The sequence below is a fragment of the Lytechinus variegatus genome, chromosome 5 (genome assembly GCF_018143015.1).
Source record: "Lytechinus variegatus isolate NC3 chromosome 5, Lvar_3.0, whole genome shotgun sequence".
Taxonomy (NCBI): domain Eukaryota; kingdom Metazoa; phylum Echinodermata; class Echinoidea; order Temnopleuroida; family Toxopneustidae; genus Lytechinus; species Lytechinus variegatus.
In genome coordinates, this window is record NC_054744.1 from 31,535,480 (window position 1) to 31,607,568 (window position 72,089).

The following is a 72,089-nucleotide window of genomic DNA, read 5'->3' on the forward strand; positions in this document are numbered from 1 at the left end:
AATAAAAGTCCAATTTTGATCATGTTTGTCATTGCTGTACGTTATGATTATTACTGCTATTATTATTGATTGATTTTAACTAGCATTCATTGCTTTATTACTGTATAGTTTTGCTTCTTCCCCCACAGAAACCTGGGGGGGATGATTGTACACACCATCCCCCCACCTAAAATTCTGGGGGGATGCATCCCCCCATCCCCCCCCCCCCCGCTATCTACGCCCCTGATAAAGATCAATCTTAGTTTGAAATTTGATGGTTTTGATCGTAACTGGTTAAAAACCGGGGTCCTAGATTATATAAACAAAATAATGTAATTTTCTTGAAACTATGAAAAAAATTAGTAGTGGAAGCTTATCTTCGACATTGCCAGCGAAGCTCGCGTGATGCTTTGATCGTAATGACGGGGCAGTGACTTATTTTTATGAAACTGAAACATATCAAATTGGCATATCCAGAGAAGATCACAGTTGATTATTGCTATCATGTGACATTCGTTATTATTATCGAGTTTCACTTTCTGATCAGCATGATCACAAAAGATCGATTAGACAATAGCTTAAGCCATTAAGAGTAAATTAGTTTTTCGTGAAATAGTAATACGAATAAGGACATAAGTAGTGGGTAAATTATAATGTGTGTTCTGAACATGATCTCGTTTGCAGCGAGCACGATGAGGATTCATTTACTGTCGATATTGTTCTTGCTAGGGCTATGAATTGAAAAAAAATGTCGAGGAAATGTCCGCTGTAGTGTAACATAGTATGCACGGCCTCTCTGGCTTGTTTGTGAGGCATGATACACATTATTAGTCTTGTTAAACGATAAGTCCATCCCAACAAAAAGTTTGTTTGATTAAAAAGAGACAGATCTAATACCCCAATTACACCAGACGAAGTTCCCGCTACGTTTTTGAAGTTCAGAAGAAACCCTGGGACGTGGCGCCAACTTTGTTTGAATTTCTCGAAAGATGTCAAATTGTCAGGTGCGTGCTACGTCCGCATCACGTTATTGTGACGTTTATGCTGCGTGTGTGGTGTGCCCACTAAGTTCATTCTGCGCACAGAGCCGGTCCATGCTGCGTCGAAACGGTTCCCGCTACGTTCCGACTACATCCAGCAGACTGCGCAACTTTCTGTACCTTCGTCTATTTGGACGTAGAGCCAACCGAGTTTACGTGGTGGCCGCGTAGTGGCAGTACAGTAGACATAGACAGAGTTGTTGCCAAGTTCTTTTGGTGTCCGCTACGTCTTTGAAGCTGTTGGTAGGTCTTTACTGCGTCATTACTACGCTCGATTCATACGGCGCTTCCACTACACGGACTTTAGACATGTTCAAAGTCCACGTAGCGGAAAATTTGTCTCCGGAGATCATGCAGACTATGCCACGTCAATAACAGTTCTCACTACGCTCTCAGTACGCTGCAGCAGTTCGCACTGCGTCATGGCCATTTTTCTTTGACGTAGCGAGAGCTGCATGGACGTAGCGTTGGTGTAATTGGGGTATTAGAAAAGCATAACACGTACGTATAGTAAAAATGCCTTTACTTATAAGAAATTGAGTATGCGTATAGCAATACGAATTGTGGCAGCGATGGCTTTCCAAAGCTTTTCATATCTACTACTCCACGCTTGCGCGTACGCTGTGGACATATTAGTCTAACCTTTTTATTTTGAGGAAGTTAACTTAGGAAGATACTCTATGTCGCCATGACGACATAACTTTTTTAAGTCGACTAGGCGATATAACGCATCTCGCCATGAACTCATATTACTTTTTATAAGTCGACTTGGCAAGATAACGTATCCCGCCATGTTGACATATAACTTTTTATAAGTAGACTAGGCGAGATAATGTATCTCGCCATGTCGACATGTAACTTCTAAAAAGTCGTCTTGACAAGATAACGTATCTCGCCATGTTGACATATAACTTTTTATAAGTCGACTTGGCGAAATAGCGTATCTTGCCATGTCGACTTGGCAGGATAACGTACCTCACCAAGTCGACTTGCAAGATAACGTATTTTCGCCATCTCGACATAATTAGGCTATTAAGTAGACATGGCAAGAAAAAATAACTCGCCATGTCGACATAATAAGGCTATTAAGTCGACATGGAAAGATAAAGTATCTCGCCATCTCGTCAAGTAGATGGCACTTTAAAGGCTCCATAAGTTTCACTTAATTTCACAAAACTGTTATATGCACATCCTGGTCGGTATGCAAAAGAGGAGACTGATGACACCATCCATTATATCTTTTGTATTATATTGTGAGAAATATGAAATATTTTAATTTTCTCCTCATTGCAAAGTGAAACAATGATTAATTCCGTCCTAAACATGTTGAATTTTCCTTCCGTAGCGTTCCGTGCTGTGCTTCGCGTTTGATCTTTTTTGCTATCTTTTTTCAATCTCATCCTTAAATTTGGGGAAAATGTGACCTGGTATATTCACTAAAAGGAACCTCACACGGATGTGCTAATCTTTCAAGTTTGGAGAATTATTCTACTAATATCATATCATAGAAGGATATATTTCAAATATGTTACCCCCTTGGGATTGTTAGCTCAGCTCTATATCGTAGTCCCTACTGTGTACAACAATGTCATGATCTCTCTTCACACTCCAATGAGGAGTCCGTCATACTTTGGTAACGTACTGATTGTGATATCCGATTCTATTTGTGCAGTTTTATAATCACTTAAACTGACTAAAGTTCTTTTGACTGATCATATTACATCGCATAAACTCATTATTGCATCATCATGAAAATGAATGAATGCTCAGGAACTCCGGGTACTAACAACTTTCGTTACAAGTTACCAAAATATGTCACTAAGACCAGTCTGGAAAGAACAGTGAAATACTTTGAACAAACTTTCCGTCTTACTGTTGAGAATGAGAGTACTGGTAAATCTCAATACATTTATGAAACTTTGTGTTCTACATTTCCTCATTTGAATAAAGACATACGTCACCATTTTGCAAAGCATGAGCTTGAGAGCCGCCATATTGAATTATCTGAAAATGCTTTGAACCAACGACCATATAATGACATATCTACTCTGAATAGAGTTTGTCATTGCTCTGAACTAAATACGAAGCTGAGAGAATTACAAAGTCAAGTTAAATCCCTGTCCTCATGTATTGACTCATTACTATCTGCTCATTCATCTCTTGACAATGATCGTATTAACAACATCGCCGACGAAGCTGTTAAAGTCAACCAAAACCAAGATCCCATCAAATCTCCTACCTATATACCCAGTGGAGATGTCAATAACCCTTTTCATCCACTCTTAGAGGACAATGGAGATGATCTTTTGGTTGTCAGTACAAAGTCCCAATCAGACCAACTATCTGACTACAGAGAAAAGCATCAGAAAGAATGTCTACGATTAAAGCACATCGAAGAAAACAAGGAGAGAATGAAAGCCAACGTACTAATTATCGGCGACTCAATGCTAAAACCAATTAAACCATCAACCTTGTCCAGTTCCACAAAGGTCATCTGTAAAACAATTAGTGGAGCTAAGATTGATGATCCTTTTGATCCAACACAATCCCTTGCTAACAAGCATAATGTAAAAGAAGTAATCCTCCATATTGGTGGTAATAACATTCCTATCAACGATGCTATGTGCATTGCAACGAAGGTAGAATCTTTGGGTTCACAAATACTTGCGAAATGCCCAACGGTTACCACAATTACCATCAGCTCTATCATAAGTAGAAGGCTAAATCAACGTGAAACTATGGAAAAGATTAGCCTTGCAAATAGTCTTCTACTTAAAGTGGCTGAAAACAATGGTTGGAACTACATAAACAATGAGAATATTCATGAGTCAAATCATCTAAGTATCGATGGAGTGCATTTAAATGCGAGAGGTGCTTCTGTATTTGCCATAAATCTATCTCAGCATGTAAATGGAATTTCATCTTCAGATGAAACAGTACCTTTGAAAAGCACCTATGTTAGAACTTCTACTGATAATCATATCTCAAATACTACTACCATTCGTCATCAACCTAACTACGCTGATATTGCTGCGATCGGAAACCCTCTGTCTAGTAACGATCGGATGCGTTCCAGGATACCGCCGTTGCCTAATGTGCCACGCCCACTCGAGTTTGACAAGAGATCCACCGAACCATGGCAACGCACACAACGCTCTATGCAACATAATGGCGAATACTCTGGGTGCTACTTCTGCGGTGAAAGAAACCATAAGAAAGAAAATTGCCGCTTCGGTCAAGAAATCGAATGCTTTAACTGTCATAAACTTGGACATAAAGCTAAATTCTGCAGATTGAATACTACATAGAACATCGGCCAAGATGACATTGCCGATCAAAGTTTAGACTCCCAAGAGACAAGTACACTTAATATTTCATCTGACTCTTACAAAAATGAGTATGATCGTTGTGCTGTTCTCTTAAACCAAACTAAAGGATTGAGAATCGCCCACCTAAATGCCTGCAGCTTGTTTGATAAAATGGATGAACTGAAATTTTTAATTAACAAACTTAATCTTGATGTATTTTGCATAACTGAAACTTGGTTAACTCCGTTTATTACGAACAGTTCAATTTTGATAGATGGATACTCCATATTCCGCCGTGACCGCGCTGACGGTCGCCGTGGAGGGGGTGTGTGTATTTTTACCAAAAACTCATTGTCAATCAACGAACGAAATGATTTAAATGATAGAATTGTTGAAAGTGTTTGGGTGAACTTGAAAGGGCCTTCGTCTGAAAACATACTTATATGCTGTTTATATAGACCTCCAGATGCAAACAATGAATATTTTGAAAGAATGATCGATACAATTGAAAAGGCTTCATCTGAATCGAAAGAAATATTAATACTTGGAGATCTAAATATTGACTATCCTACCATACATGATATCAATGACAGTGTTAACGCTATTAATCTCATTGAAGATCTTTTTGCTCTTGCTCAAATGATAGACAAACCTACTCGGGTGACGTCTTCATCATCCAAATGTATCGATCACATCTTATCCTCCATGCCTGAAAAACATACCATTAGTGATGTTGCCAAAATAAGTGTAAGTGATCATTATCTTGTATTTACTTGTATTAGTTTTAAGTCTACCGTTAATGAACATAAAACCAAACGTTCTCGTAATTATAAACACTTCGATGAAGAAAAATTTATTTCAGCAATTCAAAATTCGGATGTTCTTAGTCAAAAGGAATATCAAAGTCAATCTGTAACTGATGTATGGAACGAATGGAAGGTTGAATTTATCAATATTTGTAATAAGTATGCTCCTATCAAGACAATTCGCGTAAAGAATAAAACATGCCCTTGGATCACACCTGATATTGTAAAGATGATTTATAGAAGAGATTACTTAAAAAATAAATATAATTTACAATATTCTAATGAAATTAATAAAGAATATCGTATAATGAGAAATCGTATTACTGATCTCATTAGAAAAAATAAACAGAATCATTTTAATGATATCAATCATAAATATAAGTCAGACTCAAAGACACTTTGGAAAGAATTGCAAAAAGCTACGAATAAAAATGTTAACTCAGAAAGTTGTAATATTGAGTGTAATGTTATAAATGATTATTTCACTAATATAGGCAAAGAAATATCTAAGAGTTTTGAAAATTCATATATTCTAGATTGGAAACACTCCAAATGTATTCGAACTTTTGAAATTGAACAAATCAAATCTAAAAAAATATTAAACTATTTGAGTTGTCTTGATACCAGCAGTCATCTCGATATATTGGATTTCGATACTAAGTTACTAAGAATTGCTGCTCCATATATATATGAATCTCTATGTTCTATTTTTAATGCTAGTCTGTTCACAGGTGACATACCCTGTGATTGGAAGATTGCCCGCACTACCCCTGTATACAAGGGCAAGGGGAACAAAGATGACATTACAAATTATCGACCTATATCTGTAGTATGCCACGTATCTAAAATGATAGAAAAAGAAGTTCAAATGCAATTATTAAACTATCTTAAAGTGAACGATATGATCAATATCGATCAATATGCATTTCTCCCTCATCATTCTACTGTCACCTGCCTTCACAGGGTAATTGATGATTTTCACGAGGCTCTTAACAATAAAGAATTAATTGGCTCATGTTTTCTTGACATTTCCAAATGTTTCGACTGTGTTAATCATCAATTACTCTTGTTTAAACTAGAGAAATATGGAATTTATGACAAAGAATTAAAATGGTTTTCTAACTATATCACTGGAAGAAAACAACTTGTTTCTTCAAAGGGTAAAAACTCCTCTATAAAGGAATTACCAGTAGGGGTACCACAGGGCAGTGTACTTGCTCCTGTTCTATTTTTGTTATTTATTAATGATATATCAGAAGGCCTTAATAATGCTGTATGCTCTATTTATGCCGACGATGTAGTTATCTATGTTACTGGCGATAATATACATAATGTTACTATAGATTTACAAAATACGGTAAACACCCTAGATAACTGGTATAAAAGAAATCGTCTTAAGATAAATGTTAATAAAACGAAGACAATGTTAATTTCTACAAAGTCAACAGAATGTCTTAATATCTATATTGATAATGAACTCATAGAGCAAGTTCATTCTATCAGGTATTTGGGTATTATCATTCATGAAAATTTAAAGTGGAATGACTATTTAAGACACTTATGCAAATCAACTGCTTACAAGATTTACTACCTTGGCAAATTAGCAAAATTTTTAAACAAAACTTTACTTAATACTATATATATATCGTCTATACAACCATGTCTCGATTATGGTGTCTCAGTATGGGGCAACTGCCCTAACAAACTGAAATTACCGTTATTGAGACTCCAAAAAAGAGCGGCCCGTCACGTAACCTCTAGCTATGATTATAATACAGATTCTGGTCTCCACATAATGAACAAACTTTCCTGGCAAACGATTGACGATCGCCGTGATTACTTCTTATCAACTCTAATGTACCAATGTGTCCACGGTCTTGCCCCATCCCGATTATGCAATGAAATAGAAATGTACTTCGACAGGCATGGATTGAACACTCGTAATGCTAACTCCCTTAATGTCGTACCACCAAAACCTAACATTCAACTCTTTTGTCAATCCTTTAAGTATGCCGGTGCCAAAGTATGGAATAAATTACCCACAAATTTCCAAAATGCTCAATCCTTAGATGTGTTTAAGTCTCTATACAAAAAATCGAAATCTAATACATGTATGTCATGATAATTCCCATCCCTGAACTTATATATTTTCAGTTATTTACATCACAATTTTATTCTGTCTATTCATAATTCACTTTTAGCCCCTGCTTTCTTTTTTTGCAATTGTTTATATACTGTAGTTGCTAAGGTTATACTTATACCTACCCTTGTTATTCATATAAGCCTATCTATTTTTTTCTTACCATTAATAATAAGATGATCAATAATGTTTTCATGTTGAACTTGTATTATGCTGAAATATGTCTTACCCTGTTCTTTGATATATGCCTATCATTGTAATTACTATTTTATCATGTCTTTTTATACACCAGGACCAAGATGCAAAACAGTAATTTTATCTCTGATCTTGTGAACCTGTTTAAATATATGTGAATAAATAAATAAATAAATAAATAAATAAATTGGCATTGTTTAAGACTCTACCCACTAAGAAATAAAGGTTCAAAATTGAACCCCGAAAGGTTGATGCAAATTCAGCATCCTTTGGGTTCAAAAATTGAACCCCTGATTTGGGGTTCAAAAATTGAGCCCTGCGGTTGGGGTTCTTTTTTGCACCCTGCGGGTTCAAAACTGCACCCCCAAATTCTAAATTGAACCCGCAGGGTGTAAAAATGAACCCCAACCGCAGGGTTCAATATTGAACCCATAGGGTCTGATTTTGCATCAACCTTTCGGGGTTCAATTTTGAACCTCTATCTCTTAGTGTGTATGGTTCAGTCAAATATTGGTCCATATTGTCAAATAACAATAAAATAACAATAAAAAACACAAAAGAAATAGTGAGTGAAGGACATCATCGACTGTGTCATTTTGCATGTCACTGAGTTGTGCGTATTACTGTTTTGTGAAAAATAAGCAAAATTTTAAAATCATGGTCATAACTTTCTTATTTTCCATCCGATTTTGATAAAATTTTCAGCGGTATGCCAGTATCAACATTTTTCTGTAGTGGATTAGACCTTTAAAAATAATGGTGATTTAAATGTTATAAAACTCAATTATGAATAGTTCCTTATGTATTATCTGCATGTACATATTAATTTTGATATAACTGTTTACTTTCCAAAATATGAAAACGAATGTATGCTGTCAAATATAACTTTTTTCAAATAGTTGCAGACATCGTCTACCATGTCTACTATGTTCGTGAGTAACTCCGAAGAAAAACACTCTAAAAAAACGAAGAGGTATTTTAGCTCTTGAAGAGCGTGTATAGTGACTGCACTTCGGAGGTTGCATGGGCCTAATCACAACTGGCAGGCAAACGATATTCATTCGAGCCAACCCTTTGCTCAATTTTTAAATGCCATCTTACTGATTGATAAAAATGAATAAATGTGACTGACAATCTAACACTGATTCTAGGAACTTACTATTTCCAAATTGGCAAGATATATCACCACTACGGAACTATATTTTTACTGGCGGAAGAATTAGGGTCATTTTACTCTCTCAAGTGATGAATTTGGTCTCGTCAGGTGTAGTCTTCATAAGTGATGATTTATTTTTAAAACGAGCCTGTCGAGGTAACCTTCTCTGGTCAGATATGGAATGTCAGACATATCCTATCCATTGGTAGTAAACATTCAACCCTCGAATTTTTTCCTTATTTTTTATGAACTTTTATGAATGAAAAGTGCCACTTTAACACACGAGTCTAAGGGAAATGATTGAATGCTGATTTTTTCATGTTCAAATTTGAACGAGAAAAGTAGCACTCCGAAGTGCAGTCACTATTATGACTATCATGCTCTTTAAGAGCTGAATTAGCTCTTCTTAGCTCTTCATTTTTAGGGTGAATTATTAATAAAATTAAATGAAAGCTGTGGGTGCGGTCGGACTATTTAGGGCATGGGAGTCGATCGGTGTTCATGGTTGGGAATGACTGACAAATATATTGTGAGAGGTGTTTTATGAGCCTAAGCTTTTTAGGGGGCCAAACATGGCATGCAGGGCAAAAAATCATTTAAAGGTGCGAGTGAGCGAGCAAAAATTTAGATTATTAATACACAGTCTGATTTAGAGATACATGTAAACTTGATGCATCAAAATGTATATCCTATCTCATCCTTTTCCATTCTTTCTTGGTAGTGAAACTTTCATATTTTTTTTGTGGAGGGGGGGGGGGTCCAATGGCTTATCGATTATCACTGTTATTTTTCTGTTATTCCCCATATCGTTTGTGTATGTTCTCCACTTATTTTATAACATACCTTAGAAATCTAAAAAAAAACGAAGTGATATTAAAAAGGGTGTAAAATAAATGGGACACATCACATGCATCATGCGCTTGGTTGTGAGGAGGGAGTAAATTAAACAAAGATAATGTCGTGTGTAAGAACATGAAATAAACATGAACATGTTATTCTATTTCATACTTTTTTATATCAATCTATTTGTAACGGTTTATACCAACTGAATGGTTCCAATCAAGAGCATCAAACATTAGAACAAAGTGAAAAACAAAATTTAGGGTCATGACCAATACGGTAATCATATTATCATAATCATAATTGTCGTTGTTATAATTACTATTATTATTATCATTTTATTCATTTATCTATTTATTCATTCATTTGGATAATCCATCTGAAATATTGGAAGGGATATATCCCCCGGCACATGCACCTCCCTCTATACTGTAGGACAAGGGTTGTATCATAGTATTTTGATCTGTAGGGGTAGGGGCTTTGTAGGGGGGGCAAACAACAATCAATAATGACTTCAGTTGTTTTTCTTGTTACTCAACCCAAAACTTTCCTATAATAAATACATTTCTTTTCCCCGTCTGTCCCGCTCCTTCGTTTTAATTTTTTTTTGTATTCATTAGCACGAGAGATGTCCATTGTCGGATAAAATATGCAGAAGGGATTGAAGTGACAAAAAAGTGACAAACAAAATCATTTATCATCGATATGTTTGTATAATTATGTTTGAATCTCTTACAAAAGCTAAATTGTATTTGTTCATAATGCACACACCATTTTGTATAAACGTGCAGAGGGTTTTAATTCGCTATGTATATATATATTTTTTAGATATCGATCTAGTGTTTGGGGGAAGAATACACTGTTGAAAAATAATTTAAACAACACTGTTGACAACGTGAATCGCAAAGTAATTGTTTAAAAACTTTAAACAGATGGTTATAGATACAAACAACCATGCTAAAATTATTGATAATTATATATTTGAATTTGCACTTTGTTGTTTAAGATTTTTAAACACCTTTTAATTTTTTCAAACAGCTACTGTGCGATTCACATAGTAAAAAGCGTTGTTTAAATTATTTTTGACAGTGTATATACGGCATTATTATATAAGATATTCCTTCTGGCGGTGTCTGTGAGTCAATCTCTCTTTCACACATCAAGCAATGTTTTACGACAATCTAAGTTTCTCAATACACAGTAAAAACGCTGCAATTTGCATACAACTCTGTTTACTATATGAACCTTACAGTAATTGTTTAAACAGTTTAAACAAGTGTTTAAAATCTTGAACAACAAAGTTTAATTTTCAATATCTTATCTTCAATAAATTAAACATGATTGTTTAAACTGTTAAGAACTACTGTAAGGTTCATATAGTAAACAGCGTTGTATAAAATCTTAAACAGCGTTTTTACTGCGTAAAGTCATATTTTTCAGATACGACAGTCGGAAAGATTTCTACATATATATAAAATTGTAATCCCCTTTTTTACAAAGAAATAAAAACATTCTCACTATGAAATTCAATTTTCACACACTCTCTTCGATATATTTTGTATCTGACCTGATAATCATGATATAGAAGAATTTGGTTGATGGAGGACAAATAAGCATGATAATCGACTGGTAGGGTAACATATAATGTCCACTAGTTTCTTATTATCTTATAGGAATATACGCAGTAGATATCAATATTGTTTTTACTTAAAAGAAATATTTCTCGCCAAAACGAATGTTATCGACTTAGAATGTGGGTTGTTTTCGAGCAATACGAGTGGAAAATAAGAGTAATTTTTGACAAATTGCCATTTTGAGCGAGGAAAGCTGAAACATCGCCCCTGTTTGGTATTTGGCAACAGATAGGATAGAAAAGCCAGTCTGATTAATAGCATGATAGTGGTTAATGTAATAATGCAGATTCCCAACCCTGTTTCATCTGGTCTTCATGGTCTTCATGGTTTATGTGTATGCAGTGGTTCATTCATTGGAGTTGAGAATAGCGCAGATTGGTATATAGTCATTATAATATAATGCCATTAAGAAAAAAGAAAGAAAGAAGTATACTCGTTGACAGGATAAAAAAGACTCAAACAAAATTAAACAGTACATATACAAAATTGTACCGCATTTTTATTGCGTGCTATTGGGTGACAGTGTTTGACACGATGATGAATATGAATTGATATAGGACATAAATACCATCCCAAATCTCAAGCGCAATCGAAAGCAATAATAGTACAACAAGAAAGCAATAAATACTTGTTTGTAATAATTATTGTCAATCAAGTTTCGATCTAAATTTCATTATGCCAGTGCTACTGGAATTTGACAAAATAAAGTGTATTATTCAGCAGGGGCGGAAATCTCTCCGAAGAGGTAGGAGGGAGGGGGGACAAAGGTCTGGAAAATTTGACAAGCACAAAAAAAGGCTATTACCTAAAATTTAAGGTCATTTCGACGAAAATATATTTGACAAGCAAAAAAAAAGGTCATCTCGTCCCAAAACGCACGTTTTATTCCCATTTTGAGTTATATATTTCTTAGCATCACCAAAGACCCAAAATAGTAGACATTTGATATTGTGTCCCCCCTACTATTTTGAGTAGGGGGGACACGTCCCCCCTGGGATTTCCGCCCATGTTATTCAGTGAAAATTGTTAGTGTTAGTGCAACGGTGTCCCTGAAATGGTAAATCGAGATTGGATCACGGTAATCGAAACTAGGAGGGGCGTTTACTAATAGAAATGATAAGCCCCCCCCCCCTCCCTCGACCCAGACTCTCTGCCAACACATCCAAACGCTCATCCAGATTGAAGTTACACCATATTTTCATCTGAAAGTAAATTATTTGGAACCATTGAATTTGTCATTTTGGTCAAGGGGTAAAAAAGGTTCCTTTGCTCAAAACACACACACATTGAACGTGGCGGGAGTTGGATTTCAGTGTGCAGTATTTAGATATCTTGATTTCTGGCATCAAACTTCAGTCTCACAGGATGCATGCCTGAACTCCAATGAGCACCCCCTCCATCCCACCCCAACTGTACTAACACTCACTCTGATCTGTTTTCTTTTCCCCTTTTTTCAGCTTGTTATTTTGATTTCTTTATAAATTAATTAATTTCTTATGTTAATAATATAGAACTATACATATATTTATTTCAATTATACATTTATTCATTCCTTCTTTCTTTTCTTCTATCTCCCTCTTTTTTCTCATCTCGATGTCTGTCTTTCTTTCTTCCTTACAGTTGTTCCTTCCAGGCTTACAGTTGTTCTGTCCACAGAAGCTGCAATAATTTTGATGGTAATGGCAACTATGATTTGTCAGGTTCAGTCTTAGAAGCCGTGTGTATTTCATTTATAACACAATAAAATCATTCACATTTAACGATGTATAACCATACAAACACTATAAATTGTGATATCTATTTTCCTCATTACAAAAAATATAGGATCAATTAAATTATCGATATACATGTGTAGTGAACTGTATTTCATTTTATTTACTAAATTTTATTGCCCTTGGTAACTGAATTCTGGAAATATAAACGACGTTGTTGTCGAGTCGACCAAGATTCATTGATCATGTTGATTGCAGTACTTTGTTCCCCCTTTCACATATTAAGCAGTTATATCACACTCAGTTGAAAAGTATAACAAAAGAAAGAAACATCCAAATTTATTTACTCTGGATTATTTTCTTCTCAGGACTATTATTATGATTCACGGTTGGATAGGTTATTTCAAATGAGCGGTTGTGCTCAAGGTAATACAGGTCACCAAAATTATACAACTAATGAAATAGACATTGTGTCGAAGAGCTTATTTCTCAGCGATGATATCCACACTGATGTGCCTATTTTGATTATTGTATGAAATTCCAGTTATCACAATGTCTGGTGCGTCGTTATGGGGTGATTTGAAACATTTGATTTCCATCAGTAAACTGGTTTCGAATATAAAGCGATGATGCAAATGACGGTATCACCGTATATCACAAGTTCGTCCAAAATGTGAAAGAGTTTCCGGAGAGCGTGGGGATACTTTTTGAGGATGAGTCCTATACCTACGCGGATATCTTCCACTCGTCCAATGAGATCGCAGGTTGGATCTTCAACCAGCTGGAGTCCTGGACCTGGAATGAACATCGTTCTACGGCGGAGTCGACCACAGAAGCGGCATCGAATGGGTCAGCAACCGCAAACCAAAGCGATGTCTACGACGACGCCGGAAGTTGTAGGGCTACCGTAGCCATCTTGATGACGAATGAACCTGCATTTGCTTGGCTTTGGTTGGCATTGATCCGTTGTGGTATGACGTCGAGTCTTATAAATCATAACTTGAAATCTAACGCGATAATACACTGCCTCAAAGTCAGCCATGCAAATGCTCTTATCGTGTCACATGGTAAGCCTTTTGCTTCCTTAAAGGACAAGTTCACCCCGAAAAAAGTTGATTTGAATAAAACGAGAAAAGGTCAACAAGCATAACACTGAAAATTTCATGAAAATCGGAGGTGAGTTTTTCTTAATTTCACACATATTATTATATGCACATACTGGTCAGTATGCAAATGAAGTGTCTGATTTTTTTTATTATTATTATTTGTATTTTATTACATAAAATATGAATTATTCTTATTTTCTCCATCCTGTGAAAAAAAGAGTTTTGTCTCCCCCCCCCTGAACATGTAAAATTACCAGTGTTTTACATTTAATGGTTTAGTCAAGTTGGTCCTTGACTTCCTATTCTTAAAAATTGAAATATAGTATATTTAAAACAGAACATATTGTTTTGTGAAAAATAAGCGAAACGTTAAAATGCCATGATAAATTTCTTATTTTGCATATACGATTTTGAAGAAATTTTCAGTGTTATGGTTGATTGATTTTTCTCTATATTATTCAAATTATTTTTTTTTCTGGGGTAGACTTGACCTTTAAGCAAATAAGCGAATCCGTCAAACGGATTGATAATGAAAGTGGCGGTGCGGAGGGGGCATGCAAAAATAAAAAAAAAGTTTGGAAATCTGTGTTTGGCTATTAATTTTATCAAACTCCCAATTTTACACAATGCATATGTTACATCATTCAAGAGATCATTCATTTCTCTTTAAAATGATACCATGCTTGTTATGATCATGCCATCACGAAAAGAGCAGGATTAAAAAGTGTTGGATGAGGTCTAAATTGAAAAGCTGCAAAACGAGCAAAAAAAGTTTGGAAATCTGAGTTTGGCCATTATTCTCCCGACTCCCAATTTTACGCAACGCATATTCATTCAAAAGATCATTTAATTCTCTTTAAAATGATGCCATGCTTGTTATGATCATGCCATCACAGAAAGAGCCGGATTCAAAAGGGCTAAACTGAAAAGCTGCAAAACGAGAAGAAATAATCATGAAAGGTCAATACAGAACTATAACATGATTAGTTTGTCTGTGTCAATGGTAGTGCACAGTGTAGTGATGGTTCTGTGAGATAACATGGTTTGAGTCGTGGTTTGAAATACCCATGCATGTTTGTTTGTTTCTTATGTGTTTGCTTGTGCAAAGGTGAGTTTGATTCCACGTTAACGTTGATATTAAGGTGCATGAAAAAAATTTGAATGAAACTGCTGAGAAACTCACTCATCATCACTGAATAAAGGACAGTGACTTTCAATATTGTGTCATTTTGCAACTTTTGAATTTTGACCTTGTCCCACATTTCAAGGCACTGCACCTCCATCCATGTGAACCATGATCATATCACGTAGGGGATAATTATAAAGAGAATTAACTGTTCTATTCATTGATATTAATTACACATTGATATTTTCTAAAAATAAGGAGGGATTATCGATCAAAGTCAGATTTCCAAACTTTTTGAGGAGTTTATATAATAAGCAAATAATATAGTATGATTATTAACTATTATATAGTATACTATAGTATAGTATTAAATATATAATTTGTATTCAAACAAAAAATTGCACACATTCATTGAAGAGAGACAGAGAAGGAGGAGAAGAAGAAGAAGAAGAAGGGGTTAATAAGAAAAAAGGGGAAAATGTTGTGCATAAACTCTTCTTCTTCTCATCCGAGAACAAAATCAATCTCCAACATTGGAAAAATCGTAGGTCACGCCATCTACGACAGCTGCATTATCTCGCTTATCTCACAACAGGAATTAAACTTCTTTCACAAGTCCACAGTTGCTCTCATGCATTCTTCTGTACTGAAAACACAATGAACAACAACAAAAGCAAATTAATAAATAAAAACAACAACAATGGAATACCCGATTATGTACTGGAAACCATGATAAAAGGCAGTTAACTTGATGCCCTTATTATTGCATGTGAGCAAATGGGGGCAGTCCAGCGCTCTCTAGGAAAACTGTGTCAAAATTGGAGGGGGAAAGGTCATGAGCGAATGAACGAGCAAAAACTGCATATGAAAAATGTAATTTTGTGATAGAGTATAATATAGTACAAGGTAAACCACTAAATGTCTCATAACTGGCTTGATCCTCGCCCCGCCCCCGACTCAAGGAAATGAAGATTAATCACTGCCGTATAATGATAATAATCAAACACTGTATATGGGGAATCACGGGCCACGGTAGGCCTATTCCTTTACAAACCAGTGAAACAAAATAAATATTACATTACACTGCCTAACTATAGATTTTGCACAAATATAAACTTTACAGCAAGTATACAGATAGGGCCTATATTCTTAACCTAATTGCCTTTGTCACTGATAAAAAAATGAAAAAAAAAATAACCCAGATCTATCCAGTTTAGACATAAATTGCTGTAAAAAAATCCAAATATGAAGGGCTCAGTTGCAAAAGGGGTAGGTTCATTTTTCATCAAATTCGATTTTTTTTGTCTCACTAGACTTCCAGTTTCTATATAAGAAGATATCAAAGAAAAGTTGAATTTTCCATCAAAAAGCGAACAAATATGGCAAAAAAATCACCTTTTTCATTAGGAGTAGGTCCATTTTAGTTTGGTTGCAAAATAGGTTAAGTCCACATATTTTTTTTTTAGAACAGAATATTTAAAAGAGTAGGCCTATGAAGACAGGTAGGTTTTCTTTTGTACCCAATTTTATGCTCACATGGTAGGGTAATAGGGTATCATAGAATTTAGTTTCGCATAAGAATATTGTAATATGAGAGAATAAAAAAAATGATTTTTCTTGGAGTGGACCTAACCCCTTTTGCAACCAGACTTTTCTGGAGAGCTCATTTGTCGAAAACGGGTTAGATCAATAAATTTTTCACAAATTTCGTTGTTTTCTGTCTCAAAACCTATAGGTTTTCTGCTCTGAAAAGCCTCTGCTGCAAGAAAAGCCTATGAAATAGCATGAATGAAAGTGGCAAAGATTTGTTTGTATTGTTATCCAAAAGAGATTGGATTCATTTTAGTTTGCTTGCAAAAGGCGTCAAGTCAACTGTGATAATTTTTGAAAAATAGTATAGAAAAAAATTAAGACAGGTAGATTTCTTTTACACCCATATTCATGTTCACATATAGTACTATGACAATTTATGTATTGCAATAAGTGAGAATAAAAACATAGATTTTTCTCGGAAAGGTCCAAAGTGGACCTAACCCCTTTTTGCAACCAAACTCTTCATAATTATGTCGGGTCTCTGCTTTGAATGCCCCCCCCCCCCTCAGTCTCCTTCGATGCTGCCTTTGACACTGGGATTGACCTAATTCAAACTACTGTAGCAAAATGGTTTTTAATAGGCTTTAGGGTGCAGTACATATCGCAGGATCGAATTTCATGGAGCCGACACATTACAAGCAAACTGAACCAAGGGCAAAAAAGACGAAAAAACAACAACGAAAAAAGGATGAAAAAAGGATGATGAGAAGGCGTTCACCCAATTTCATTTTAAAACATTACCGGTACTTATGTCAGTATGCATGCATAGTTATACTACGGCCTATGAAGTAATGTCACTACAATACTAGTATTGGGAAGTTTCTAAAAGTTACAAAATACTAGTATGTAAAGCTGTACGATTCATTACACAGATTACATATCTCTTCATGATCTGGCAGGCCCTGTTCGAATTCAAAATACAGTTATCGTATTTAGGCCTTGTTTTTTATCATTAATTTTGTCTGTTTGTATTAAAATATAATTATCTCTTGATTGCCGCACAGGATTCATTCATGCTCGCACGATCCACGAGGCCGAGGCCCCGCCCTCATTTTTGTTTCGCAACAATTTTCTGTTTGCACACTATATAGCACTGCGAGCCGTGCATGCTTGCGTCGACTGGCAACATTTTCTGTCATATTTTCACTTAATTGAACGATTGATTCGATGATTGGATACACTCTCTGGAAAGTCAGTTGCGAGCTTCACTATAAGAGCAGGTCTAAGATTTATTCATCTTTCGTTTTAGACATTATTTTTGCAAAACATTCGGTATGTACATGCCGTATTATGATGACAGTGATGTTGTGATCATGTGCGCCGCATCTGCAGCGGACTCAAGTACGGAACAGAGGCAGTGAATCCCGCCAGGGCTTTAATTAATAGTCAACACTGGCCGCTGGGCCTGGGGTAGCAGTTGTCTGTTGTGCGTTGTGGAAATCTTATAATTCGGCCTTTCTGGCCGCCAATGCAGTGCAGGGCACCCCATCTTCAAAGTAACTATTTATCATTCTCTCAATTTGTTCACTCTATCTCTACCGGCAGTACTACACAGGCTCTCGTCTCTATCTCGTTTATGTCCATTTTCCAAGATGGGAGACTGGGAAGTTTTTGGATTTTCAGCCCTTGTTGTGAGCCTCATTGTGGCCGGAGTGAAGAGGAACTCCATTGCCAATTTCATTCAGGATTTCAAAGATGTATCCAGCTTAGCCAAAGCTTTAATTGGCATCAAAGGGGCAGAAAGGAAAAATAAAACTGTCATTACTATCTTATCAGATGGAGTGTCACATTATCCAGACCGTCCCTTTTTGCTGTATCAAGATGAAAAATACACGTACAGTGATGCAGAGTCGGAGTCCAACCGCATTGCTCGATGGGTAAAGACGAACTCTGATTTGAGCCAAGATGAAACAGTAGCAGTCCTCATGAAGAATGAACCATCTTTTATATGGATGTGGCTAGGTTTTGCCAAGCTAGGAGTTGGAACAAGCCTTCTCAATTACAATCTGAAAGGAGAGAGCTTGATGCATTGCATGAGAATCAGCAATGCAAGATACTTAGTGATGTCAAGAGGTACATGAAAAGGGAAATTAAAGTAATGTGGATGAATAGGGACTAATACCCTTTTTTCTCTGTTATGGAGTTTATTAATAAGCTCAAATAATCTATCTTGATCAATTCATTGGTAAAGTAGAATTAAAATCATTCTTAAATTTATTGTAAACATACTAAATATATGTACAATACTTGTGGGCTGGTTTTGCATTTAAGACATTAAACAAGAGAGAAAAGTTCCAGTGATAAATCAAATTGATGATCCAGTCTCACAGGTTTCTTATTTAACCTTTGTGAAATGCATGCAATTAATTTCATATCAACTCGTGTTTCGATGTTACTTTGAGTTTGATGAAATAAAGATTGAAATGATAGAATTGAATTGAATTGCAACTTCCCTAGATAAGGAACCAACCCTTTGACAACAATTATTTTGAGCCATGTTTAACGAATTTAATACTTGCCTGCGATATTTGTTTCTGCGCTTGAAACATATTTTGTTTATGCTTAATTCCCATGAAAGTATAATTGCAAATATATTTTCCCTCAGCTCAGTGTTCATTTGTTTTGCATCCATGGTACAAAAATACATGTAAAATAAATAATCTCCAGGAGTTGGGCTCCAAATAAACACATTTGTTATCACAATATTAAATTCAATGAGCGAGATGAATTTATGCTTCATTACAATTTTTTTTTTTTTGGGGGGGGGGCGGGGCGGGGCGGGGCGGTAAAATCCTAAGAAAAAAAAGAAGAAAGGTCTATCAACCCAATGTCGCCTTCAGTACTTTGCACAGACTGATATTTTGGTCTGAGCTTCATTAATTTTCTCAGATCTTATTTTATCTTATTTTAAATTTTAATCCAATTCATGTTCAAAATGCATGGCAGGTTTGCAAAGAGGGGCTTAAACTCTTTAACAAAGTTTGAAAACACAGGTCCTGTTCCTATGCTTTAAACGATGATTCTTAATATAGAGAAGTCATAACCTCCCACTTCCCTGTAAGGTGCAAGAATCCCTACGAGTATTATGTACTTCTGTCGTACATTCACCTGAGCACCTTATTTTTTATTGTTTTTTCATGTAGCTTTCATCGACATCGCCAAGGAGCTCCTTCCTGAACTGCAGCAACTTGGAATCAAGGTATGGGTTTTGGGTAGTGTCTCCAATGGTACAAAGCTTCCTGATGGAATGGTTGCCATGGATACCGGTCACGTGACAGGAAATCCACTCCCAGTCGATCATCTAGCTCCCATCACCCATAGCACAATAGCATCTCTTATCTTTACGTCTGGTACTACAGGTAAGACTACAGACTTTTTTCATACTTTCTTGGTTCAGTTCCTCTACCCAAAGAAGCTTGGGGGGATGTACATGTATTTCTTTTCTATATTAGTACAAATTACAAATGTACATTGCGATTGTACTGAGCATCTTTTTCAACATGCTACTCCTACAGCAGATTCTATGTATGAAGTCAACTTTCTAAGTCAAAGCGCTTAAAGGTATTGTTTAACTTTGTGAGCAGCCGATTTAAAAAATTCTCAAACCAAGATGAAACATGTGTACAAGTGCATGTATTAGAACTAATAAACCCTGAAAACAACCATTATTGAGAATGAAAAGCTAAAACCACAAGGCAAACCCCGATTTTGTAATAGGCGTCTTTTAGACACCTAAATAGTACACATAAGTGTATAGGATCAAATTAAGATGGTGTTTCCGGTCACTTTATATTTCAATTTTTGAAGCACTAAATAATCATTTTCGAACGCAATTTTTTCTGGGCTTCATTTTTGGAACATATCACAGACACAGGTGACAAGTATGACCTTCTAGCTCAGATTTTTTAAAGTCAAACCAATGTTAACCGATCACTTTAACTCAAAGCATTGGGTATTTTAGGCCAGAACACGCAACACAAAACATGGTTAACATGAAACTTGAAAATGGCTGAAGCTATTTTGAAAAGTTCATATTTAGCTTGAATTACAAAACCAAGGTGTTTGGGAATGGTCTTAGGAATGTAATCTATTATTATTTTATCCTACATTGTGTAATATCCTTAGGTTGTAATTCCACTTCCATCAATAACATTGAATGCTTCCGATACTTAATTGTTCCAGGGTTCAAGGTCAAGGCCTAAAACCTATCTGGCGTTTTGTTCTGGGACAATCATGAGATCATCATTATTGAGTAATTGAGGAAGTTGGCTTTCCTTCCAGTTCTGAAAAACTATATGGTAATAATAAGAGCAAGGATTTTGGAGTGTCAACAAACCTCCACTGTGGCTTGTGAGCTTGCCCTGAAGGCCATTGTAACGTACAGTTTGGAGAAATAGGCTACAAGGGATGTGGTCATTAGAGGCCTTTTTATAAAGTGTCTACATTTCTGTTTTCATTTTGTTCATCATAATTTTTTCAAAGACAACACCAATTTTACATAAATTTTATTAGCAGTATTTGAGTATTGTTGCAGTTTGGAAAAATTTGAAGAAAAAAATCGAAAGTGTACAAAATTAATAATGAACATTCTGTTTCATGTTCTATTCCTTTTTTTTGTGTGTACAAGTACATGTACAAGGTTATTATCGTACTTTATAACGGAATGAAAGAAGTTGAACATGTATGTACAATGTACATGTAGGTTGAAGTTTATTGAACCCTGCAGTAATGCTGTTGGGACAGGGCAGAGTAAAAAGGAATAGATCTCCCCCTGCCCAGTTTGTTTAGGTAATGGAAAGAAAAGAGATGCAAAGAGATAAGTGGAATTTGGATGGCCAATTTGAAAGGTTCCAATGGAAGATTTTTTAATTTTTTTTTTGGCGAAACAAACTGGGGGGGGGGCAGGTTGGTGGGGGATAAGTTAAGGTGGGTTGGACTTGAACCAAGCAATAGGAATAGGTACAGTTTCCTGAAGGTGAAAGGAGACAAGGGTGAGAATGAAGAGGAATGTGGATGGCAGCTACATGTACAGTAGTCTGTTGTTCAAACCCTTATTGTGATCTGAATACGCAGCCTACATGGACAATAATGTGTGTACTGATAACTGAAGGCGCTCTCATTCACGAATAGTTTAATATGGGCTAGTCTTGTGTGACGAACCACTAGTTGACATTCAAAGTTTCAATTAGGGTCTGTGCCTGCAGACTATCAAATTGAGAAGAGGGATAAAATCACAAATACAGTAATACCTCTTTATTGGCAATTCCATGCGAAAATGATGCCCAATGGTAAAATAAAATCATGAAAACAGAGACACAAGAATGGTACATTTTAAACTTAGAGTATTCTGGAATAAATACTATACAAGTACAAATTTGATAAAATGTGGCCGAAGTCAGGAAAGATATATTTGTTTGTCCTGTGGACAAAAGAGTTACTTTTATAAAGACGTTGCCATATTAAAATTTGTTGCATTTTTCTTACCGTGTAAAGTTTTTATAAAAAATCTAAAGTAAAAACTGTTGCCATACAAGTACTTTCAGCTGATATAAATATAAAGAGCTGTAAGCAACCAAAATTACATCATCGAACATGATTTTGGTAGGAAATATTTTCTGTAAAATTTTCATTTTAGTCTGCAATTCAAGTATGTAGCATTGAATAATAATATTAAATTTGCCAATTTGAAGAACAAAGGGTGATCATGAAAGGCCTCAAATAGAAGTGTCCTAGATGGATCGTGTCCACCCCAACAAATAAGTTGACTTTCATAAAAAGAGAAAAATCCAATGAGTATACTGTAGCATAGAAAATTTGTAATGATGAAATTTTTTTGGTTTCACATTTAATTTCACAATTTTGTTACAGTTATGCACATCCTGGTCAGTATGCCAATGAGGGGACTGATGACATCACTCACTATTTCTTTTGTATTTCATTATGATATGAAATATGATTTATTCCCATTTTCTCCTACATGTACTGGTAATTGTCCTTTGAAACAAAGTTTCCTTCCTCACTGAAAACATGGAATTACATGTACCATTGCCTTTACATTTTATGGTTGTCAAGTTATTGTCAAATCTGTAAAAAATTGAAATATTTTATATTTCAAACAAAAGAATCAAAAGATTTAGTGAATGAGGGACATCATCGACTCATTTGCATACAATACAGTATACATGTATGTAAATGTGAAAAAAAAAGCAAAACTTGTCATTTAACCTTCTTATTTTACATCTGATTTTGATGAAATTTTAAGTGTTGTGCTTGTTTGATTTTTCTCTATCGATTCATATCAACATGTTTTATACAGGATGGATTTTTACAATAATTACATTTACTCTCCATGCAGGAGCTACAACTGTACATGTACATTCGTGAACCAGAAGTGAACTTTCCGCAGTTTATAATAGATCTACAAACAAAATCATTATTTACTTGTACTTTGGCCGCAAGATTGTGAGATAGAGGTATACATACATGTATCTTATCTTCAATTAGAAATGTACATGCATTGTCTACTACATGTACATGTATGTCCATACCACAATGGCATAATAAGCCCAACATTTTGAGAGGCATGATATGGTGTTTGTGTGGGGAAATTGAGAGCAAGCAAAGATGTTTGAAATAAAAATATTGACTTTGACTTTACTCAGCAAGTTTTATCATATTTTACTTTTCCTGTTTGTCTACAGGTCTTTCTTTCTTTCTTTCTTTCTTCCTTTCTTTCTAACTTTCTTTCCTTTTTTCTCTCTTTCTCTCTTCCTCTCTCTTTTTTTTTTTTTTTGGGGGGGGGGCAGTCTTCCCATGCCCCTTAATTGTATTATCAGTATTGTATTAAAAGTCATTACATGTACACTCAGCAAAAAAAGTTCTTGGACACTTATAAAAGTTAAAATATTCCATATAGATATTTGATTAAAGGTAAATTATTGTATGTCAACATGACCAGACAATATTCCTTTTCCAGTATGACATGATATTTTCATGTGAACAGTCATGCATGGGTGGTTAAATGCTTAAAACAATAGCAATGTCAGTAAAAGAAAATTGCAAGAAATTGACCGCTCAAATGATAAAAATCATGGCCATCCTGTAGGCATACATTCAACAATTTCAATAGGTGGTTATCATTCGAATTAAATGCTTAGGGATGCATCATGAGATGCATAATGAGATGGATCATTTGGACATTCACTTTCAAGATGAAGCTTTCCAATAAAGAGCGTGCAAGGGCAATAGGAATGCATTCTGGGCAGTCATGTAGACTAGTGGCTCGATATTTCCAAGTTTCACCAACAACAATTTCAAATTTGAACCAACTGCCATTTGGCTACTGATGAAGTCAGAGAAGGCGATTTGTCACTGCACCAACTATCGGATCTGAAATTCATTAATTCCAGTGGAATAGTGATGCGTCCAAGTTGGATTATTTTCTCTTCACTTTTAGAGTGGTATTCGACTTTAAGTTTGCTTTTATCGTTTAATGGATATTTATGCCATATAAACTTTCACAACTAAAAGAATGGCTGATCATTTTCTTGCAATTTCCTTTTACTGACATTGCTATTGTTTAATGCCTGTAACCAGCCATGCACTGACTGATCCATTCTTGCAATTTTCTTTTTTTTATACTGGCATTGCTATATAACCACCCATGCATGACTGTTTACATGAAAATGTCATGTCATACTGGAAGAGGAATATTGTCTGGTCATGATGACATACAATAATTTACCTTTAATCGAATATCTATATGGAATATTTCAACTTTTATAAGTGTCCAAGAACTTTTTTTGCTGAGTGTATAATTATAATCTAGGGTAGTAGAGCATTATAAACAAAAAGAACATGAAAACAGTTTCTACAAAAACATGTATTAATACATGTACTGTGAGGTCAGAGCACTTTGTTCTATTAAATTACATGTGTAGTTGTTGTGGTTTTAAGGTCAGTTCAATACACTTTCCATGAACTCTGTTTCTCCAAAATATTGTTGAGCTAAAATAACTGGGAGAACAGTTTTCGGAAATGAAGTGGTGACCCGGGTAAATAAACCGTTAGTATTCATAAAATTTCTTACCCATCCCGGGGGGGCCAATTACATTGACGAGTGGATACCATGCGCGACCAAAAAAACACGTAAAAAGGATGTCCTTTTCACGATAGGGCACGTTACGTACGTAACGTGATAAGGTTGTCAAAAACACAAAAATAATGAAAAAAGGGTATCTATTTCGCTAGGAAAATTACGTGTTTAGGGTCGAATTTGCGGGGATGATAAAACAAAATTAAAATGTTTTATAAAGGATGTCCTTTTTGCCCCAACACTACGTGTTTAGAGTCCTATTTGAGCGAGGTGTAGAAGGTGGGGTCGCACTAAACCAAAGTAAGGTAAAGCCGATCGACGACCGAAGGACCAGTAATAATGAAACATTCCTGTACTTGTTTAGGGGTTCATTTCAGGGAATATTTGCCAAGAGTATCGTTTTGTTTCCAATACTTGTTAAGGGTAGGGTTTCACACGCCAATACTTGTTAAGGGGTGCATTTTCAGAATATGGAAATTACGTGTTTAGGGTGCTTTTCGAGACCCCATGGTCGCGCATGGTATCCACTGGTGAATGGAAGTGGCCCCCCCCCCCTGGGTTACCCATAGTATGCATCATGTGTGTACATGTACATGTATGTGATTTTTTTTTACTACTAGTACTACATGTATGCATAATATTGCACAAATTATTTTTATCTGATAGAAGACTGAAAGGGAAGAGAACTGTTGAAAAATTAATATTTTTTAGAACTAAATAAAAATAAAAAACCATCAATGAATATGAATAACAGTGATTTCTTAATAAATTGTACAGGTACATGTAAACATACATGTACAACTGTAGGCCTAAGCATGTACAATGTACAGCTCATGTTTACTCCATGCTCCAACCATAAAAGCTCTATGCTCCAACCATAGAGCTACAAAATGTATAATAGCTCCATGCTCCAACCTTGCCACTCAAAAGTTTGGTGACCTACAGTACATGTAGCTCATCCTAATTGAACTGTCATGTGATAATAGTCACCTGATACTGCTACATGTACTTATTTGGCCTTGCATAGACCAGCCAACTTCAAATCCTACCAAACTGAAACTGATAGTTCATAATGTGCATTAATGTTCATGAACACTAAAAAAAATAATTCAAGGATTACATGTAGGAAAAAAAATCTCTGCTAAATGTACATTGATCTCAAATTTTGTTTGCTGATTTTCTCCTGAGCTACAAAAATGCATGATGATGAAGTAAAAGTTAGATCTTCTTCAGTTGCCATCGTCACTGTTACATTGTATTATATGGTGTCATTTTTCTGTAAATTTAATATTCTAATTACCATAGTATGTATTAAGATCTGTATACTGTAATTATTGATTTTATTGAATATAATCATAATGCCAATGATACATATTGTACATGTTTGTTATACATGTATGGACATAATTTGTATTATTCTTATGTTCTGTTGGATATACATGTGTAAATTTGGATTTGAATTATAATTTTTGCAAATACGTGTGTGCAGGTACTTTTAAACTGACACATTCAAATGATCTTGAATATAGAAATGATGATATGATTGCTCTTGAAATCACAGGCCTGCAGAGTGCAGACCTGAAGTGTAACTTCTTTTAATTTTTCACAAACATTTCTCTTTTTTTCCTTTAAGGTCTCCCAAAAGCAGTGAAAGTGCCCCATAAAACCCCAATAAAAGCACACTATGCATGGTCTTTGTGTGGTGGTCTCAAGCCAACAGATGTCCTGTATGTCTCTCTTCCTCTCTACCATTCTTCAGGCCTTTTAAATGGTGTCCTCAGCTGTCTCAGTGCAGGTAAAAATGTAAAAAAAAGTTATAATCTATTATCAAAATTTGTTATTTCTTCTTGCTTTTAAGTCCAGGCCTCAGATTTTTACAGGTACAGTATGTCTCCAGATTTCCCCCTATTTAAAAATGTTATTGTCATACTCTATTATTATTAGTAGAAGTAGTACATGTATGAATAGCTCATCATCACTATCCCTGTCATCATTATTGGAGGGGAGAGGAGACTTTGTTAAAATAGGTCATTTTATCACAACTACATGTAGGTGGAAAATGACACAAATACCAAACAAAAATCAATATTTCATAATTTTTCATTTTACTTTGCATGATTCAGACAAATTTTTGGAATAAAGCGAAGCAGCTATTGGTCTTTTGCAAAATATTTATAACTCTTCTTTTTTTTAATTTCCTTGTGTCTTTATTGCATAAAATTTTATTATTTGATGCTCTATCTTTCTTGCATTTATATATTGTGTGTATGTACATGTATTTTATTCAATTAATTCATTTTTATTTTTTAATGTAGTTTTTTGTTTATTTATTTCTCAATAACATCCTTTGCTCATCAGTCATTTCATTAAAGAAATTCAGCAGATCTTTTCTTACAGCATTTCCATTTTGTATGGGTTCTTACATGTATTTAACTAATTTTTGGCCTTTATTTTTCCTTCCTCACTATGCCAAGCACTGTGTTATCATGACCTCCTCTGCTACATGGACATACATGTACATGTGCTGTTAAATTGTGTGTTTTTTCAGGTTTATTTACAAATTATGGGATCAGGAGTACTTGTAATTTAAACCTCCTAGTGGCATGTGTTTCATTTCACCATCCCAAGTGCTACTATAAATGTATCTGGGGCATACATTTTCTGTTTGTTGTTGTTGCAAGCCTTTAGGCAACCTGCCAAGTTCTTGGGTATTGCCAACTACCCAGGATCACAAAAATCCTGGTTTTCAAGTTCATTGTAGAAATAAAGTAGGTCAGGTCAATGGACCATCCGTTGCCATGGTGATGCCCTGTTCATCCACCAGAATTTGTGGTTTTTGTCTCCTGAGATTTTGTGCCAAATTGAGCTGGAGTCTGGAGATGTTTTTTCTTGTATACAAACAAAACAAGGTTCCGCATCTACCTCTGGATTGTACCCCTTTTCTCACCCATACAGGTCAGTGAGGTTTAGGGGAATCTAATACAATAGTGTTTTCTTTTTTCATCCTATTAAACAAATTATTTCACTGCCAAGGTAAAATTTGAAGGAAAAAAAAGAATACATTTTGTTCATGTTGAATTAACACTACACTCCCGTACTAATTTTACCAATTCTCTCTTTTTTTTCTTTAGTTTTAATACTCTCCGGGGGGGGGGGGGGGCACTAAGTATATAATGCATAGTGGGTATGTGCCACGGAGGGGACCCCCATTTTCACACTCAAATTTCTGTTCCAAGGCTTAGCATTTTTTGTCTTATTGAGGAAAAGCGGTCGCAACGCGCAGTCCGACCATCACCTCTGTGCTAGCGCACCCCCGCGCCCTTGCCGCCGGGCTAGCTGCATGCACGTTTGCCCGTTCAATAAGGATGAATACGCACTCACATGCAGGCAACCCGTTCCAAGGACCCCCGTTTTCATTAACATTTGTAGTTCCGAAGCCCATTCCGAGAACACTCCTTTTTAACAATAATCCCGCTCCAAGGCCCCCGTTTTTTGTCTTGTCTCACCCGCGGCACAGACTTCTTTTTTGGTCAAGTACCCCTCCCCCCCCCCCCCGGGCTCTTCTTTCAATGTTATTCTTTTCATTCTCCTACAATTGTGTAAGCTTTTTCTCATGTTTCTGCTCCATACTGCTTTTTATTTTAAAAATATTTCTTTTATTTGTACATGTAATGCCGAGCTGCCCAGTTTTACTGATTTTCAGTACTTACATGTAGTACTGAAAAGTGAGAAGAATACTGATAGTTTCATGTAAAATACTGATTTCTAAAGTTTCAGTTGTATGTGTGGTTCTATGGTATTTTTTAAAATACTGATTTTCTCACCGAAATACTGACTTTCAGCTTCAAAAATACTGAAATGTTCGTTTTCAGGTTGGCAGCTCGGGTAATGTGCAGCTGTTGAAATGAATATTAGCACGTTAAGTACACTTTTTTTCATTTTTTTTTTCAATTGGTATTTGTATTTGCACAACAACAAATCTTGAGTGTTTGTACAGTGACATCTAGTGGCTCAAACTCAGGGAGTAATGCTTTCATAGGGAAACACATGAACTGCAAGCTTCATATCCATTTATTCCATGTTTGACATCTTTCATGTCCATGTACTTGCACAGCTGTACCATAAGAAAAGGTGATTGAACCAGATGCGACTTTACTCATGTGTGAAAATGAACCACAAATGGCCTTGAATCTGTTTTTTTTTAGTGAACATATTGATTTCCTCTTGCAGTATGGTATTGTGGACAATACTGTCTTGGTTTGAATGGAGAGAATGGTGTTCCTTACTCAGATGCTAATCCTTTGATTAGTGATATTGATTGATATAAATGTGCTAGTGATAAAATGCATATATATACATGTAGGTCTTACGTCTACCAAAATTTAATAATAAATTCTCAATTTAATGAAGCGGAGATTATAAAATCTGTTTTTTCTTTCAATATTGAATGTAAAATAACAACAATTACAAAGTAATTACAAATACACATCATGAATAAGAAGAAAAAAAGACATGCGGCACATGAAAATTTTATAAAGTATAAACAGGGAGGAAAATAATATCAGACGAATTAGGTACCGGGTACTCAAATCATATCCCAAATTTTGAAAATGAAGCAGATTAAATATGTTAAATAGCCATTTCAATGTTAGAAATATCTCAAAACTCAGAAAGTGCAGAAAGTGCAGAAAAATGCTTTTTGAATATTCAGTCTCATGCAGTTGTCTGAACTATAGGCCTTTATGATGCAGTGAATAATGCATATTGGTTGGGTCTTTCCACACCCTTTTCTTGTGTGTGTGGGGAGGGGCACTAATGTGTACATGTAGCTCTACCAGTACCACTATACTCATGTTACATTGGTCCTGATGATACATTCCCAAGTATTACAATTTGCAAAATGTGCCTGTCTATTTTTAAACCCAGAAACAAGTGTAAACCCCAATGCCTTTATAGAACTTTGAGCAATTCCAAAATCGCACATAAACAGACCAGTGGGAGAACAGATAAGAAACTTCAGAAATTTACCCTTGACATAATTCTTGCAATTTTGATGAATATTTACAATGCACAAATTTTCTCATTTTGGTACATGTGCTGTACACCAATGCAGTTTATTTGTCCCCAGCCCCTGGTTTATGGTGAAGGTGACATGATGATAATCAGTAGGGGTGGAACCAGGATTTTCCCTAAAAAAAATGGGGGGAGGCCCATTTTTCTAATGAAAATTTGACCAGCAAAAAAGAAGGTTTTCTCCTAAAATCGGAGGTCATTTCGGCCGCGGAAAATATGAAAAATAGGTCCTCACTTTCAAAGGGGTGGGGGCACTCTTGGGTATTGCTGTACATATTTAGATTACAAATTTGGGTTATGGCTCTGAAGGGGGGGGGGGGGGTCCGCGAGCCAGCTTTGCTTCCCCCCCTGGATCTGCCAGTGAAATCAGTATTTTCATAGAAATACATGTAGTCTCTTACATGTAGTGTACTCAATATTTTTCCCTTTAGTTATCATACCATTTCGTACTCATCTTTATTGTTTTTAGGCTGCACAGTAGCTCTGGCACCCAAATTTTCAGCATCACGCTTCTGGGACGATATCCGCAAGCACAAAGCCACAGCCTTTCTGTATATTGGTGAACTTTGCAGATATCTTCTTGCGCAACCTGAAGTAAGCCTTTTCAATCTTTCATCTAATTGCATTTGTAGAGATAGTGGTTTCCATTTCAAAATGGTAAAAAAAACTTTATTTTCAGACTTGATCTGAAATAAATCTGTTTTGTCATGCACACTGCAAAAGCATGAATCTCGTTTTTAATATCAAAGTTTAATTCACTGAATTTTCACATAAAAAGTATTATTTTAAAAGCCAAAACAGATTTTTTTTTTTTTTTTTTTTTTTTTAATACAGTGTACATGTACCTGGTTTACCAGTAAATGTGGAAAATCATTATCCCTACAATTGAGAGATTCGGTTAAAACAAACACCTAAAACTCTTTTTTTCCTTTTGATTGCTGTGACTTTGGGGGAACAGAAGGGGATTTTTTTTTTTTGAAAGATGTTAAAGTGCATATTTGGATTAGCTTGCAGGCATGCAGTACACCTATATTTTCTTCAGGGGTGAGGAAGCTATTATAATTTGCAATTTTTTATGTTGACAATGTGTTTATGGAAAACATTTTTGTTATTGAAAAATTTATATACATGTAGCAAATATATTTCAGATTTTTTTTTCTGTACAAAGCAGCTATGCCCTACCTTGTTTAATAACAACCATGTACTACTAGAAGGATTTTTTTTGTGCATGCATTTATTTTGCTTGATTTCTGTTGGTCTACTCTCTAGCAAGTGACTGCTGTAAAATACTTTGGTTGACATGATCCGATTATTAAAGTACATCTTTATGGTAGTAAATTTTCTTGTCAAATGCTGTCTTCACTCCTAAATTCTCGTTTTTCATTTCATAGAAGCCAAATGATGGCCAATACCCAAGCCCTTTGAGAATTGCTTATGGCAATGGCTTGGGGGCAGATATTTGGGAGCGGTTTCAGAAGCGTTTCAAGATCGAGAAAGTAGTAGAGTGGTACACCGCCACAGAGGCGTCGGGAGGATTCATCAATACCGATGGGAAGGTTGGATCCGTTGGAAGGTACTCCTGGTTGGCAGAAGTAAGAAAGGTTTCATTTTCCTGGAGCAAAGTTGAATGAAAAATATGTTAACAGCAGTGACAGTATTGTGGCCAGTATATGCATTAAGTTTACCCAAATTCTTCATGTTAACTGCTGGAGAAGATGGGGAATGTTTTCTTTATGTAAACTGCTGGAAAAGATGGGGATGCTGTCAACAATTTGAAACAATACATTTATCGGCCATAATCCATTAACTGTCAGTTGCAAATGCTGTATGTTTGGACTATCATTTTTTTCATGAGGTTATGCATACAAATTCAATTTTAGATTGAAAAGTTTATTGATATAAAATCCCGATATGGAAAGATCATCATCAACCCCCCCCCAAAAAAAAAAAAAAAACGTTTATATGAAATAAACATAACAACAGCAATTTAGGCAAAGTCAAGGGATTAAAATTTGACATGTATGTACATGTAGTGAGATCATTTATTTTTCCATATTGTGGAAACACTTTATTGGGTGTTTGATCACTTTGTCATCTGCCAAAGTTTCAGGGTCAGACATGGCCTTCTAATCCATGTACCTGCTGTTGACTTGAAGCCATAGTAAAGCTCACAAAAATCTATAGTCCTGTTCATGAAAGGACTTAGTACTGCCCATACTTTATCAATTACACAGTAAATGGGGTCTTAGGAGAATGAAAAGAATGTAATGTACTATTCAAAGGTTATGTCAGTTTCAGCTTTATAATAGTCCCTTAATCTGTTCACAATGTCTGAGGAGGATGCTTGAGCCAACCTATTGTGCTGTGGAAGTTTAATGTCTGTATGCTTGACTGGTCCCACTCTCCCATGCTCTTGTTTCCATTGTCCTAGAAAGTATCTGCAAACTCTTCCTGATTTTGCCATATACATGTATATTGTTATCCCAATGGCTTTGTTTGCAGTTGAGCACAGCAGGGACCTATGAAAGATAGACATTAATCGATTAGTCAATGAATTCACCAACATCTGACTGTCATTGTTATGTGAATAACATTCTCTAAATATTTATCTTGATCTCATCCTGGTCGCCGTCAATTATGTCATGAGTTACAGAAGCCTTCGGTGATTAGACATTAACATTAGACAAATTGTATGCCCAGGAGGTAATAAATCACCTAAATTCTGGGAAATTAATGTGCAGTTCTGGTTTACAAATGGTTGTTGTAATTTTATGGTATTTATTTGAGAAATGTATGAGTATTTCAAGATAGATGCTGAAATGTAATTGATTGATTGTAATTTATAATCACAATTTACAGACTTTCCTCATATTCCATAGAAACATGGTGGGTTTCTTGTAGGGGTCATCCCTCTCTCGTTAGTAGTGTGCAGAAGCGTGCAAATCGATTATGAGATATTTGATATCACAAAAATCGTCTGCTTTTCAATTTGCTGTTCCAAATCTGAAGCATCTCGATTGCAAGGTATAATCTTATACAGGACATCAGCTAACAAATGCCAAGAATAGAAAAACGATTCCTTTGTAAAGATCTGATTCGCCTTGGTCATGTTGGTAGCTGCTATTGTCAAAACACCTGTATGTTCTCATTTATATGCACATAATCAGGATACTGCGACTATGATTGCATCAAAGAATTCTCGCATTAATCATCCATTTCAATATACATGTAGGTCCATGAGCACAGCAAGTTAGATATCATTTCTTAATAGAGTGTACCATGCTAATTTTGACACATTTGTCAGTTTAAGGCAGATGTCACATTTTGTTTCTTCCTGCAGCCATCAAAATCCTGCCTCCATGCTTCAAGTCTATCCGTCAGTAGTCCAATGTTTCATTTCCCGTTTTGTCTAGCTGTTTACGATATGCTCATGACAGGGTAAACCCCTGCCTCCACTCTCTCGGTTTAATAGTCACATGGTCTATCCTCAACCCAACCCTCCTATTCTCCTCTACTTGCTTCTTCTACATTAGGTGGTTTCAAACCGCCTCTATCATAAGAATCCCTGTTAAATTACGAGAATTTTTTTAGGCTAAAATATATCCATTAATTATTTCTGCATTACACCGCCCTGAAACATACCCTTCGGGATAAATTCCTGAAGTTAGGAGCATGTGCAGTATGGTCTGATAAGCAGGCAAGGCGTGAGATTCAACCACTAGCTCAGCAGCCACCCACGGGGCCCGCGCCCAACTAAACGCGAGGCTAAAGTAAAAGTTCCCATAAATTGCTTTCACATTGCCAAAATACTTGCGACCTTGAAAAAATCTCCGCAAAAGTTCTTGTAATTTTGCCAAGTACCTTCTATTTAGTGGGTATTTTCTTTCGAGGATATTACGCGTGATTTGCTTTCACATTGCCAATATTACCTGGTATTTTCTGATCAGGTAAATTTCCCGATCAGAAAATACCTGGAACTGACGAACTTAGAGGCGGTCTGAAACCACCTAGTGTATGTCTTCTTCGGCGAGCCCCCCCCCCCCCCCCCCCCCCTTCCTCAAGCCACCACCCTAAAACTCAAATCTGTGTATCTGTAGCATAATGCTTGAAGCTGTCACACTTAATTTGATCTCAATAGGTTGAGGTTTCCCCCTTTTGTTTGATATGAAAATCTTAGGTATCAAAAATGTCAAGGTTACAAGAGAACAATAAATGATGTCAGGGTTTACAAAAATAGAAAATATAACATCTGGATAATTTGCAGCTTCTGTGATTTTTTTAGATCTGTATGGAATATGCTTTTACAGATGAATAAAGCCATGATGTATTTGCTTGCTTACATTTTGTTATAGTCGGATGAGTAGTTTTACACATACATGTGTATTTGATTTACATTGTATGTTCCCATGACTAAGCTTTAGAAAATCATTCAGGAATAAAATGACGTTGGCGGGTAAATATTTTTGCTACAGATTTGCAGAGATTTGTTTGCTATGTTTCTTTTCCCGTAGCTGATTTGCCTCTCTTTTTTAATCACTATTTCTCATTTGATTTCACTTTAATAATCCAAGTACAATACCCTATCATTTGGCAGCTCTAATATGTTTTAGCCGTATTTCCTACTGGCCTGGGTGTAGTAGAATTGCATTAAACTCTAATGGATGACTTTACTGAAGTAATAAAATGTTTGTACAAAGATTAGGAAAAGACACATACTTTAGAATATACAGACTATTGAAATGGTGTACAATGTAAATAAAGAGGAGTTTAAGTGAAAGTTTGAGTGAAAGATTTGGAGGTGATGATAAAAGAAAAATTTAGGGGATCAAAGGTTGGAACACAGCATGGTTTCTTAAGTCAATATTTCTTAGAGAGAGGGAAGAGGGTAGAGGGAAAAGAAAAAAGTAGTGGAGATGAGAAAGAGTACAATAGCATCCTACATGGATGCACGGTTCTATTTTTCCTCTTTTTTTTGTTTTGATTTGAGTATCAGTACTGAAAATGCCCATTATTGCTTTGAAAGGATGTGGCCTTGAAACGTGACTGAAAGAACTTTGACAACTTTGAAGTTTAAACTTTTTTTTTTTGGTAATTTCTTCTTTGGTCTCTGTACAATTAAAACACTTTGCTTATCCTTGCCTTCTGTTTATATGCGACATTGAATATCAGTAGTTTCAATATGTTTTTTTGTTGTTGTCATTTTTCCATTAAAATTTAGAAACTTGCAGGAAACTGTGTTGTGGTTGAATGTGACTTTGCTACCGCCCAACCCATACGAGGGTCTGACGGGAAATGTAAACCAGTTCCGAGAGGTGAGTCGGGCATTGTTAAGTTAAGTAGTTTGTTCTTCTTTAAAGGGATAGCCCACCCCCAATGAAATTATGATTTGAATAACAAAGAGAAGAATCACACTGAATTCTGACAAGTTCTTGAAGGGTGCATTTGAAATAAGAAAGGTGCATGACATTTTAAAATTTTTTGCTTGATTTCTCAAAAGAGTTATATGCACCTCCTGGGCTCTGTAACACAAAGATTAGCGATCAATCGCTAAATGAACTGACCAATCAATATCAACGTTACATGCGTATTTGTTTTAAAATACTGACCAGGGACCAATCAGTGCGCTTCTTTCATATTTGCAATCCATCGCAAACCTTTGTGTTACGGAGCCCTGGTCATTTGATATGCAAATGAGGTAGACAAAGAGGGCCATTTCTTTTGTATATGACTTATGACCTAGTTTTCTCCTCAGTATTTTGATTTTTTTCTGAAAATGGAAAACTGCCACTATGCAACCTATTGGGATTCAATGAAGAGCTTTCTTATTGCCATTTGTGCAGAAAATGAAATATTGTGTAACTCAAACAGTAAAATGCAAAAGAAATGGCAAGTAGGTGTCATACTTTCTCATTTAGTTTGCATATTACTGTGTTGTGAGTTATTAAACATATATGTGAAAAATATCACATGACATTTTAAAATTTCGTAACTTTTCAATCCGATTTTGATAAAGTTTTTAACATTTGGTATGTTTGAATTTTATCTGGTAATTCAAATCAATATTTTTGGGGATGGACTTCCCTCTCCTCTTTAACTTGTTGACTTCTGAGGTTGCATTGTTGCAATAGCCAATGGGTTCACATCTGTTAGATGTTCATTGTTCGAGGGTTTTTGTTGGAATAATAATAATATGTATCATTTATCTAGCAACTTAAATACTCTAGATCAATGTATGTTAGAAATGATAAACATCTGTTTGCATCACCTCCCCCCCCGTATGTCCATGAAAGAAAGGGAAGACTTACATGTATTGAGCAAAAAACAAAATATGTGAGCAGCAAATGCTCACGACTTCTGTGGCAGCAGTGTGCATTTAGCCTACGTTTTAATATAAAAGTACATTCTGGATAGTACGGTATGTGTGTATATGACGCAAGCTGAGCCCCCCCCCCCCCTCCCCTCTTTGGCCTATGGACATCAGCCTAATAGGTGTTGTACAATATGCAGTGGAGTGCACTGTTCCATTAGCATGATTTGATAAGCATTTCAACAACCGTTTTTTCAGACAAGTTTCTTTGTGTGAAGACTTTATTAGAAGAGAATCCATATTCTTTCCCATTGCAACCGATTCCCTTATAGGTGAGACAGGGCTGATGCTGTTCAAACTGGACAACTTCAACAAGTTTCTTGGCTACCGCGGTCCCTCGCATCAGACCCAGAACAAGCTGGTCCATGATGTCAAGAAGACCGGTGACCTGTTCTTCAACAGTGGTGACCTGATGATGATTGATGTGGATGGGTATGTGTACTTCAAAGACAGGTTAGGAGACACTTTCAGGTAAGGTTTCACCAGAGGAGACACTGACTTTTTTTTGTTGCAACAAACTAATACTTGCATTCAATTTGTACATGTCATATTAATATACATGTAGCACCAGCGTTCATTTTCATGAGAGGTGTGTTTGTCAACCACGTTTACTTCAGAGTTTCAAAACAGCAAGTGCTGTGAGTAAGATTTGAAAAATTCCAGAAAAAAATTATCATTGAACGACGAATCCCAAATGTAGAGAATGATAACTACATGTATTACTCAGTAGTATTTCATATGAGACGTATGAAAATTTTAAATTGGAGTTTACTTTGAAAGAGAGACACTGATCAGTGTATGGTGTTGAATGCACTGGTTGACCTATCTCTCGGGATTGGTACAAAGGAGCAATATCACAATGAGGGTAATCAACGCACCATATGTATTATGAAACGCTTGGAATTGCAAATCTTTCAAGTGATGGACCACTTTTGAATACATGTATTACACATGTATCCATTATACTGTACTCTGTGTTGGTTAATAAAGAAAGCAAGAAGTACATGTTATTATGGATTTGAAATCAGTTCAAGACTATGATTGGGATTTTTATGCTCTAATTACCATTTCCACTACATGTACATAGAAATTTGTCTTGGGATTATTAATGTTGTTTTGTTTTATAGCTTGTTGGTCAAATAAATATATACCGTAGCTTCTCACATAGTGTCGGTTCATCAGACAAAGAATTGAGTCACTTGAGTGCTCTCTACATTTATAAATTTGATTATTAAACCCTTCAGCTTATCTTGAAAAGTACATGTACATGAATGTGTAATATGATTTGCAAGTTCAATGAACTTTGGCTGCTCCTACATGTAAATAGTGTATTATCTGTCATTTCAAGATAAAAAAAGATTATTTTAAAAGAGTAATAGATTATAAATGAATGAAGTGGTTGCTTATATGTATTGTACATGCTAGGTTATTTATGGTATCCATTACAAAACAGCTTTGATCTCGTGTTGAAATTTCCCTTATCAGTTATGAAAGCTTAGATCAATAGTTTTGCATAATAGATCAAATAGCATAATATAAATTTATCCTGCCCCCCCCCCCCTTTCACCTCCATGAAAAAATTGAGACCCCAAAATATCCCCCTTTTCCCTAAGTCAGGATCGCTCATTTGGTAAAGATGACCACCCAAGTACATGTATGGTGGGGGGGGGGGGGGGGTTAAGGGAAGCAGAATGCTTAGAGAGAAAGGGAGAGAGATCGGGGAGGTATACATGTTGATATAGTGGGGAGAGGGAGTGAAGGTGGAGAGAGATTCTATAAACAGACATTTAAAAAAGAGAGATAGAGTACATATATTAGAATTGGGATGGGGGCAAGGGGGGGTACAGTACCATGCATGACACGGAAGCATGAAGACTCGGTAGTAACTACTTTGTTGTACATTTCTTTACAGTTTCCAAATTCTATCGCCTTAACTTGCAAGAAGGGAGTCCCAGGCACTATTTTATTTAAAATGCCTTGACATTCAAACTTTCAGGGTTCACATTGTGTAATGAATCGAGACTATTTACTTAACGTTGAACATGTGGTCTATTTCTCAATATCTGATCAGTCATACCATAAAGGGTTCTAGTGGATCACATTATTTACTTTAGATCAAAGGTGAGTTGTTGATTGTGATATCTACAATCTTTAAAGTATGGTCTGTATGCGCATTGTCAAATTATCTAGTATCGATAGTATTGTAGTGGTTTGTTTGAATTGAGATCTGATGTAACTTAAATACGTGTTCGTTGACCTTATTTGTTTCCTAACTCATGACATGTGTCCTATGCCATGAACTCTTTCAAATGAAGCAGATTTTTGTACACGTTTGTTGGCCCAATGACATGCCTCTACAATGTACATGTAATGCATGTCCCTAATTTGTAGAATGCTTTGTCTCTGCCCAATACATACATGTATATACTTTTGTTGTTTTGGCAGGAAATAGGCCTACATAGAAAGAATATAACACTTGATCCCTGCCCTTCTGACTACCTGTAGTACTCATATCTTTCTTTCTCTATTACTCTCCATGATATCTTCCCTATACATGTAGGTGGAAAGGGGAAAATGTATCCACAATCGAGGTATCCAACATCATGAGCAGACTGCCATCTATAATGGAATGCAATGTCTATGGAGTGGAGGTCCCAGGTAAGTATGGAAAGAAGGATGATTTCATTTTTTTTTTTTAATGACTTTGGAATATGGATCAAGATGGAAGAAGTGGGAGACGAAGAAAGAAAGTGGAGAGAAGGTGGAATTGTAGGAGGAGGATCTGTTTACAGTTGAGCAAAAAAGTCAGTGACTGAATTCCACGACACAATGCACTCCTTCATGTGGAGTGATGAATGTAGACAACACTCAAATGTTTGGTGAGCCCAGAGAAATAAACTTTATTCAGTCTCATATATTATCACATGACTTCACAATTAGATATTGAAAACACTTTGAATATGTTCATTTTTTTTTTTGGGGGGGGGGTCATTAACTTTCGAGAGCACCACTGTTATACAGTGCGTATCAAAAAAAAGTTTACACTTTTAAAAAATCCTGTAAACTTATACATTTGTAATATTCTGAAGATTTTTCCACATTTCAACATTGGTAAAGATCCATTAAAGCAAATGACGGTATAACTGTCGAAAAATATTTCCGCTTGAGTGAGCACCACTTACTTTTGAAAAGTTAGTAAAAAATGATTTGCGCAGAACTTTGAAATAGTTATGCGAATAAAAGTAGACCTTAATCATGAAGAACACACATAATTTAGCTAGTAAAATTGAATTGAAGATATTGTCTACCTTGTTTGACTTGTTTCTTTGCCCAAAACACTTCGAAGAGTGCATTTCGCCCCACCCCACTCCCCACACACCGAGGCCATCGTGACGATATTTGCTTTACACTGAGCTGTGATTTATATGGAATGGCTTAAGCTTGATTTTCATTTTGTTAATCATTGCTAAGCTTGGGAAAAGTATGGAGAAACAAGTATTAAATGAAAAATGAAATGTAAACCCACTTTCAATGATAAAAACTTAGTGAAAAAATGCTGGAGATGTCTGATATAAACTTTTGTTCAGATTCAGTTATGTCCTCAGATCCAGCTGACACAAATAGGGTAAAGGTTGTGCTTACTAAGTGTTGAAATTTCAATTTGGGTGGCAAAATTGTTACAAAATGCTTGAATGTATCCGTTTTATTTCAATTGACTAAAATTGCAAGGGAAATGTATGAGAAATGTTTCGCAGGGTAAGTTTGATTTCGCCCTTTCCCATTGACACAGTATGAAAACGAGCATTTCTGCGCAAACAGATTTCTGCGAGCTTTACAAAAATGGACAGTGCTCGCTCAAGTGTAACATTCTGACAAAACTTTTACTTTCATTGGATAGATGAGACCCAAACCCAAGATTATATGTAAAAAAAATACCCACATGTTGTATATTTTTTAATTCCCAGGGCTTTTTCAAAGTGTAAACTTTTTTTTGATACGCACTGTATATTACATCAATACTTTGGTTGTTATTTTTTTCAAATCAGTTTGGTTTCATTATTTAATTGCTACCACAACCCAAATTCGCATTTAGCATGTATGTTCCTTTTTTTATTCCACATTTTCAGGTTGTGAAGGAAGAGCTGGAATGGCTGCTATTGTTCTACAAGATGGTCACAATCTAGATTTCAAACACCTCTACGACCATGCCACCAACCATCTCCCGGACTATGCATGCCCCAAGTTCATCCGTGTCATGCTCGAGATGGACATCACCACTACCTTCAAGCACAAAAAGAAACAGCTGGTTAGCCAGGGATTCAACATAGAGACGATTTCCGATGACCTTTACGTCGTTGACAAGGCCAAAGGTGCCTATGTTCAAATTAGTCCAAACATTATGGAAAGTATACAGCAAGGAAGCTTCAAACTTTAAGCTGTTTGGGGTTCATACTTCATCTCTTTTCTTTTGCTGACTCTTAAACAATGAATCTTTGAAGGGTGTTTGAAGTGCTTTTTCTGACATCTTTATCTTTTGATCCATTCTTTTGTAATAATATATATATATCTTTCCTTTTTAAAGTATGAAATGTGAATATTTCTTCAACTTTGCATATGAATTGCATTAAAGCCATCATATTTCACATGCTATTTTTTTATATCCTTATTTGAATTTCTTTTGGATATAAATGGTGATTTGAAAAAAGGAGAATGCATTATTAGTGAAAACCCCAAAATTCCTAAAACAAGCTAAATAGTGGTGCTTATAATATAAAAAGTTGTTCTATTTATGATGGTTTGTTATTGTATTGGGAATATTGCTGCTTTCAAGATATAAAGCCATTTTTGTAAGAGATTCTATATGCAGTACTTGGTTTTATGTTTTTTTCATGAGGGCTGCATGCATTGTCTTTCTTTCTATTCTGTGTTTTGTTTAAATGGTTACTGAAGATTTGTTGTTCTGAAAACTTTAATTGCAAGTTTCAGGCATTTCACTATAAGATTGAAATTTACCATGCGGTTCACGCCAATGATTTCTCACATGTGTGACAATGTTATTCTTCATAGGACAAGATTCTGTAGCAAAAAATATAAATATTTCCATAATTGTCAATAAAAGTAATTAGTAAAACCAAAGTTTAACAAGTTTTCATATGCTGAAGTGATTTGATGGCTTGTTAAATCATAAGCTACGCAACCCATTATCGCATGTTATGCAAGAATAGTGTAAATATGAATCCCAAAAAATTCAAATAATAAAAATATTTTCATGTGCTCCAAAAGAAGTGCAAGTGGCTGTATATCACCATTTGTATTTTCCTTTAATAGCCTGAAGCCTACCACACAATGTGATCGGATCACATTTCTTTTATTAAAAGACCTGTTAAGATCTTTCATTGATATGAGTAATATAAATAGTTGAAAGGTACACGTATGTTTGTCAGTCTTTGTTAATTATTCTGTAGCCTCATTTTATTATACAATTATACTTTGAAAAGAAAAGTGATTATATATTTTTGTCATATATTTTTACTGAGCGACATACAGGGTATATTTTGATTCATTAATCAGGTCAAAATGATTCGTAATTTTTTACATTCGAAATTATGCTATTCAAAATCACCTTCAACTTCTTAGCTCTTGGCATATAATGCATCTTATAGACAAAAAAAACATGAAAACAAACGCTGTCAGAATTATTGGACAAATGTGTCAGAAAGGCATGAATGAAATTTGTTGATCTCTGCAAATTATGTATTTCTATTTTTAGTACAGCATTACAAACAAATTATTTTATTTTTCATTTCTTTCCTGAAGTACGTTTTTAGGAGCCCCGCTGGCATTTTGTATGTGTGTCAAATTTATAACTTTCACTGCCAAAAGACTCTATTTTTGGAAATATTTTTTTTTCATTAAATAGATGCCCAAAATATATTTCTCTGTGTCTCACACTGTCCACTGTGCCTGCTTTTTAGCCACAAGTTAAAGGTAATAGGATATTTTTGGTATGAAAAATTGATAAGATGGAGTGATCGATGTGGTGTTCATACTTTCAAGTCTTATACAGGTATGATAATTATAACATAGCTTTTTTGTATATTGGTCGCAAATGATGATCTGTATTAAAATTACTTTGGTTACTTGGTCCTTTGAAAAATTCTTTTTTCAGTTTGGCTAATTTTTTTTCTCTTTTTTTTTTTTTTGCTAAAAGCAACATTTTTCTTTTGGTGAAGTACCAAAGTTTAATGTTTCATCCTAGTTCTACTGCCTTTACCTATAGTTTCAGAAGATGCACTGTTTTTGGTTGTAACTCTGAAACTTATCGATGTCGCCTGAGCTAGAGCAAACTTGGGATAGAAGCGTTTTTTTTATTATTATTATTTCTTGTAACAAATGTTGAAAACAAATTACAGATAATTGTAAAAAAAAAAGAAAATTCAGTTCATTCTTTAAGAATATTGATATTTATCATTTACATGATATTACCTTTACACTGCATTGATGGTGACGATGGTGGATATCAGTTAATGTGCTTTAGACTGGATGAATTGACTCACAAATGTTCTTGTGAATATCCCACCAATGACAGGCATGTGAATGCAATGATGGTGGCTTTGTATACTCAGGGAAACTTTGATATAAACTCTACCAATTTTTAATAAGTCACACATATATATATATACATGTATATGACATTATGTACTCCTATTTTGTATCTATAGCACTTATATGTATAAGGACAGTTGTTTGGTTTATGATGGGTTTTTATTCAATTGTGCATGTATATATTCTTTTTTTTACAAAACAATATCTGGCTTTACCCAAAGTGTTTTTGTGTGTTCAGGAAACTAGTGTACTCATGGACTAACATATTGTCTGCATAATTATTATTTTTTATCAACATAGCATACTATAAATATCTACCTTTCCAAGGAGGATGCAATTAAACAAATAAATTTGGAGATAACAAAGATATTGTGTATGAATACTAATTGATCTATGAATGTACCAAAAAAAACAAAAAAAGATTAAAGGTTTACAAATGTACCTGCCTTATGATAGAATTCAGGGATTTTCTTAATAGAATAGGATTAGTGGATTAGGATGTCCTTGAGAGTTTCAGAGCTATTTCTGTCAGGGGAAGGGGATGTATTTATATATTTTTTAAATTTTATTATACCCCTTTGACTGTTTGATGTGTAACATTTATTTTGGTTAAGAAAAAGGTGAGGGCTTAATTAGTCAATATACTTAAAAGCTGATTTGATGCTAATAGTGTTGTGTCACACTGCAATTTATACAATGTAAGATGATATTAAAGCAGTGAGTCTTCGAATCCATTCCATTGAGTATTTGGGTATTGCACCTTTCCTATATATCAAATTTGAATACATTAAGGTTTGAGTCCTTGTAGAGAATGTTACAACACCAAGCAAGAATGTGAAAAGACAAATAGAATGGATATTATTAATATTCTGTTATCCTTTGACCCTTTTTTAACCGCGCTGCTCGCTGACTTTTTACTTTCAAATCTCGCACAACTTCTGAGACCAAATTTGCGATGCCCGGGTACACAGTTACAAAATTATGCAACATTATGTAAGTGCATGTTAGACCAAAAATTGCTCAAAAACGTGAATTCATGTACAAATCCAATAGAAATTGTGTATTCAGCCAAAATTCATAAATGTATCACTATTTCTTCTTTTACTGACGAAACTTGATTAATTTTGTATTGTTTATGATCAGAATTAAGTCTGCAACAATTTCATTGAAAAAAACAGAAAGTCAAAATACAAAGAAATACAAAAGAAATTCAAAAAGCAATAAAATGAATAAAAAAAAAAATTCCGATACCAATTTGTCTTTTAAGTATATTTGATCGGGATCCTACAGAGAGTCTGTGAATATAAAATTTTTGGTTTTTGGGGCCGTATGATAGTTGATTAGTGCAAATGTCTTATTTCATGCATAATTTAGCATAATCAATTCAATAAATGAAAATCTTGTGAAAAAAAAAATCAGCCATACAGCCTTGTAGATTTTATCGTACACAACCTCTGTGCAAATTTTTGCGGCGTTCGCACGATCGAAGGCCCAGATCTCCTCATTTCCTGGATGTGAGAGGGGTCCAAATAACCCAGCTTTTTTAGGGTTAACTTTTAGTTGACATCTGTTGATGATAATGAAAATAGCTGGATTTATATAATGCTTTTTGTTCCATCACTGGCATTCAGTGCATGCAAGGAATTAATCCTGCCAGGTACCAATTCACCTCACCTTAGACTTAGTCGAGTGCTGCACAATGTGGATAAATTTCGTGCTGAAGGAAACTCGCCATGGCTAGGATTCGAACCCACGGCCATCTGTTAAAGGCGAGAGTCAGAACCACTAGACCACAGTGTGCAAACAATTGAATAATTTATTTTTTTGTAGGGAGAATATCTCGAGATGAATATATATGTGATTAAACTGAAATCAAGATTGTGAAGGCATCAAAGTACATAACACTGGGAAGCTGATAAATAGTTATTACAGGACCTTTTCACACATGAATCTTGAATCACGATGATTGCTATTGTAATTGTGACTGATTAGCGTTTGTGATTCTAATCATGTTCTAGTTTGGTTTCACACATGCTAAATATTCGTCATTAGCCTTATTTTTCACTGGAATCATTCAAATTGCAACTTTTTTACCATGTGAAAAGGCGCACAGAGGTATTGGAGGGTTAAGGTTGTAATAATAGGAACAATTGATGGAAGTATATATACCTATTATGAGGCTAAAGAAATTAGGTACTTACATTTTGTTTAAGTCGATAAATATGGATTATTTTGTTTATTGCATATGTAAGCATATTGATATTCTAGTATTTTGAATGCAGTAATTAAAACAAACATACAAACAATAGGGTGGAATTACAATTAATGCACCCCAAAAAGGGTGAAGACAAGGAAGGGGAAAAACCCTATTCAGAAGTAATTTCCCAGTCAGGAGTAACGGATAATGGTACCGGACCCTGTTGCATAAAAGATACTATGGTAGCTTTACCATCCAATGCTAACTACCATGGTAACGATGATCAACAGCCAATAAAAATAAATTATTTCAAGCAAGTTACCATTGCATGACAAAGTTAACATAATGGCAACTTTTATGCGATGTGCCCCAGGAATTCTATTTCAAGTTATGCTTATTTTATCAGTATATAAGTGGGGCCAAGTACCTAAGATTGTCAGAGATACTCCTTTAAAATTGACTGATTTTCGAGTAGAACACTGCAAATTTTCTTTCAACTGATTTGCACATTGACTTTTTCTTTTGATTGTGTAATTGAGAAAGATCTCTTTTTTTCATTAATTCTTCTTGAAAAGTGCTGTATTCACATGACAGTTGTGGGAAGAACATCTGGCCAAGTTACTACGGGCTTTGCAGGGTTGGTGTATTTCCAGAAGCGATAGTACCATGCATACCGACTTTACAATTGCAACTGCTCATTTTGGATTTTGATGGAGTATTTTAATACTAGACAATGGATTCGTTCAAGATGATGAATGGTCCTAGGGTTATAGCTACTACCTGGGCTTGTCAGCAAGGGCAAGTTACTCTGATCAGCAAGCAGTTGTAGCAATATACTCTTAGAGGAAGAGGTTGCACTTAGTTCCCCCCAACCGGAATAAAAAGTCAATACAACATTGTTCACACAGGCACTATACATATGCTGATATTTCCTCTGGCCTTCCTCCTACCAAGCTTCCTGCGACCCTTCCTCACAACTTTGATAAAAATTGCCATCGTATGACCGAGATAGTAAAAAGTTAAATTAACAAAATTCAATTCATCCTCTTTCTTTTGACAGCAGTAATGCATGGCCAAACTTGAATAACTATGAATGAAGAATAGGATGTTAAAGGCTGTATTAGGCCTGCCAAGCTTCAGAATTGAGGAACAAAAGGCATCCTTTTATCTTACACTTACAAATAGACTCCTTATTCAGACTTGGATTAGCGAACTTGACTGTGGCTTTCCCAGTTCAACATCATTGTTCTGTGCAAATTGATTCTGGCATGCATGAGTTTAAACGGTTCCTTCTCAGGCATGCATTGAGATCTTCTGTTTGATATCTAATGAAAGAAAGGTAAATGATATTTACTATGAATCTTATAGTATGAAGTATGATAAGTCTTGTATGGGAAGAATGAGTATATTTTTTCTTGTTATTTTGGATGCACTGATTGTTGAATTCTGTCTACATGGTGGGGCCGTTGATGCCTATAAAATGAATATGAGTAACTAATTGTTAATGTATGTTCACCATTGAAATGTCTTCAAAGATCATAGATATTTTGTATCATTTGTGAAAATCAAAATTCGTATTCCTCCAGCCTCTTAAAGAAGAATACAGTTTATTTTAAACTAATCACATTAATTATTCAACAGCAAGAAGATATTACGTTGGAAGACTTTTCCACGTATTTTTAGAAGGGGGTTAATATTTTCACTATTTTAAAATTTACTTTTTTGTAAAAGTGCTGTTTATCGATTTAGTATGATATATATTAATCTATATCAATGTTGCACTTTGCATGTTGTGTTTTAATATTAATTGTTTAAACCAAATAATTAAGAAAAATAGATTTTTACAGATCAAGTGATATATGCATATGCAGTTTAATTCAGAAAAATATTTTTCTTATGACAAAAATATTTGATTAATTTCTCAGTTAAAAGAACACAGATTTGTGAAAAGAAAGTGAATTACTATGTTCTCAAGTTTGTGGCATTCATTATATATATATTTTTTTTCATTTTGTCATTACTATTTTTCGGGGGGGGGGGGGGGGCACTGTCCATTATATCCACTTATTAGACTGTTGTGTACTGTTTTTACTACATGTAAGTGTTTATGTATTGTGCCATTGCATGTTTAGAATAATAACATGTACTCATTTTGTAAGATCCAATTTTATTGTCGGTCAGTATCTCACTGTTGTTGAAGAAGTTGTATTTTGTATGGGTATTATTAAAATGAATTTATGATATTTTACTACAAGTGTGCAGATGTAGATTTTGAATGGTTCGTCAAGATTGATGTGATTTTTTTATATATTGTGAAAGAAGTGAATATAGAGAAAATGGTGAACATACCTATTGAAAATTTTGGTGAGACCCCGAAAAATGTCTCTGTAGGGAATTGAACCTGGGTCCTCAGCTTAGAAGGCCAGTGCCTTAACCACTAGACCACATACGTCTCAAATCAAGAACCATGCAGGGAATGTTTCAACATTTTTTGGTCCGGCAAGTTGGAAGGTCGGACAACTCTCCTTGAATTTGATTGGCTGAGTTGCACTGTTACTATGGCAACTGTGAGATAAAATGGGACTTGTCGGATCATAAACATCTGACATGTCCTTTCGTGAAACGGTTCCATGACATGCTAATCGAATGGCCAACTTCAATGAATCAATTGGTTTCAAAGTAAATGAAACCCTCATAAACACACACACATAAAACGATTTTGAAAAAGAAGGAACATATCACATGAAATTCGTCGTAATCCAATAATTAAAATAAAATATCAAACTAACCAGGCCTTAAAGTTACTATTTTTCTTCATATATTTGATTGTTTTATACGATCTACGGAAGATCAGGAATTCCTTCAATTTTTATTATTAAATCCTGTATGAAGCGGCCATTCATGCAGACCCAACAACCCTAACTCCACTTCTTAGACGAAATTAAGCACAGAGCAATTGTGGTGTCACCTCATGAAACGCTCCCCTGACCATAGATATATAGAACTTCACAATTCCTTCTGTCTGAGTGATCTCTCCAAGCATTCAACTCGACTCGACATTCAACTTTAAGGACGCCAGCTACTGTCCAAATTCGATCGATCTATATGTTTGTGAATTTATTATTCAGATCGATCGATGCTTTCCCACTGAATTGGCTTTCCACTGATCAAAATAGTTGTATGATATTCATCCATATGCCGCGGTTGCTAGTTTCTCGCTTGTCTTGACAGGGGTGGTCGGGGCTGAAAATAGTTGTATCTGTAAGAAAACTAATTCACTGAGTAAAACGCCGAGAGTTATAAAAATCTGATAATGAATATTTAAGGTAGCAATATTATGTGAAACCAGCACAATATCTCTAATTTCCACATTAGTCTACAATTGTAGTACAAATGTAGACCCACATCTGCAGTGTGTGTACCACACCCGATTCAACGAGTTTTCATAGCAGACTAGGTCTAACTATATATGGCTGCAGAAATGGCTCGCTTCGCTCGCCCTTTCAGCATGTTCAGGCTGGTTTGCTTCGCAAACCAGCATCAACCCGCTGCGCGCGCTGAGATCCCACCGAACGAGCCATTCAGAGTCTACATAGCAGACTATTTCCACATTGACACTGGCAATTACTTAATGAATATTTAGTAGATCATTGGGGTTTCTTGAATATCATCTGACCTATTTGCCCTTTTACACGGAAAGATAATTACGACATTGTTTATCAAGCTGGAATTTATTTTTTGTTTCATTTTACTTGTTATCTTTACCCACTTGCAATTTGTTTTCAATATTAACAATCGGCCTCCTCAATCTGTTGAGTCACCCCCCCCCCCTTCCAAATAATACCAACCATTTGGGTTTCACGCTAAAGAAGAGTACATGAATCACTGAGGTATGTTTCTATTGTTTTAATCCAATTAAAATTCATATGCCAACGTTCACACATCACCAAAGAAAACAATTATTCACTCTCTAGATATCGCAGGCACCCGGGGGGGGGCCACTTCCATTCACGAGTGGATACCATGCGCGACCAAGGGGTCTCGAAAAGCACCCTAAACACGTAATTTCCATATTCTGAATATGAACCCCTTAACAAGTATTGGCGTGTGAAACCCTACCCTTAACAAGTATTGGAAACAAAAACGATACTCTTGGCAAATATTCCCTGAAATGAACCCCTAAACAAGTACAGGAATGTTTTATTGTTACGGTTCCTTCGGTCGTCGGCTTTACCTTATTTTGTTTAAGTACGACCCCACTTCTACACCTCGCGCAAATCGGACTCTAAACACGAAGTGTTGGGGCAAAAATGACATCCTTTATAAAACATTTTAATTTTGTTTTATCATCCCCGCAAATTAGACCCTAAACACGTAATTTTCCCAGCGAAATAGATACCCTTTTTTCATTATTTTTGTGTTTTTGGCACCCTTATCACGTTACGTACGTAACGTGCCCTATCGTGAAAAAGACATCCTTTTTACGTGTTTTTTGGGTCGCGCATGGTATCCACTCGTCAATGTAAGTGGCCCCTCCGGGGGCAGGCATCCCCCAGAAGCCTGTATCGATCGAAAGCTCTAAAGCGCACTGTGTGTGTGTATGGCTCTCGTGCATATTCATGTATCTGACGTCAATCGCCGCGTCGGAGCGCGCTCCTTCGCACGCTCATGAATATGCATTATTTGAAATAGCTTATACGCCGATTGCAAGATATAAACACATTTTCACACTTAATTTGCAAATATTCGCCGTTCACATGCGTATCATGCAGTGAAAATGCACCAGTTTATTCTTCTACTGCACATATATACAGAATGTACTACATCGAGTTTGACGTTCGCAGGGATCGAGGAAAAACTTAGCTATATAAGTACATTTATTTAAAAAGGCTAACCGTTTTATTGCAGATTTTTCGTACGAACTATTACATATACCTTAACGGTTTCCACCGTAGTTGCGGTCCGGAGGTAATGGCATAAACCCACATTGATACTTTGAATTCTCTCTTATGGAATAGTCTGATACTTACGCCATTACCATTCATTGACCGTTTTGTTCCCTGTATGTAGGTAAATTTTGTATGACAGATTGTCTAAATTGGTCCTTGAAAGCATGTTGGATTATCAGTAATTAGTATTTCATATAGCGCGAAGTCTCGAGATAACAATGTTAGCTGATTAGGGAAACAATAATCACGCAGAATAATTTATTATAAAAACAAACACAAAGAAAAGTGAAAGTATATAGTAAGACGGAACTAGAGGATAAGAAGAAAAGAAATCAGACTAGGCTTGTGCAAGTTAATCAAAAGAAACCTCTCGTCCAGTTAAAGGTCGTTGATTATATATATAAAACATTTCCCCTTTTTGAAAAGTCTCAATTTTCTACGAATGAGACATCATTAAAATTGTATCTTCATAATTATAATGTTAAACTGCATTTCCAAAAGTTTGGTTGCAAAATGGGTTAGATCCACGTTCAGATTTCACAAAATAAAATACGGGACAATCGACAAAAAAGATCAACAAAGAAAGCTACACAGTATTAGACTTGTGAAAAACTATAATGAATTGGAAGGGAGGGTGAACGAAAAAATGAAAGAGAAGGAAAAGTGATGAATTGAGAAGAAAGAAAAAAATAAGGGTTTAATGAAGGGAAATGAATAAAAGAAAGTCAGATTAAAAAAAAGATGAAAGAAAGAGTAAAAGAGAAAAGGGTTTCCGTCATTCTTTGAATTGAATATACAAAGAAAGAAAGGAAAGATGAATACATGTGTGAAAGACAAAATAAAAGAGAGAAAGATAAAAAAGAAAGTAAGAAAATGGAGGAGAAAAGAAGCAATGAAAGAAAAATGTTCTTTGTTTCTTTTGAAAGAAAGAAACAATGAAAGAAGAAAAACTGAAAGGGAGGAGAAAAGGAAAGAAGGAAGGAATTAAGGGATTGAGGGAGAGAAAAAATAAGGGAAAGAATTAAAAGAAAAAATAAAAGAAAGAAAGAAAGAAAGAAAAAAGAAAGAAAGAAAAAAGAAAGAAAGGAGAAAAGAGAGGGAGGAAAGAATGAAGGGAGGAGAGAATGAAAAGAAAAGGGAGAGGGAGAAGGTTAAAGTGAAAGAAAAATTTTAAGGAAAAAAAGAATGAAGGGGGAAAAAATGATAAAAAGGGCAGGCAACAAAAAGAAGAAAAGAAAGAAACTGAACAGAGAGAGAGAGAAAGGATCAGGAAAGACAAGCAGGAAATGAAGATAGATGGAACAAACACGGGCAAGCAGGAAGGATAGAAGGATGAAGAAAGAAGGATAGAAAAGACAGAAAAAAGGAAAAAAGTTCAAACTTCAAGCAAAAAAAAAACCTAATCATCTAACAAAAATCATAATTATAATTGGTGTTTAATATGTTTTTAAAATAAAAAAATAAAATGTTTTAGAAATGAATAAAATTTCAAAGTGAAACATTGTCAACTTAAAAATTAGAGGAAACATTGCGGCATCATACACAACAAGACTCAAAACGAAAACCGAAACAACTAGATCTAGTTATGAAAACTCAATAACTTGTTTCTCCGAATACATCTCTAAATCAGTAATCTGAGAATCCATAATATAATTATACAGATTTCCCGCCAATTTTGTGATTATTTTGGTGGAAAAACTGTTTATCATGTCATATTATTTGCACCATTGAGATTCTGCTCCGATCATACATCTGTACATGCCTACCTAGTAGCCTCTCACACAATGTCAGGAGGCCAATTCGTTTGCAATGTATTGGGTTAGAAAGAAAATCACCGCAGAACTTGCAAAAGTTTAGTTATAGATTTTATTGTTGTCTCTGCTTCGTCATTCTGTTGGTTACTTGATGGAAATCCGTCACTATTAAATATATTAACTACATTTTGTTCAATCAAAAATATTCTGAAATACGGGACAAATAGGCGTCCCGGGAAAGGTTTGTCGGAACGCCGGGACAAAAGGGCAAAATACAAGACGATCCCGGGAAAAAACAGGACGTCTGGTCACCCTGACCACGTTGGACCATTCCATTCTCCCGTATTGCCATATTCTTATGAGAAACGGAATAGTCATGATGTACTTTAATACCTTGCCGTGTGAACATAAAATTGGGTATAAAAGAAATCTACCTGTCTCCAATTTTTTTTAATATCTCTTTCAAAAAATTACCATTGTGGGTTTAACCCTTTGCCAGCAAACTGAAATGGATCCAATCCACTTTTAATATAAAAAAACGATCTTTTTTTTCTTTGCCACTTTAATCACGTTCCAATGGGAATTTCAAATTTTCTATGGTATCACCAGAGCGACTAAAAATTAAAAGGTTTTGAGAAAAAAAATTTATAAAAAATGGAGCTAAACCCTTTTGAAAAATGAGCTCTTCAAAAGAGCTTGTTTGCAAAAGGGGCTACATCCACTCAAACTGAAGTCTTCTTTTTTTCTTTTTCCCATATCGCAATATTCTTATGCGAAACAAAATTTTCATGATACCCTACCATGAGAACATGAAATTGGGCATAAAAGAAATCTACCTGTCTTCATATTTTTAAAAATATTCTTTTCTAAAAAATTCCTTTGTGGATCTAACCCATTCTGAAAAAGATGATTTTTCTTTGTCATTTTTGTCCATTTTTTAATAGGAAATTCCATTTTTCTTTGGTATCATCTTATATTTGTTTTGGGTCTGATGGAGGGTGCACTGCTGCTGCTGCTGTGTAGCAGTGCTCTCCAAGTTTACCTCCGTGGACTTGATTAACACCTTAGATGTCACGACAATACTGTTACACCTTTTTATATAACCCTCAGGGAGTCTTTTGGAGATACTTTTGTGTTTTGAACGTGCTTTTTCATGGATTATGTTACCGTTTTCGCATGAGGATATTTTGTGTTTCATGACTTTCATCTTGCTACCTACTCACTGTTGTTTGAGTACATGCAGCTACCTCTACAAGGCGCAGAACTTTGATGCCCACTCAGCCATGATATTGAGTAATTAATAACCTTTTTTGCTACACAAAGGGAGTGTTTAGCACTAACAATTACAGTTATATAAAATACTTTCTCTTCTGCACCACATATACTCAATCATCTACTTTTGCCGTTTGGATGTTCTCTCCTATTTTTGCCTACACTTTTCTGCACACATTTGTCTATGCACATTATTCCTCTCACTTCCCTGCTTACACTAGGACTATTAACATTCCTTTATCTTGATGACCTCGTCGATATTGTTTTATTTCTCTCGCTCTGTCTCTCTACACATGTGTGTTCATGGACCTACTACTCTGTGTCATAGAAGCAGTAGTCTTCCGCATCAGGCGTATTTCTTGTGTTTTTGAAGAGCATCAGATTGAATTGTATATACACTTGCTTATATAGCGCTTTATATCAGAAGTCTCTAAACTCTTCAGTAATGCAGCAGAACTACCCTGGCTTTAGCAGAGCAGCTGTTACGTGTTCAGCGTTCCAAGGAATATATTCCTGCCAGCTTGGTTACCCATTTACCTCACCTGGGTTGAGTGCAGCACACTGAATGTGGATAAATCTCTTGCTAATACAAAAAATGCATTTATACCAGCTACAATTCTCACTTTTGGACATGGAAGATGCAGGCGTATACTATACAAGTGCTTCATGGACCCTCCAGGACATTATCTACTTTTGTTGAGTCAATGAATAAGATGTAGGCCTAGACTCGTTTGTGTGAGTGGGGAGTGGGGAGGGTTGTAAGGGGGTGTGTGTGTGTGCGTGGCTCATATTTATGTCATGAATTTTGTTTTCTTTTATTTGTTAATTTCATTTTTATGTTCTTTCCATGTCTCATCTGGTTTTGAATATGTTACTATCAAATCATTTAAGCGCTTAAAATACTTTCGCTCTCGGATTTTATATTATCATAATTCCGTGGCCACCTTTCAAACAGCAATATATCAGGAACATAATCAAGTCCTTTTTCGTGTTATATTGTCTGGCGACGTTGAAACAAATCCCGGTCCAAACTATAAATTCCCTTGTGGTCATTGCGAGAAACCCGTTAAAAATAACCAAAATGGACTGTTGTGTACCACTTGTCAAAAGTGGTATCACACTAAATGTCTCGAGATCTCTTTAAATGAATATACTAGGCTGTATAAAAACCCAAATGAGAATTGGATATGTTTAACCTGTTCATTGCCGCCATTTTGTGACTCAATTTTTACACAATCCTTGATTGATGTTCAACCCACCTCAACATTTAATGCACCTCCTATCCCTGAATTTAACACACCTACTGGAATTGATAAGGCTATTTTATACAAATCATTTAATGATATATTTAAAGCAAAAGGGTTGCATTTCGTTCATTTAAATATCAGATCCATTTTACATAAAATTCCTGAACTACGTGTCCTTCTCTATGAAAGTAGAATTTCAGTAATTGCAATTACAGAAACATGGTTGAATTCGTCCATAAATAATGAAGAAATTTATATCGATGGTTATTCTATATTAAGACGAGATCGTGCAGGCGACCATGGTGGTGGGGTCTGCCTTTATATTAAAAATGATATTGCATTTAATCTAAGAGAAGATCTTACACCTGATGGTATTGAATCATTGTGGATCGACATTCTATTACCACATACAAAGCCTATTACTTTAGGTGTAGTCTACAGACCCCCCAGAGACAATCACTTTATTGATTCTCTCCATGATATATTGGACATATTAACAAAAGATGATGAGGTTATTCTTTTAGGGGACATGAATATTTGTCTATTACAACAATCAGCACTGACCAAAAGATACAAGAATATTTTGAATTTATATGGTTTGAGCCAACTTATAACAAAACCCACCCGAACTACACCTACCACTTCTTCATTAATAGACCATGTAATTTGTAGTAAAGAAGAAAATATTTGTCAAAGTGGTGTCTTTGAAATTGGCTTAAGTGATCACTTTTTAACGTATTGTTCAAGGAAACTTATCAGGCCTGTATTTGGGCAGCATAGAACTATAAGCATTCGATGTATGAAAAACTATTGTGAAAATGATTTTAATTTTGTTTTATCTCAAATCAATTGGTCTGTTATATTTGAATGTAATGAAGTGAATATTGCTTGGTCACACTTCAAAAGTATTTTCATGTCAGTAGTTGATAAGTGTGCACCTTTGAAACAAGTAAGAATTAAGCAAAGAACAGAAAGATGGATGACCAGTGAAATTATTGGTTTGATAAGACAACGAAATATAGCTTTCAGGAAAATGAAAAAAGATATTGGTAATTTAGAACTCGAAAGGAAATTTAAACTATTGCGAAATGTGGTACAAAGGAAAGTGAGGAAAGCTAAAGACGAATTTTTCCAAAATCAAATTGAAGACAATAAACATGATTCTAGGAAATTATGGAAAAATCTCAAAGAGTTAGGTGTAAAAAACAAACAAAAAATATTCAGAAAAGTGTTATTAATATTAAAGGGGAACTATGTCATGATAATCTAAAGATAGCCAACGAATTTAACAATTATTTCACAACAGTGGCCGATAAATTAGCTTGTGAGCTCCCCATTACGGACAGAAGTGAGTTTGGGGCCGACAGTCCTAATTTAAAAAAACTTTACGACAATAAAGGTATACAAAAAGGCTGTTTTAATTTTTCTCCTGTCACAGAAAAGTTTGTATTAAATGAATTATCTAAGTTGAAAATATCAAAAAGTACCGGACTTGACTTGGTTCCTGCTAGATTTTTAAAGGATGGTGCAAAAAACGTCTTTATTCCTTTAACTTACATTATTAACCTATCTATTTCAACTTGTACCTTTCCTGATGAAATGAAAATCGCTAAAGTCACACCATTACACAAAAAGAAAGACAAAACTCATGTTGGGAATTATAGACCTATTAGTGTGTTAAGCATAGTGTCGAAAATTTTGGAGAAATGCGTGTATTCTCAAATTGAGAAATATTTTAAAGAATACAAAATCATTTATGAATTTCAGTCTGGTTTCAGGAATGGTTATTCTACTGAAACATGTTTAATTCACTTGTTGGATTTTGTTAGGAATGAAATTTCCGAAGGCCGTTATGTTGGAATGGTTCTTCTTGACTTACAAAAAGCATTCGATACGGTTAATCATGAAATACTCTTAAAGAAATTAGAAGTGATGGGTTTGAATTTAGCATGTTTAAATTGGTTTAGGTCTTACTTGACAAATCGCCGCCAAGTGGTATCCATGCAAAATGTACTCTCATATTCTATGCCTATAAAGTGTGGAGTTCCTCAGGGGAGCATATTAGGTCCCATTCTTTTTATGTGCTATATCAATGATATGTGTATTTGTGTTAATGAAAGTAAATTACTTTTATATGCAGACGACAGTGTTTTACTCTATTCTGATACAAGTCCTAAGCTGATCGGTGAAAAACTTAGCTTAGAATTATCAAATTGTGTTAAATGGATGACAGATAATAAGCTTAGCTTACATGTTGGTAAGACCGAAAGTATTTTGTTTTGTTCGCGAGCTAGGTCTAAGCATACAGATGATTTCAATATATACTATAACAATAAATTAATTAAGAGACAGAATTCCGTGAAGTATTTAGGCCTGATATTAAATAGTGATCTCTCATGTACATCTATGGTTGACTCTATTGTCAAAAAAGCTAATGCTCGCTTGAAATTTCTATACCGATATCAAAATTGCATGAATACGAAATCCAGACGCATTTTAAGCTTTTCATTAATACAGTGTTTATTTGATTATGCTAATGCAGCATGGTACTGCAGTCTTGGAAAGGTTGATCAAAAAAAGTTTAGAATTATTCAAAATAAGATTGTTAGATTTATTACTTGCTTACACCCAAGAACACATGTTGGGAAGAATGAAATCGAAAAAGCTGGCCTTCTTCGCATAGATTTGAGGTCGCAACAACTTATACTTCACCATGTTCATAAAATTTTCTATTCAAACGAATATCATTACATCTCAAAAAACTTTACACGGTCATCTAATATTCACGGGCATGAAACAAGAAATAGTCTGTTTGACTTTGTTGTACCTATGAGAAAAGGTCAAATTGGCAACACATTTTATTATAATGGTATACATTTTTGGAATTCCCTCCCTAATCATGTTAAATCGGTTAAGAATTTTACACAATTTAAAAGAGTATTGAAACAACACTTAAAAACTGTCCCCACTCTGTAATGTTAAATATTCTTTCTAATTTCATGTGTATCATGTAGTCTTATATATAACTATTTAGTTATGATTTATTTTAATAATCAACTTGTTTTACATTTTATCATCATCTTTTGTTGCTTGCGTGAAAGTTTGATGTCAAACTTATTTGTACTTTTTCATATCTTAGGTTTTACGATTCATGAATCTTGTATTAGTTACGATGCATTTAGCGCTATTTAAAAACTGATTATAGTATAATTTTCATATGTAACCTAGAAGTAATGATCGTTTACTCAACCTGTTTTACAATTATTTTAATCATATTTTCCGTAAATGGTTTTCATGGCAAACTTATTTGTTTTTGTCTTTTTATATATTAAGTTTCACAATTCTTTGTGTGATTTTAGTGGTCTCGACTTAATTGATGTAGTTTGTAGATTTCTATAGGTGTTTTTCATATATGTACATTGTTGTCAATTACTGATGTAAGGACCCCATTGGAAATAAGCCATCTCGGCTTTCATGGGCAATCCTGTCAAGGTATACACTACTGTTCATATTTTCATGTATTTGTTCACAGTTACCTGACAAATAAAATCAATCAATCAATCAATCAATATTAATAAAGCTACCTAAAGTCTATAAACTGAGAATTAAAAACAAATTTGATGGAAAAATGGAACTAACCCGTTTTGCAATTGAGTTCTGCATGTATACATGTATAATTACATCGGGTTGCCTTGAAAGATTAACTGGCTTTTATAAGGTCTCGACATTCATGTATAGGCCTGCGATTAGTAATAATAGCCTCTCTATACAAGGAAGGGCTCCTTCATCTCAAAGTGTGTTGTTGTTGTTTTAGGCATAGTATTTAGATTAGTTAATGACTGCATTTTTAAATTAAGCTGATTTCATAGAGTCATTACTTTTAACACATTCATTTCTAATTAACAGCCAAAAATAGATTTTGAAAGTGCTTGCTCTTTCTTTGATTTGAATTTGAGTGAATTTATTACCAGACAAGTATATGTATATAGACAGAACATGCAGAGGCGGGGGAACAGCAAACGGAACAAGCAGTAAGCGCGATCTGGAGGCGTTGGTATGTAGACACTTGAATATAACATTGAATTTTCCATTTGAAAACGAAAAACATCAATTCCGTATACGTTCTTAACCTATTATGGATTTATCTCTCTTTCTTGTTTGTTGAATTATAATTGTTTTCTCATCTAACTTTTTCCCTTCATAACACTGTTTTGTTATAGGAGGCATAGGCGGGGGAAGCGGGGGGGACGTGTCCCCACCTAAATTTGAGGAGGGGGGGGGGGACGGTCCCCCCCCCCTAAATTTGTTGTTGATGACCTTTTTTTTTTTTTTTTTTTTGCTTGTCAATTTATTTCCCTACGTCCCCCCTAAAATTTATTTTTGGGTTGAGAACCTTTTTTTTTTTGGTTGTCAAAATTTTTTTGGTTGTCCCCTCCTAAAATGTTTGGCTTCCGCAGCCAATGATAGGAGGTGATATGACAAATGTATAAATACAAAAATAGTTCTTTGCCACGCACATTTGATTCTATGTTTCACCAAAACCAATCCCTCCATAACAGTACTATCCCACCAGGCAGTCAAATGAATATCACTTGCCCCTCCTCATAACGCATCTAGCACAAAATACTTACTTATATACAGGTCCAAGATTTTGGAATTCCCTTGACGATGAGATTAAAGATGCCCGTTCTTTACTGTCCTTTAAAAACAAATTAAAATTTATGCTCCTAAATTCCTAAAGAATAATATTCATTATTTAAACTAAAGTTTTGCATCATTTTTTGCTAATCTATTTATGTTTATACAGAACATAAAGCCTTATTGTTTTTCCAGTTAGACATAAAATTTGAAATATAAAAGTTATAGCTTGTCTATACATTATATTGTACCTTTTATATTGTATGTGTGTATGTCCGAGTGTGTGTGTATGTGTGCATGTGTAAGGTGTAATTGTATGTGTGTGTATGGGTGGGTGTAAATGTGTGTATGTATGTGTAGACATAATATATATGCAGCAAATTAGCTTTGCATCCCACTCCCTATCTCTATTTTTCTTCCTATATTCTAGGCAGTTGTCATCGTACTATTGTCCACCTCATGTTCCTGTGTTATGTTGTTTCGTGTTATTTACTATTATCATGATTATTATTATTTGCCCTTTTCGTTATCTTCATGTATTACTTTATGTATATTTCTATATTCCTTGTATCTATTTTTGAGGGGTCCACATTCTACAAGCTTTGCTTTTCAGTGGACCCCTCCATTCTTCTTATAATATATAATTGCATTGATTTAATTATATTAATGATATTGATTATATTGACGTGACATGTATATTAATTTATATTTAAATCACTTTCAAATATGTATTTCATTTTTTTTTCAATATTGCATTTTGTTCATGCTATTATTTATTCAAATTGAATCAATCTATCTTGTACTTATTTGTATTATTTTGAAGAATGAAAATGAATTGAATTGAATTGATAACACAGATCGGTGGACATTTTTTTTTTTTTGGAAGATGACAACATGCTATCAGTTTTCTCGCTGAGCGGCCTACTCGGGAAATCGTGCCTTCAAAACATTCACTTCTTCTGAATTGTAGCTATCAAGTTTCATGAACCAGTTGAAAATATATTTTCCATACATCTTGTCGCCAGTGATCTGTAATCTGATGCTTTTGCAACTATCGACCCGAGAGGGAGCTAATATCAATTTGTTATACTTTGTACTCGTCATGACTCCATTCTTGGAATGCAGTTGTTTTTAAATTCGATTTGTTTATCATGCATTCCGCTGAGCCGGAAGAGACAAATTTCTGACATTTGAGATCATTCAAAGCCCAATTTAGGTATATTGATTACAAAAAAAGAAAGAAAGATGGAAAAACAAAACAAAAAATGGAATGAAACAAGGAAAAATGTCCATGTACGGGTTTGGGGGGAAAAACAGATTATACGCGTTCTAATTTTGTCTGCTTTCGGGGGCTCATCTTGTACTGGCGCAGCAGCATTGTGTATAGACGAATTAGGATGGAAATACATGCGTTAGTGATTGAAGGAATAAACCCGAAGCTTAGTTGTTCGATTTCTTTGAGTGGATGGGATAAGATAAGTATCTGTAATGTCTTAGGGTCGAGTGCTGGGCACTGCCTTTCAAGATTCCTTCGACGATTTGACTCAAAGACATAATGAAGAGAAAGTGCACAGTTAGTCCACGGCATAAAGTGGGGAATCTTGTAGGGATTTTTTTCTCTATTTTCCTATTATACTAATCTATTTTGTTCGGGTTTTTTCATACTTGCATAATATCATTTACACTATGATTATAACATTTTATAATAATTTTGTAATATTTCATGCACACTTTTCCCTATTTTAACATTCCTGCCGCTTGCTCTAATATCGTCAAACAATTACATAAATCATTGTACGATTTTGGTAGACCTTATTGTATACGTTACCAAATTAAGAGGCAATAAAAAGATTCGAGGTGCCGTGGCCGGAGTGGCGGACGTCCATGCAGATACACCATGAAAGTCCGGGGATCGATTCCCGGCACGGTCCTTAACCAAGGTATTTTTTTAAAATCTACATTGCTCTTTTATCTTGCAACAAATAAATGTATTATTGATACTAACTTGTGGATACCCGTTCGCTCCCCTATAGGCGTTGTCGAGGATTGAATAGAGTGAAGAGAGGAACCGGGGAGAGAGGGGAGGGGGGGGGCTTCTTTACCAAGATATAATGTTTTGATTATTGATATTAAGTGTAGTAGGCCTATTCCTATTAGGGTAATGAATTTAACACAAAAAATTACAATCGGTGTAGAAAGAGAGAGTAAGATAGAATGCGGGATGGCAATATTGAATTTGACAAGTTTGGCGTTGTGCTCAAACTTTTGAGATTGAATATTTGAAGAAAATGAAGGAATATGCATAACATTTTTTTAACGGGAGCATTGAGAGTCGATTCTCATCACTATATGCACAATGCGTTCACCGCTCCTTGAAAAAAGCTTGATTGGCAATTAAAGTATCTAATATACTAGTAATTCTTGAACCCTTTTATCCATCCACTGTAAAAAATATTGGGCAAAATTTTAACCAGCACGAGGGTAGTTATGTATCCAACCAATATTGGGCGGTATTTTACCCAATGCGGGAAGCATATTGTCCAGTAAGGTTAAAAAATAAGCAGAAATTACTTAAGAATGAGCAAAATTTCATCACACTGGATAAATAATAATGCCCAAAAGAAATGCCCAATGTTGGTTGGATACATAATTACCATCATGGAGCATTTTTACCCAATATTTTTAAGAGTGTCTTAATGTTTGAGGGAGTACCATTATATTTTGAGATATAATTATTTCATCTTCCCTGTTGGTTTCTTTATTAAGCTTTGTCCAAGATTGTGAATTATGTTGTTCCCGGTAAGTCAATATCACAGTACCGTGACCTATACCATGTATAGTATCATGAATAGCTGATGCTCATTTTATTAGTACTCCTCCCCCTCCTCCTCCTCCTCCTACTACTACTATTACTATACTACTACTACTATACTACTACTATACTACTACTACTACTACTACTACTACTACTACTACTACTACAAACACTATAAATAAAATTTGACAGCATAATTCGAAAATTATGACACAGATAATGAAAAGGTTAAGAGGAAGTCTGCTGATTAGCAAGAAGTCTGATCATCATAATACTCATATTCTGCCATTCTGGCGCAAGCCTCTTTTTGAGCCCCCAACAAAAACGTCCCGAGTTCGCTCAAGCATTAAAAAAATTTATTTTTTTTTAAATTGCATTTCAAAGATAAGATTTCAGAGCATCTATTAACATCAAAATATAGATATCAAAATTTAAAATAATTTTTTCATAGACTTTTCAAGACAGTCCCGTTTTTTTATACGCACTGTATTACTACTACTACTATTACGATTACTTCTTCTAAACGAGATAGTTACAAATGGCAGCTTAGTATTGAATGATATAAGTTATCAGAAACTACCAATCGACTCACTGACTAAAGTATGGAAAGTCTCCTCATATGGAAAACAGACATGATCAATAGCGTATGCCCCAATTTAGTAAAGCACCCATTAAACCCAGTTTCTGAAATTACAGTCGAATGATGATCTCCAAATGACCACCGAATCGAGGGCATTTCGTCTTTTTTTTACGTAAGACAAAATAGAAATATTCTATTTTACGATGCTGCTTTAAACGGGTACTTAATCCAAGCGAGTTTGTCTTTTCCGTTCGTAACCACATTTTCTGGTGTTTGAAAACAAGACGATAAACAACTATTCACATTAAGCAGCAAGCTCGCACAGTTTACTTTTAGGCACTATTAGGGGAGAGGGATCATTTTCTACAAAAAGATTTAAGTAATATTTTCGTAAATAAAAACATTTGACAATGAAGGATCGTCATTTGCCTCGTTAATAATTCGACCAGAAAGAAGACTAAGAAAAAAAGGTAACAGAATGGTGAAGTAAAAAAAAAACCCACATGGGGAATACGAAAATTTACATGGACTTCGTAAAGAATGGAAACATTAAGACTTTTTGTAGATATCAATTAAGAAACTTGATGACTAAGGATTGGAAGTTGCCAAGGGAAACTCTTCAACTTGTCCCGACTCTTTTTCGCCTAGGCCCAACCTAGGAAGCTTCGTGATTTTTTCGTCTATATGAAATACGATATTAAACTGCGAACATAAATCATATGGCATCTAACTGGAGTGGTTGTCCTTATCCTCCATGTATATCATCATTATGTAGGCACCATGTACACATTATTCTACTTCTCACCATTCTTGTTTTTTAATAAATGTACGATTTGACCACACTTTAACTCATCCTATTACGTAAACAATCAACTTTGACTTTTTGCAGTTTTTTTTTCTTTCCTCAAGTTCAACGGACCTGATGCAAACCCCGTCAGTAATCACGCGTGAAGGATAATGTGTCACAAGCTTGACAACGTGCGCCGCTATAAATGAATTAGTATGTAGGCCTACATGTACTCATACAGCTAACATAATGTTATTATCATTTTCACTCCAACCTCAAAGCGATTTAATATACATTAATAACTTCATTTTCAAATTGTTGTCAGCTTCAATACAGCTTCATTTAAACATGCATAATAATTTCCCTAAATATTTGGTGAGCCGTAGCGTAATTCAAAGAGAGTATGCAGCTGCAGGTGCCGCGAAATCGGGGGCTGGGGGCTTCAGCTCTTCTTTTTCCAAGAACGTGTACAAAAACGTAAAAATGACCATCGAATTGTGAGTTTTTGCATCTCCAGCCCCCCCCCTTTCAAAACCGTGTCCCTGTGCAGTGCTGCCCACAGGTTAGGCGCATTGTTATTACGGAGGGGGTGGGGGGGGGGGGTAATTGACCACATCGTTTTATATTATTTCGAGGACCCAAAGGTCCTCAGTACCTCACCCCCTATATTGAAATAAATAATACATACTTTTGTATTTAAAGGTCAAGTCCACCTCAGAAAATTTTTGATTTGAATCAATAGAGAAAAATCAGACAAGCACAATGCTGAAAATTTCATCAAATAAGAAAGTTATGATATTTCAAAGTTTCGTTTATTTTTAACAAAATAGTTATATGAACGAGCCAGTTACATCCAAATGAGAGAGTTGATGATGTCACTCACTCACTCACTATTTTTTTTTTTTTATTGTTTGAATCATGCAATATTTCAATTTTTACGAATTTGAGGATTAGGACCTCCTTGTCTGAAGCACAAAATGTTAAAACTAATTCCACGGGTTCAGGGAGGAATGAAACTTAATTTCACATGACAATGACGAGAAAATCAAAATATTTTATATTTCATATAATAAAATACAAAAGAAATAGTGAGTGAGTGATGTCATCAGTTCCCTCATTTGCATTCCAACCGAGATGTGCATATAACTGTTTTGTGAAATGAAGCGAAACTTTAAAATGTCATAACTTTCTTATTTTACATCCGATTTGGATGAAATTTTCAGTGTTATGCTTGTTGAATTTTTCTTTCTTTATTCAAATCAAGTTTTTGTTGAGGTGGACTTGTCCTTTAAGCGTATTTCTTGTTTAAATGTTGTCCTTCACATGTACATGAGTTTAAGCAATATATTAGATGAACATGCCTCTAGTTCAGTGATGTTAAATCATACACAAATCCAGACCACCCTTGGGGAAGATATACGCGACCCCCTCCCCCTTTGACTTTCCTCGACGTTTGCCTCTAATCTTTGAAAAAAAAGTCGGTTCGTGTGGTCTAATGGTTAGAGCATTGGAATCGTAATCGCAAGGTTGTGAGTTCGAATCCCCACTCTACATTGTCTCCACTTTGATAAAAGACCCGAGAGTAATATCTGTCGTCTATAAGGTCAGCCACTGTGACTGATTAACCTAGACGTAAAATGTTTCCTACCAAATTGGTTACATACCAGCTTGGCATTTACCAGCAAAACGCTGTCCTGCCGAGTTCCTACGGGAGTTACCGTGAACAGAAACAGAAAAAAGTCTTATAAATTTTCTTATTTTTTTTGTGACTGGATATCCCCAAAACGCGCAACGAGCGTATATTGCCAGAAAATATCCCCTTCATAATTACATAAAACATATTTTCTGGAATCAAATGTGTAATATTTGTATTGTGTCATATGTTTTTGTTTGTCTCTTTATTTATTTATTTTTATTCATTCATTTTTTTGCCTTGTTTTGTTTCTGAAAATGGCTCTTCTAAACTGCTAAGTGTTTCAGACGCGTGCGATGTAAGTGCTCCCTATGGCAGCTGTGCATGATGTCTGGATACGCCGCTCGGTCGGTATGGGATGAGAGATCGTCTTGGGCCACGATGTAATCCCTTGGTCATACTATACATGACATCGTGGCCGATTACACGGATTAGGATCAATCGGACCAAATCGATGGGTCACTTTTTAAGATCACCCTTCTGTAATTTCAGCCAACGCGGGGTTACAAGGTGTTTATCAGAGATCAGCACTGAGGCTTCACCTTTTAACAGTTTACTTCGAACCTGCATTAATGTGCCAATCCTCCCTGTTTTCCTGCCATTCTTTTTCTGTACCCCCTGAACTTTTAATTTGTGTGTGTGTTTTTGCTTAATAATAATGTTATTTTACTTTTCAAAACCATTTCTTCTCATATTGCCCCTTGATCCGTTTTGCTTACAAAGTGTGTGGGACTTAAGCCAATCATTAATTTTACTAGGATCCAATGGATCCTAATAAATCATAATCATGGATAACGACCAGATGAGATTCGATTGGTATGGACGCTCTACGTCAGACGGATAAAATGGAAATATCATAGCTCTACATAATCATGAAAAGTAAGGTATCAGGTGACAAGCTTAAGCTCTTCTATTATTCTTTAGTGAATTTATTTCATTGTCTTGGGAAATAAATTTCAAATCTGCATTTTTCGAACGCCGAGCTTTATCCCTAGAGATAAACTTGCCCTTTATTAATGATAATACATTCCTCAGCGAAATAGATTTAAGTTGGCAATAAATGAAAAGTTCTGTTTTATCAGATTCTTAAACTGCGCCGATGAAGAAAGCATATAGGCCTGCAGACACGTGAAAGTCTTGCCGCTGGGACATAAGACCGAGACGTTGATGAGCCAAGGTTGATAACTAATTAAATTATTGCTATCTTATTGAGTGGTATTCTAATAGCCATGACACCTGGGTTAACTTGAACCACATTTCTTTTATGGAGTCCCAGTCGTCAACTCATCCGACAAAGCACAGATCAGAGGACAAAACATATTTTTACAATCATTATTATGGATACCACCGGTGTATAACTGGGCATGAGAACACCCCTTCCCTAGTTCCAAGAAAAAAGGAGGAAATGGGGAATAGAAGACATCATAATTATTGTTTCCTAAATATCACGTTGAAATCTATCAAAAAATTATTTTTGCTATCTATTAAGGTACAAATTAAGGTCTCTAACTTTGAATAAGAAGAAGAAGAAGACGAAAAAGAGCTACTACTATCTTTATCATTATTATTGTTTTTATCATTTTTAATATATTTTCATTTTCCATGGCATAAATGAGTTTGAGAAGGTTACTTGTATGTTACTCTTTGATATTACATGTTGCAAACACATAGTAGGCAATACTTAAATAATTTACAAAGATAACCCTTGAAGTTTACACTTGAAAACAAAACATAAACAAGACTGGTTTAGAGATGAAAAAAGGCTTGCTTGAAATCCAGCTGAGCCAGGATGGAAAGCATAAACAAAGTTCAATTTATTCGTATGTGAAACAAAACTCTTATCAAAATGAGTAAGTAAAAATCCGAAACACATTACTAAGACTTGAGTCTGTAAACCTAAAACCGGTATTTATACTGGGTAAAAGGAAACCCTGAAGTGAAATAACTTTCATGAAAGGACAGATTTCAGCGTTAAAGCATCACTTACTCAAAAAATGTATCACAAAATATAAGCAAGAAAGGTGTATATGTTTCATCTTCTCTTTAAAGTCCGAATTCTTTCAACAGTCTGAACTTGGAAAAAATGAACAGGACTGTTTTTCATTCTTGTATTCCTATACTTTTAGGTTCAACACAAATAACGTTATTTTCTAAGCTCTCACGCACTACCATGACTACGATCAACTTAATCTTAAAAGCACTGCGAGCAAAGGAAAGACACGACTGGACAGCACCTGAAATGTTGCAGCGGTTTCTCTAATGGCTTCAAGCGAAGAGGCCTCTTGGAAGGAAACATTCGAACTTTTGTTTTAAAAAGTTTTCCCCACAGTAATTTATTTCTTGGGATTGTTTGAAAGTTTACTTGTTTTATCGTTCATCATGTTCAATTCGGAAACTTTTGTAATTCCTTTTTTTTTTGGGGGGGGGACCAACTAGTAAGAAACATTAACGCCCTGAACCATATTCAAATGCTAAGAAGCTGGGGTTAGATAGTTAGAAGCTCAATGTTTTCCACGAAAAGAAGGTAGATATTGACATATCTCGAAAGATTATCCTTAGATTTGCATGCACAATAGCGAGATAATTAGAACGTTGGGTATTATACTACTAAGAAGACTATAAAGAAGTCAAAAGTCTCAGTTGAACTTAGTCATGAAGGGGATTTACGTAATTCATTCTTATGTTTCAGGTGAAAATAATATATTTGAAATTCGAGGGTTACATTATCTCTTCTTACATGCATGTCTTAGTGCTAATATCCTTTTAGGATGGTCTCATTCAATGGCTTGCAACGTCAGAGGCTAAGGTAGCACCCCCTCCCATATTACCAAATTCCGACCCATTTTGTTATCCCTCCTGTCCTGATGCTATAGTATATAAAGCCTTAGTAATTTGACTAATCCTCTGACAGTTCAATCTTCAAAAATAGTAAAAGTTTCGCTGGAACTTTTTTAAAGTGTGTGAAAATTTGACATTTGAATTTGTAGGAACAGTAGGCCCTAGCACCCCGTTTCAATGATGTTTAACTTTCTTTTAAAGTATGGCCCTTTGTGCTCATATATATATATATATATATATATATATATAATATATATATATATATATATATATATATATATATATATATATATATACACACACACACACACACACATGAAATGCAGGAATTGGGACTGTAGGTAACTGTATTCCACTACTCCTACTCTTCTTCCAAGAGCATTAAAACAAATTTTGCCACCAGTGCATCTTTCCTACGATTAGCATACAATCTTGGTCATGGCTTGTTCTGTCCACTTTCACGTGATATTGCTAAATTAACGGAATTGGGTTGCATAAAACGTTGAATACATTAACATTTTGTCAAGCGAAGAGTTATTCTATTTCGTCCTTTGGATTATGAACCATTGTTAATTCATACCACCACTTTCAGGGGATTACCTTTCGGAAAATGTCCTTTCTGCAAAGTTCATTCTTGACAAGCCAATATGAATTTGTAATAGGCAGTCCTTCACTTTCATGGTACTGTTCCCTTCTTTACAGAATGTGAATAAATTGAAATGATTCACTGCGATGTATTCAAAGCCAAGCCCTTCTTACTGTTCACCTTTAACATTTTAAAAGCGTCATTCTCTCGTCATTTCTTATATCGTATCGAAGTTTGAAATGTCTTATAATTAACCATCGAAGTTCTGACGCTGACATACACTATCACTATAGTCTGTCTGTCGCGCGAATTAAGCTGCGTTAAGCTAAGTGCGGAATTCAACTTTCATCGGGTTCTAGTGTCATTACCAAGCATTGGCTGACATTTTGATATCTTCTTACCTTCTTAGTACCTCTATTTAAAATGTGAAATATAACTGTCAGGACATGAACTTTGGAATTACTTTCTTGGCAGGTTGAATGTCCATGTATTACAAGATGGCTTGAATAGATGGAGAGAGAGAGAGAAGGGGAGGGGGCAAGTAGTTAATATTTTTCAAAATTATATTTTTAAAGGAAATAAACTTTACATATTTTAGTTTATTCGTTTCACACGATGTTATGATAACGTTCTATCGGAATCTTGAAATACACTGCACCTAAGATGAATAATAACAAGAAAACATTTGAGCCCATGTCGTACAGACAGGACAACGTATATTTAGTATTTGCCAATCACAGCTTCCCCTATTAAGCGAAACAATTAGATGACAATCTGTGAGAGGGTTCAAAATATCATGAAAATCTGAAATGTGTCAGTAAAGCAACCAATTTTATTCACCTTATCTCATCAAGAAGTGGCAATCATTGAAAGACAAAAAAATGTGATAGATTTTAAAGCCCCTTAAGGCCAGCCTGTACGTCCCTCGAATTATGCAAAGCTTTGCATTCCCTCTGTTTAAAAGCTTGGTTAACACAGTCATGTCACGAAATCTAAAATTGATTGGAGATCCCTGTCCCAACATGATTAATTTTATTGGCGAAACTTGAATTAACTTTCAACTGTATCCTGCGGACCCCTCAGAGCTAGTAGATAGGATCGCACAAAGAGATGCTGTATACCATGATCATGATGATGTTTACGCTGGTGATGGTCCGGTATTTAAAATGTTATATGCATTGGCAGAACAGTTGGAAATGAAATAAAATAAAATAAATTGATTTAACCACTAAAAGCTGATAGAAAGTAATGGGAAAGGGTATGAGAGTGCTTGAGTGCATGTTTTATTATACCGTGCCCCCCCACGGCAGAAAAAAAACTGATACCTGACAAATCCCCAATTTAAGTTTAAGGGAAAAGAATTAATACCATTTTATGTGGTCTGTGTAAACGCTTGGAAAATCCGGAGGTATCATTTACTCTGATGTTAAGTTCGAATTGCGCCAAAGTAAGATATGGCTGTAATGAATGAATCTCGATACCAATGATGGCATAATATCATAGTTAGTAATAATAATATCATAGTTAGTAAACATATTTGCAAACCGCTTTTCAATGAAATTACCTTGAGAATGGATACTAAAAAGTCTTTATTGATCTTTATCAATGTTAAGTATTGGAAAGGAGTTTTGTGATGGATGCAATCCTTGTAGAAATATGACATCATTGACATCTGGATTCATTAATTGGAGTCATGCCTTTATACTTTGGCGCAAGTCAAAATTTACATTACTGCAAAGAATACCTGGTACTAATTATCCAAGCGTGAAGACCACATGAATATTTATTTGGGAGACGATACTTTTTTCAGGCTATATGATTTTTTTTTACTGTCAGGAGTGAATGAGAAAGATGGAAGGAGATCGATATGTCTTACATCGATGTAATATTATCAGCCCTATCGCGCATTATTTATGAACAAGTAGCGGAAATGATTTACTAATTGTTTTAACAATTGTTTTAATAACAATGTTTCAATAACATTTTGTTGTGTATACAGAATCATTCGTCCTCTGATCTCGTTTTGAGTTTTAAAACAAAGGTGCTAGTTCGTTTCTTATTCTTGCGAGAAAGAGAGAAGGAGAGGAGGAGGGGGGAGTGATTTGTAATGTAACCGACATGACCTAAGTTCGGACGGGATGAAACAGAAGAAGTGACATAAAATATGGTGGAGGGGGTGGGGGAACAATGAGGAAAGTAAATGAGATGTTTACAAAAGTCAAGGGTTTAGGGAAAATTAGCGGAAGAGCATTGAAGTGTTTTCCTGCTTTCGGCGCTTTTCTCCCTTTTTCCGAAATATCATCCCGAATTATGACATTTAGCTCGATGAAGTACATTTATGTTCCACTTTGTGGTATTATCATAACGCGGTGATTTGTTTGTAGAGTTGAAAGCATTAGCCTGGGGGAAAGAGAATCAGCGAATTTAGAAACGTCACACCAGCTTATCAATATACAAGGACAATCAAACCGCCTAGATATCAACCGAACACAAATGGAACTTGTGTTTTCTGTGGAAATATTTTCAGGTGTTCCAGTGCAGTTATAGATATTGTTTTATGCTGACAATTTGTGTTGCTCCTATAGGGCTCTCATCAGCCCCCCCCTTCCCTCTCTTTCCTCCTGTCTTTCTGACTGTCTTTGGGCCTTTTCACACGTAAAACCTAAATCATTAGTGTAATGATGATTCAATTCGTCCTAAATCATCGGACCTTTCACACGCTCACTCGAAAACTGATTTGAATTCGAATTCCCGAGCGAAGGCGGTGTTTTTCCTTGGTTATTGTCAATCAAAGCACTGCATCGCAAATACATATACGACGAGTGTGTGACATATTGTGATATCTACGGAAGTGCTTAAAAGGTCACATAAGTTCGCCCCTCAAAAGATGTTTTAGAGGTCAAGCATTTCACACGCAAAATTCGTACCGTAATTTGAATGAAACTTAACTGGAATTCACCTCTGTAGTAAAATTTAAATTAGGAATCGTGATTGACGTTCATATTCCTAATCATGTTCTAGTTTGTTTTCAGTAACACTTGCTAAGAGTTCGTCATTAGCCTTATTTTTTTTCTCTGGAATCATCATTCAAATTACACTTGCTTTTTGACCGTGTGAACGGGCGGTAAGTTTCTATGTCCTATCTCTTTTCTCCCCTCCTTGCAGGCAAGAAAAAAGAAATGCTAGCTTGGCAAATGAACATTGCATAACAAGGAATTCCCCATATAATGTGGACAATAAAATGGAACTATCATATTTGCAAGTCAGGGCAACAAAGTGTTCGTTGCGTCAGCGAATAAATTCTGTATTTGTGTTTCTCTCGTGCAAATGTATTTATTTTCCAGTATTATATGGGAAGATGCCATTATCTTGATTGACAAAATGTCGTAGTGACGAATTTCAAATATATTCATATTATTACATTAAAGTATTTCTGGATGTAAACCTTCAGAATACGCAATGACGATAATGGCAGTATTATATCAAACAGAATCATCAATTTTCTAACAGAGCAACTACCCCTTCCTCCGGTTGTGTGAAATGATCCTTTTTTCCCCAAAAGAAACAACATGATTATTGTATCCAGCACCCCTTAACCGTTCGTACTCATTTTATCCATCTATACATGTCGCCTCTTTTTTCTCGCCCATCTCAAGACTCCCTTTCAATAACTACACATGAAATTACATTAAACAAATGTACTCTCTTCCTAATTAATGACCTGTAGTAACTAAGGACCCGGATTTGAATTCTCTTGATTAGTATACAAATAATGCAAGTAAGCGCGTGCATGCAGGGCCAAATAATGAACAATGTGCGAGAAGAGACAATGGATATACCGCACCGAGGTCCGCAGGACCGAGTGCGGAATATCCATTTGGCGAGTAGAGCACAGAGTTCATTATTTAGGTCCTCTATGCACGATAATTGCGTGCATTGTTTGTTTTATATAACCCC

At 35.3% G+C, this 72,089-nt stretch overlaps 2 protein-coding genes across 2 annotated transcripts; both read left to right on the top strand.

Moving 5' to 3' along the window:
- Positions 1 to 2,573: 2,573 nt before the first annotated feature.
- On the top strand, positions 2,574 to 7,141 carry LOC121415931. The gene is made up of 2 exons (XM_041609330.1): positions 2,574 to 3,960; positions 6,140 to 7,141. Exons 1-2 carry the CDS (start codon positions 2,768 to 2,770, stop codon positions 6,210 to 6,212), a joined length of 1,266 nt encoding a protein of 421 aa, XP_041465264.1. The 5' UTR covers positions 2,574 to 2,767; the 3' UTR covers positions 6,213 to 7,141.
- A 10,923-nt stretch (positions 7,142 to 18,064) lies between these two features.
- On the top strand, positions 18,065 to 42,560 carry LOC121415932 (very long-chain acyl-CoA synthetase-like). The gene is made up of 9 exons (XM_041609332.1): positions 18,065 to 18,708; positions 19,779 to 19,994; positions 26,364 to 26,525; positions 30,273 to 30,397; positions 31,195 to 31,395; positions 35,022 to 35,115; positions 36,443 to 36,641; positions 38,731 to 38,828; positions 40,298 to 42,560. The coding sequence occupies exons 1-9, from the start codon at positions 18,228 to 18,230 to the stop codon at positions 40,603 to 40,605; spliced, it is 1,884 nt and encodes a 627-aa protein (XP_041465266.1). The 5' UTR covers positions 18,065 to 18,227; the 3' UTR covers positions 40,606 to 42,560.
- The last annotated feature ends 29,529 nt before the right edge of the window (positions 42,561 to 72,089 follow it).

What these genes read in the sequence shown, in the direction of transcription:
- LOC121415932 (XM_041609332.1), top strand. Translation starts at nt 18,228, where the DNA reads ATGGGAGACTGGGAAGTTTTTGGATTTTCAGCCCTTGTTGTGAGCCTC. An exon ending in ATACTTAGTGATGTCAAGAG is followed by an intron (nt 18,709 to 19,778) that starts GTACATGAAAAG and finishes TTTTTCATGTAG; the next exon opens with CTTTCATCGACATCGCCAAG. An exon ending in CTATGGAGTGGAGGTCCCAG is followed by an intron (nt 38,829 to 40,297) that starts GTAAGTATGGAA and finishes CCACATTTTCAG; the next exon opens with GTTGTGAAGGAAGAGCTGGA.
- LOC121415931 (XM_041609330.1), top strand. Translation starts at nt 2,768, where the DNA reads ATGAAAATGAATGAATGCTCAGGAACTCCGGGTACTAACAACTTTCGT. An exon ending in TCTTCAGATGAAACAGTACC is followed by an intron (nt 3,961 to 6,139) that starts TTTGAAAAGCAC and finishes AATAAAGAATTA; the next exon opens with ATTGGCTCATGTTTTCTTGA.